Source organism: Colletotrichum navitas (genome assembly GCF_030913465.1).
Source record: "Colletotrichum navitas strain CBS 125086 chromosome Unknown LY79scaffold_159, whole genome shotgun sequence".
NCBI classification, from domain to species: domain Eukaryota; kingdom Fungi; phylum Ascomycota; class Sordariomycetes; order Glomerellales; family Glomerellaceae; genus Colletotrichum; species Colletotrichum navitas.
In genome coordinates this window covers 1-61071 of record NW_026850705.1, presented here as the reverse complement: position 1 = coordinate 61071, position 61071 = coordinate 1, and the positions used below count along the sequence as shown (strand labels likewise).

General features: G+C 44.7%; 10 protein-coding genes across 10 annotated transcripts; 6 read left to right on the top strand and 4 right to left on the bottom strand.

The window, feature by feature from the left end:
- Positions 1 to 12354: 12354 nt before the first annotated feature.
- On the top strand, positions 12355 to 14045 carry LY79DRAFT_584988 (uncharacterized protein; the record flags this gene model as incomplete). Its single annotated transcript, XM_060560459.1, has 3 exons — positions 12355 to 12523; positions 12615 to 12733; positions 13854 to 14045. 3 exons carry the CDS (start codon positions 12355 to 12357, stop codon positions 14043 to 14045), a joined length of 480 nt encoding a protein of 159 aa, XP_060407355.1.
- A 14612-nt stretch (positions 14046 to 28657) lies between these two features.
- Positions 28658 to 31220, top strand: LY79DRAFT_584986 (uncharacterized protein; the record flags this gene model as incomplete). Its single annotated transcript, XM_060560458.1, has 3 exons — positions 28658 to 30067; positions 30158 to 30181; positions 30252 to 31220. 3 exons carry the CDS (start codon positions 28658 to 28660, stop codon positions 31218 to 31220), a joined length of 2403 nt encoding a protein of 800 aa, XP_060407354.1.
- A 695-nt stretch (positions 31221 to 31915) lies between these two features.
- On the bottom strand, positions 31916 to 32257 carry LY79DRAFT_529344 (uncharacterized protein; the record flags this gene model as incomplete). The annotated part of the gene is made up of 1 exon (XM_060556107.1): positions 31916 to 32257. A coding segment is annotated over one exon (342 nt), but the record flags the coding sequence as incomplete, so codon positions are not given.
- Positions 32258 to 33260: 1003 nt separating this feature from the next.
- Positions 33261 to 34409, top strand: LY79DRAFT_663879 (uncharacterized protein; the record flags this gene model as incomplete). Its single annotated transcript, XM_060562853.1, has 2 exons — positions 33261 to 33509; positions 33686 to 34409. 2 exons carry the CDS (start codon positions 33261 to 33263, stop codon positions 34322 to 34324), a joined length of 888 nt encoding a protein of 295 aa, XP_060407352.1. The 3' UTR covers positions 34325 to 34409.
- Positions 34410 to 37840: 3431 nt separating this feature from the next.
- LY79DRAFT_584984 (uncharacterized protein) lies at positions 37841 to 38401 on the bottom strand (the record flags this gene model as incomplete). Its single annotated transcript, XM_060560457.1, has 1 exon — positions 37841 to 38401. The coding sequence occupies one exon, from the start codon at positions 38399 to 38401 to the stop codon at positions 37841 to 37843; it is 561 nt and encodes a 186-aa protein (XP_060407351.1).
- An 802-nt stretch (positions 38402 to 39203) lies between these two features.
- On the top strand, positions 39204 to 40646 carry LY79DRAFT_105395 (uncharacterized protein). Its single transcript, XM_060550659.1, has 4 exons — positions 39204 to 39422; positions 39489 to 39750; positions 39828 to 39973; positions 40084 to 40646. The coding sequence occupies exons 1-4, from the start codon at positions 39322 to 39324 to the stop codon at positions 40439 to 40441; spliced, it is 867 nt and encodes a 288-aa protein (XP_060407350.1). The 5' UTR covers positions 39204 to 39321; the 3' UTR covers positions 40442 to 40646.
- A 787-nt stretch (positions 40647 to 41433) lies between these two features.
- On the top strand, positions 41434 to 42381 carry LY79DRAFT_584983 (uncharacterized protein; the record flags this gene model as incomplete). The annotated part of the gene is made up of 3 exons (XM_060560456.1): positions 41434 to 41683; positions 41782 to 41907; positions 42002 to 42381. 3 exons carry the CDS (start codon positions 41434 to 41436, stop codon positions 42379 to 42381), a joined length of 756 nt encoding a protein of 251 aa, XP_060407349.1.
- Positions 42382 to 45355: 2974 nt separating this feature from the next.
- LY79DRAFT_105357 (uncharacterized protein) lies at positions 45356 to 46999 on the top strand. The gene is made up of 2 exons (XM_060550658.1): positions 45356 to 45945; positions 46037 to 46999. The coding sequence occupies exons 1-2, from the start codon at positions 45431 to 45433 to the stop codon at positions 46551 to 46553; spliced, it is 1032 nt and encodes a 343-aa protein (XP_060407348.1). The 5' UTR covers positions 45356 to 45430; the 3' UTR covers positions 46554 to 46999.
- Positions 47000 to 53642: 6643 nt separating this feature from the next.
- Positions 53643 to 54200, bottom strand: LY79DRAFT_681396 (uncharacterized protein). Its single transcript, XM_060564562.1, has one exon. The coding sequence runs from the start codon at positions 53839 to 53841 to the stop codon at positions 53662 to 53664; it is 180 nt and encodes a 59-aa protein (XP_060407347.1). The 5' UTR covers positions 53842 to 54200; the 3' UTR covers positions 53643 to 53661.
- A 4185-nt stretch (positions 54201 to 58385) lies between these two features.
- Positions 58386 to 59401, bottom strand: LY79DRAFT_572627 (uncharacterized protein). Its single transcript, XM_060559384.1, has one exon. It carries the CDS (start codon positions 59086 to 59088, stop codon positions 58861 to 58863), a length of 228 nt encoding a protein of 75 aa, XP_060407346.1. The 5' UTR covers positions 59089 to 59401; the 3' UTR covers positions 58386 to 58860.
- Positions 59402 to 61071: the final 1670 nt, after the last annotated feature.

Sequence of the window (61071 nt, the reverse complement as noted above, 5' to 3'; positions counted from 1 at the left end):
TTAAGAATATAATAAGTAATCTAATATAGATAGTTAATTATATATAAAGTAAAAGGTATTTTACTAATTACTATAACTTATAAAGATGTCTTTTATATAAAGATTAGATTATAAGGGATAAGATTAAAGCTATACTATAGATTATAATATAAGACTTAGCTTTATTTAGAATATTACTGTTATTCTAATTACTTAGGAAAGTATAGTAGATTAAGGTAAAGTTAAAGCTATTTTACTTACTTTAAATAAGATTACTACTATAATTAAGACTTAGGTATATATTATAGTGTTCTCTTTTTATATAAATAACCTAGGCTATTTTATAAGGCTAATTATAGATTAAAGAGACAGTATAATCTACTAGTATAATCCTCTTTAGGCAAATAGATAATTAAAATAACTATTTATTAATAATATTATTACCTTAAAGGACTTCTACTAAAGAATAAATACTTTACTATATATTTATTAACTAATTAATATAAGTATATATATTATTAATTTAGTTTAGTAACTAAGAGAATAAGAATATAGTCTATATATACTTAAATAGTTCTAAATAGCACTATAATTTAGGGAACTTTACCTAACTAAGAATATATACTAGATAGACCTAAATCTTTAAAAGAGCTTTAGAGATAAGCTATAATTATTATAGATTAAGTAAATTAGTTTTAAGTTTTACTATAAAGGATTATAATACTATAACGCTATAAGGGATATCTTAGCTATATCTTTTAAAGAGTTCTAGAGTAATTAAGTAAGACCTTCTATAGTTTTACTAGCTAAGTTAAATAATATTATTATAATTAGATCTAAACCTAACTAGGTAACTTAACTAAGCCTATATACTAATTATTATTAGTATAACTTCTACTAGCTACTTCTTAATTACTTTCTTTATTACCCTTTTTACTAGTGTTTTTTATTTTACTTTACTATAGATATAATACTTACTATTAATCTATACTTAAGACACTACTTCTTAGTTTTAAGGAGTTTATTAAAGAAGTGCCTTCTACCTTATTACTCTTTATTATACTATATCTAGTCTAGAATAATAGCCTAATACTAATTAATAGGTTACTTATAGGACTATAAGTACCTCTATAGATACCCTAGTAAATTATAAAAGATTATAAAGCCTAAATATTAAAAGCTTTTTAAGAATCTAGACTAATACTACCTAATATACTAATAATATACTACTTATTATAGTTAATATTTAGCCTTTAGACTATAGAAGCCTAATTATCTTTATACTACTTACTAAGATCTATAAACTAACTATAATTAGTAGTTCTTAAGTTTTTTAATCTATTTAACTCTTTAGTTTTTAATAAGAAGACTAAATAGAAAAAGGCTAAGTAAAGAGAAAGTTTAGTCTTATAAGCTAAAGCTACTAAAAGATATACTAATCTACTTAAATAATACTCTAAGATTAAAGGTATACTAAATATTATAAAGTACTTATAATTATAATAGGTAGACTAATATAATAACTTAATTAATAAGGTAGCCTATAGTTATAGTAATACCTCTTAGGTGCTACTATTAGTACTAAATAAATAAGAGGAATAAGTATACTATAATACTAGATTAAAATAAGATATAGTAAATAAAGAAGATAAAGTAAGCCTTAAGCTAAAGAAGAAGAAAAAGAAAGGTAATAGAAAGTAATTAGGACTAATAGATACTAAATTAAGGTTAGACTTTTAATTTTATATATTTTCTTCTCTTAAGGACTATAAGGAAGAAACTAGGAGATAATTAGAATAAAGTAAAGTAATTAGAGGATTAATTTAAGCTAATTAAGGATAAAGAAAGTGTATAAAACAGAGGAGTAGTTAGTCTAATTATAAGAAGAACCTATATAAGGAAAACTAATTAGGTAAATAAAAAACTAATAAACTTTTTCTTTTTCTTTTTAGACCTACCTTTTTAGCTAGATTAAGCTATAAACCTTTTTATTATAAGCTAATTAAGTGTAATAACATAAGATAATTAAAAGCTTTACCCTTTAGATTATAACTAGACTTCTTCTAATTAGGCACTCTTTGCTTATAATTAAGGCTTTACTTGCCTCTAATCTAAAGGATTTAATGCTCTAATTAAGGTAAGCCTAAGACTGATTAAGGGAGTATTTTATGTTACCTTAGAGGTTATTAGTGTTTCTCTCTAGATTACTATACTACTTAGGTCTCTTTTACCTTATACTTTTCTACTATCTATATATAAAATTTAGGAAATTAATATATAAGTATAAGGAATTAATATATAGGTATAAGTCTTATATAGGCATAAGATATATACTCTCTAATTAGTCTAAAAAATAAATATTAGTGTAACTAAATTCTACTAGACTTATATAAGGTAGCCCTCCTTTTCTTATCCCTCCTTATAATATTCCTCTTTATAATAAGGTTAATTTATTTAACCTTAGGTTTATCTATAGTATTTACTTACTATAGCTTTATAATATATTCTATAGCGTAAAATATAACTATTTTACTCTTCTACTATAGGTTATATCTTAAGAGAGTAACTAGTAATTAATTATAACTTACTATTATTATCTAGCTACCTACTATTATCTTCTTCCTCTAAAAGTAGCTATCTTAGCGTTAGCTAGTTCTATAGAGCTAGTAACCCTAAGGGGCAGTATAACCTTGTAGCTAAGCTCTTATTAAGCTTACTATAAGATATATAACCTCTTTTATACTATAAACTATATTACCTTAGTATAGAGCTAATACTTTACTTTACTTACTATTTTCTTAAAGGGATAACAAAAACTTAGTAGACTATTCTCTCTTAACTTTCTTTAGAGTATAACCTTTTACCTCCTTATAAGTAGTCTTAATAACCTCTTTATCTTACTATATAGTAGTTTAATAGTGCTTTTAACCTTATTTAATAGGTTATTAAGACTAATTAGTAGCTAATAATAGTACTTCTTTAATAATAAGAGTATATTTATTAATAGTAAGAATAATAGGGTCCTTAAGCTAATCTACTACTTATTTACTACCTTAATAATAACTTTCTCCTTAAAGTAAAGCCTCTTTTTAAACTATAGCCTCTTACTATACCTAAAGTAATAGATTTTTCTTTCTCCTATAAGTAAAATCCTAAATCTACTAATTCTTAGTAATCTAGAATAAACCTTTAATACCTTTTTAATTAAGTTAATACCTTTATAAAGGCTAATAGATTTAGTATTATAAAGTAGTATAAATATTAGCGCTATAGCTAGGTTATATAATACACTATCTAATGTAATTAGTTTAGTAAGCCTAGGCCTATAGAGGGTACTAGTATTTAATAGTGTAAGTCCTAAAAGAATAGCTATAAATAGTAGGTAATTATAAAAGCTTTTTAAGAGGAGTAATAGCTATTATATTATTATTTAGACTCTTAGTATAGTTAGTATAACTATAGTCTTAGCCTTAGGGTATTTATATATTCTTTTTATTATAAGGTAACTTAGCCTATAATAAACACTATTAATATAATAAGCTAATAAGTTAGTATTTAGGTATATAATATATATACTATTATTTAAGAGTAGTTCCTAGATTTCTTATTTACTTAGTAAGATATCTATAATACTAAAGCTTATATAAACTAAGAGAAGCTAAATAAGTATTTACTTACTATAGCTTTACTTAAGCTATTTAATAAGTAAGATATCCTATATATAGTAAAGTAGGCAAAAGATAAGCTAGACTAACTTATTAGCCTTATCTAGACTTTTCTTTACTGTCTCTAAATATAGAAGTAATTCCCTAAAGTAATTAGTTTTAATAACACTTATAACACTAATTACTTTAAACTTCTACTCTTCTAGGCTACTAGATAGACCTACCTTAGGTCTATTTATAACGCTATATTTAGCCTTATTAATAATAAAAGGCTAAAAGGTTTCTAGTTTCTCTTAGTAAGTATTTACTAACTTATAGACTAATACTTAGCCTATTACCTTACTATTATTATTATAGACTATAATAAATAAATAAAGACTATACTAAATAAGTAGTTCTTTAGTGTTTAGTAATAACTCTATATCTACTATATTAATTCTAATATTATACTTAAGGCTAAGTAAAAGTAGCTTAAGGACTATACTTATAGTAGTAATAGTAGTAGGTCTAATAATAAGGCCTATTAGCTAATAATATAAGTAATAGCCTAGCTTAGTAATAAAGACTAGGCCTATATTACTATACTAGTAAATAAGCCTCTCTCTTATATATATTATAGAGTCCTAATAATATAGAAGCTTATTATTTTTACTAAGACTAAGTATACCTTTAAGGAAGCTTAGACTAAGCTTTATAAAGAGTTTATTAACTAACGCCTAATCCTCTAGTACCTATATATAATATACTTACCCTTAAAAGTATAGTAGGCTTATTACTTTATCTAAAAATACTAGAACTTTAGTGTTTATATTACCTCTAGTATAGAATTAAGTAATAATAATATTAAAGGTTATTTTTTAAATAGTCTTAGTTACTTATATTAACTTATTAATATTATATAAGATATAATTAGTAACTAAGAGCTATACTTTAGGTAAGTATATATAGAGGATAAAGTCCTTTAACACTAAGAGTATATAGGTCTTTACCTTAAGCTCTTTAGTAAACTTTATATACTGCTTTCCTTAAAGTGTCTAGTGTTAATTAAAAAGTAATACTAGCTAGTAAAAAAGGTAATACTTTTTAATAAAAGACTATTCTTAGACCTTATTAGAGAATATAGTCTAGACTATACTATTTTAACTAAGCTTAGTATTTTATACTACTATAAGATCTTTACTAAGATACTTAATTTAGTAGCTTTTAGTAAGTAAAAGGTATACCTTTAGTAGTATTTTTAAGAGATATCTTCTTTTAATCTATACTACTAAATCCTTAATTTAAAGATTATAGTATTTCTCTATAGTAGGCTAAAGAATATAGTATAGCCTATCTTATTATAACTATCTTTACTAGGAAAAAGCTACTTAACTAGCTAAACCTATACCTTTAGTAAAAGCTAAAGTATAAGAAGTAAAAAGTAAAGTTATTTACCTAGAAGTAGAAATAAGTTAACACTAGCTAGGTCTATATAAGAGGAAAGTTAACTAAGTTAAAGCTAGATTTTAACCTTATCTTAGTAATAAATAAAAAGCTAGTCTAATATTCTTAGTAATAGAAAGATAATAAGGAATTATATAAATAAATAGCTACTTTAGCCTAGTGTTTAAAGGACATAAAGTTAGTAGGAAATAGTTAGTAGTAATAATAAATCCTTATAGCTATATTATAAAAAAGTAGCTAGGTAGTAAGTATTTTAAATATAAAAAAGGTTACTTTTCTTAAGGTAAATAAGAAATAGGTGTAGTAAAAGGGCTAACCTTTATAGCTATAGGAAGTAGGCTTAGTAAGAAGGGTAACCTTTATAGCTATAGGAAGTAGGCCTAGTAAGAGGGGTAACCTTTATAGCTATATAAAGTAGGCTTAATAGGGGGGCTCTTTTTATAGCTATAGGAAGTAGGCCTAGTAAAAGGGGTAACCTTTATAGCTGTAGGAAGTAGGCTTAATAGGGGGGCACTTTTTATAGCTATAAAGTAGGCTTAATAAGGGGGCTCTTTTTATAGCTGTAGGAAGTAGGCCTAGCAAGAGGGGCAACCTTTATAGCCATAGGAAGCAGGCTTAATAGGGGGGCACTTTTTATAGCTATAAAGCAGGCTTAATAGGGGGGCTCTTTTTACGGCTATAGAAAGTAGGCCTAGCAAGAGGGGCAACCTTCATAGCTATAGGAAGCAGGCTTAATAAGGGGGCGCTTTTTATAGCCATAAAGCAGGCTTAATAGGGGGGCTATTTTTACAGCTATAAAGATAGCGCTTCTTATAGAGGCTATTTTCTACAGCTATAAAAAGAACCCCCTTATAGAGCCTATTTCCTATAGCTATATAGGTTAATTAGTTAATAGTAGAAAATAATAGTAGAATAGCAGTGTTAGTGTAATTACCTTTACTGCCTTTGTAAGGATATACTTTTTTTTTAAACTAATTAGAGGAATAGAAACCTTATGCCTATGTAAGACTTATGCCTATGTATTAATTCCTTATGCCTATATATTAATTCCTAAAATTTATTATTATTAATAATAGTAATAAGGTATAAGGTAATCTATTAATAGTCTTTAGGTATAAAGACACCTTAGTTAAGAAAGAAGTTATAAAAAATTAATAGTAGTGTTTTACTAGTAGTACTAAAGAGGTCTTTATTTTACTTATTAAAGTAACACTAAAAGTCCCTCTAGAGCTTATAACCTATAAGGGTATATTTAGCCTATTTAGCTATATAATAGGTAAAGTAGAAGTAAATAGTAAGAAGGTCTTGTTTATTAAGAAGGATTTCTTAGCTATACTTCTTATAGTTAATATATCTTGCTATAAAGGTAGGCACCTTAGGGTATAAAATACTACTAGATTAACTTATTATAAGGTTAGTTATTAAGGGTAATTAGTAGTAATTACTATATAACTTTTATAGTAGTAATTAAGTAGTAAGTTTCTTTTTAATATAACTTATACTTATAAGTCTAGATAGTACTAGGTTATTTTTATATATATATAAGATAAATAAGGTAAATAAGGATAGGTTTTTTTAAAGAGGTAAATATAAAGATAAAAAAAGAAGTTAAATAAGCTAGTAATTATTATTACTTAAGTATCTCTTCTTAATAGTACTATAGTTAGTATAAAAAAGGTTCTTACTTATTAAAGAGGTTCTAATAGTATAATAGACACTATAGTATTTCTTATAGAGGTAAAGTAGCCTTAATAATACTTAACTTAGTTAGTAGTTTACTAAGTTATAGTAGGCTAAGTAAACTCCTTTAATAGTAAGCCTTATTAATTACTAGTTATTAGTAAATAATTAACTATTAATTAATATTAGTTTTTTACTAGTTAGTTAATAGGATCCTTATCTTATAATATTATAAAGGTTAAAAAAAGGTAGTTAAATTCTTAGTTATTAATAGTTAACTAGTTATAAAGGTAAAATAAGAGTATAAGTGTAGTAGTACCCTTGTGTGTAGGCAAGGGTAGAGGATTCTACTAGTAGGCAGTGTGTTATGTAACCTACTGCCTCTAGCTGTATTACCTATATACTAATAACTACTAATACTGCCTATAGTAGTAGGTACCTTTTATTATTAATAGCTTTTGTCTTGTTACTTAAAGTAGAACACCTATATATCTAAGTAGGCGTTATAAAGCCTTTACTAAGGTATCTTAGCTTAATATAGTCTATATTTACTTTATAGTTAGTAATAATTCTAGGTATCTAGAGAAGGCATAGGAAAAAGAGAATAGTAGGCTAGATAGGAATTTATAAGAAGATAGGAAACCTACTAGCTATAATAGTTTTAACCTAGCACTAGATGTTATAGAGAAGCTAGTATATTATATAAGTCTATTAAGAGAAAGTTAGATATAAATAGCTAGAGAGAAGTAGTTAATTTAGATTTAGTGTTAGGCTTAGCTTCTATTACTTAGACTATATTATTAAAGAGAGTTAACTACTGTACCTTAAAGGTAATAAGGTTAATACCTATATAGCCTATAATAAAAAGATATAGATATACTTATAAGACTTAAGGGTATTATATATTAATAATAAGGATAGTATAGATAAGTCCTTGTGTCCTTTAGATATAGAGTTTAGCCTTATCTATAGTATTCTCTAGAGACTAGCTATAAGTAACCTTAATAATAAAGGGAGGTATAGTAGAACTACTAGCGTTATAGTTAATAAACTAATTATTAGGCTTACTTCTTAACCTACTATATAATTTAACCTTAATAGATCTATTACTTTAGACCTTATTAAGGCAGTAGGTTAAATAAGTAGTAACATTAGCCTTAACGCCTTATTAAGGACTATATATAGCTATACTAGCAGTAATATTAAGAATAGCTTACTTAATAAGGTAGCTTATACTATAATTACACTAGTTATAAATTATAGTTTTTACTATAACTATATAATATACTTATATAGTAAGTTATAGATTATAATAAGTTATATATATCCTCTGCTTTTTTACCTCTTTAACCTTTACACCTACTTTTCTTTATATATAACTATAAACTCTTTTTCTAAAGAAAGCTAAATTATCTTTACCCTCTAAGCTATCTAAAAAGACCTAAAAATATCTATATAAAAAGCAGCTATTACCTTTAAGGTCCCTAAATTAACTCTCTATAACTAATGTATAGGACATATTATATAAGACAAGATATATCTAAAATTAAAGAAGATAATAGAAGTAAAAAAAGAGGTAATTCTTAAGAGGGTTATTAACTTAATTAATTAAAGGTTTCCTCTATAATAAGAAGATATATAAGAAATAGCTAATCTTCTCCTAGATTTATATAATATAATATATATTAGACCTTAATAAGTAAAGAACTTTATATAATAATAACCTTAATTAAAAATATAATTTTAATATTAAATTAACTATTAGAAGGCCTTAGCTAAAGATCTTATAATTATATAAGGCTAGTTTATACTTATATAAAATATAATAATAAAGTATAAGATATAAGATTATAATATTTATAATTTTAATAAGACTAGGTTTTTAATAAGAATACTATTATATATAAAGGTTATTATAACCTTTAACTATAAGAGAAGGCCTTATATAAAGTAGCCTAGTAATTAAAAATAGATTTTTATTATTTAAGGTATATATATAGATAGCTAGGTAATACCTTTATATATTATTATAAAAAGTAAATATTACCTTTTTTACTAGTATACTAATAGCTAATTTCTAACTAACTAATATATTTACTTAAGTAAAAATAAATAAATAATAAATAAGATTAGCCTAAATTAGTTAAATTATTTTAACTAGTATATAAAGTCTTATATAAAAGGTACTTATTAACTCTTAATCCTTAATAGCTATAATAGCTATAAATTAACTAAATTTAATAATTTTTATAAAAAATAAAATATTATTACTTTATATATACTTTTTTATTTATTATATAAGCTTTAGCCTTTTAATATAGGTTATTTTAGCCTATTAAAGTACTTATATAATAAAGAAATTAAGAAAATTATATAAATATAAATTTTATATATTATAAAGGTTAACTTCTTTTTTATTTTTAAAGTAGTATTCTTTACTTTAATAAAGAAAAAAAAATATATAAGCTAGCTTTATATAGGCTAGCTTTATACCTTTTAACCTTAAAGTAGTTGTTTTTTACTTAGATTTTAAGCTAAATATACTAACACCTACTAGCTTATATCTAAATAGCTTAGGCTTATAAGACCTAAAGATACTAACTATAGTACTAGAGGGTATATTAAGTACTAGTTTACTTAAAAAAAAGATCTAAGGTTATTAAGGTAGCTTTTTAATATTAATATATAAAGTTATTAACCTTTAAGCTAAAAGTATTAGTAAATTAGCCTATAGGCTTACTATTATAAAGGCTAAGAACTACTAGCTTTATATAAGGATAAAGGTACTAAGTAAGTATTAAAGAGCTAAAAAGGCCTAACTATATCTTAGAGGATTACTTAATCTAGTAAAGGTAAAGGTACTATAAGGAGAAAAAGAAGGTATTAAAGCTAGAGGTAAAAAAACATCCTAAAAAAAGGCTTATATAGAGGGTAGTAAACTATATATATAATAATATAGTAATTATAGAAAGACTAAATATAATATATAAACCTATAAGATAGTTTAAGATAGTAATAAAGAAAATAGTAATAAGTAGTTTTAATTAATTTTATATATTATAGCTTAATTAACTTATAGAAAAAGTAAAAAGGTAAAAGAAAGTATATAACTTATTATAATCTATAACTTACTATATAAGTATATTAAGTATACTTAGTAATAAAGTTATATAAGAAGTAAATAACTTAGTGCTTAGTAAGGAGGCACTTAAGGATATATAAATAGTAACTTATAAGGTAAAAGGATATAGTTAAAATAAAAAACCTAGTAAGATAGCGTTATAATTAGTAATAGGTATTAAGGTTAAAGTTAAGTTTTTTAGGGGTATTAAGGTAAAGATAAAGAAAACTATTAGTATTATTAGTTAAGTCTAAGGACCTAAGATAGATTATAGCCTTAGAATAGTTAAGTCTGTCTTTTTTACCTAATCTCTATAACGCTATAATTTTTAAGGCTCTAGGCAAGGCTAGAGGAGCAGTAATATCTATATAGCTATTATATACCTTAGTATTAGCACTCTTAAGTGTATAAAGTAATATACTTATTAGTATAAATTATCTTTATTAGTTCTTTATTAGGCATAAAGGTGTATAGGACAGGTTTATAGCTTATATAAAGAAAAAGAAAAAGGAGTAAGAAACTTTTCTGCTTTAATTACAAAAGTATAAAGAGAGGAGAAGAGGCAGAGACAATAATTAAGGTATATATATATAAGAGATTATGTTTTTTTTTTTTGTTTTTTTTTTGCTGTTTTCAAAAGGTAGTAAAAGTCAGAGGGATTAGTTAGTTATTCTTCTAATAAAGGCAACAAAACTTGTTAAGGAGAGGACAAGGGAAAAGAAGGTTATTACATCTTAGGCCTCATCACATAGTAGCCAGTCCTCTCACTCACTTACTAATTTATTCACCTACTTATTTACCTACTTACTTACTTACCTTCTAAGTTGCACCTCTGCTAACATTTATCTAACTCTATAGCGTATACATAGCTTGTGCACCAAGTCTATGTACAGCTGTGCTGTGCTACACTCAGTCTACGCTACGCTGCCTACTGCCTTTAGCCATCAGTGCCAATATCATTAGGTGTGCCGTGTTCTATTACCTAAGGTTCTACCACGCCGTCCCAGCTGTCACAGAGTGCAGAACAAGTGCTGGATCCGTCATGTATGACAATCATGGCGGCAGCAACTTCTTTTGAAGAGAATGCTGGAGACCATCCGGCATGTCAAGTCTGGGATTCGCCAGGACTCGGAGAAGATGACGAGTTGAAAGATGCCGTCGCCGTGCCAATAGGGAAAGACGACGGCGTCAAAGTGTGGTAAGCAATAGGTTCCTTCACTCGGAGGAGCGGTTGTGCTCGAACGTCATTTATTTACTGCAATAGCTAATAGAAGCGCAATTGTGATCCATCTCGTCTTACACAACTAGAAGGAGAGGGACGTGATAAGTGTTCCATCCAGCAATGCGCATTGCCGCCACACATTTGCCTCACGGTGGCTTGCACCTCTGGTAGCTGCTTGTTTCGTCCTCGGGAGATTAATGACGTAAGATTCCCGGAGAGAAACACCTCCCTGTTCTTGTGGTCGGGTACGTACCGTACCTGCCTCACACTTGCACTCTCTCTCCTCGGTCGCCAAAGACCAATCATTTGGAGGATAGAGCGAGTAAGAAGCCATCTCCAGATCGGGTTTATTTCATTATGCAATTTCACTCACTGGAGAGGGTCTGGCCGGATCTGACTGGCAGTCAGTCATCTGTTTCCCAAGTCGCTCCATTCCAAACAAAAACACCACGGCTCTCTCTTGCTCGGCAAGAATCCCCAAGACGCACCGCACCCACAACCGCCGCGATGCGACGGACGCCCTCCTAATGCTTTCCTTTCCGCATATATTGCCCAAGTACGTCCAAATCGCTACAAGCTAACGACATGCCGAACTTGACGTGAGTTTTGTCCTTGGCGAGCAGTTAACGCATTGATTAGGCCTGTCGTATGTGTCCACAGCTGCCGTTGTCGTTGACCTGCAATGTTTGTGTGTTCATCCCAGCCAAGAACAACGAAACGGCAACGTTCGAATCCGCTCCTTTACAACGGGTGTTTTTCCACCATCTGACTCGGATGCACTCTACTGCGTTCACGCAAAGATTGTACCTAGTCTACACTAAAACGGGAGGTGCCACAGAATAGCGATCGGGGGGCTACGCGTCTGGATTCTAGAAACATAACAATTTGGGGTAATTCAGGTCGAAAGCTGGGCAAAGTCTGCGCACGGGTTATTTCGCCCACCTAGTTCATCACAACGTCTCCAATCCGCTGGACCAGCAGGCAAACGAGTTGGTCAGGGCTGGCCAGTAAAAGGGCAAAATGAATTATTCGCATACTGTTGTCATCCAACCTCCGTCCGTGTCCATCACATTTATGCGGCTGCTGTGTGAATACTCTATGCAATAACTCCGCACCGCCACCTCCCTCTTGAACCTCCAGCACACCCGCCCTTAATCATCTCCAGCGCCCCGCCAACTCGTCTCCAGCACGCCCGTACGGATACGCTTGGTGCCACGTCGTGTGAAGCGCTCGGCACCTTGAACATGTTCCCCGGCGGCAGGGGCACAAGGGTGCGCCAAGCGCCCCGTGCCGCCCTGGGTGTCGCTGGTTTCGGCCATGATTGTCCAGGCCAGTCAGACCCGATGCCAAAGACCCGACGTATTTACGCGCTGTCGCGTCACGACCTCGATGGCAGGTTCGACACCATGGCCGGTACGTCAATTATGCAGTACTGCTGGATTGACGCCAACATGGGTTTCGATTAATTAGTAGGTAGGCGCGCCTACGTTAACAACCGCACCAGTCGACCCTCATTGCTACAGTTGCCATGTCTGCTTCTCTGGCTTTATCGAGAAGAAACCTGTTATAGATATTTCGGGTATCAATCGATCGATCGGGGCCTTCCTTGTGTGCTGTGGCTGGGTAAGAATTGTTAGCAGGTGAATGATGAATACGGGGAATGCGTGATGTGGGACCTGCGTCATCTTGTGTCGAAGTCATCCGAGACCGATGGCAGCCTCGTGCAGAATCGAGAACTCTGTAGGCCGCGCTTGATAGACATCTTGGGCCAGCAGACACTTGTGGACGCCGTACCACGTTTTCTGGGTGAGGGAACACGGAGGAGGCATTGTGAATGACGGCGAGTTGATATTACACACAAACTGTAATGTTATATTGTTCTATTGACGTGAACAGTGGTCCCGTCAACCAAGACGCAAGGTTTTCATTAACCTTGACGGCAGAACTTGTGGGCAATGAAGAGGTCAGAATCCAAGACGAAGACGAAGATGATGCATGTCAGAGGGAAAGTCTGTCGGTGCTGATGTCCCGCCAGGCGCGGCGCGGGGGCTATGGATGCGCACCTTACTCACAAGCCACCCCACCTTCATCTGCACCTTCGAAAACGGGAACACATACAACCTACAGAGCTCACTGTTTCTCTCTGCTACAACTGTTAAACTGAAAGCATGCGAGTGTTGACGTCCATGTCCTCGGGAGGGCCAGACATGCGCAGCTCGGGCAGTCTCTCCCCTGTTCCCGCAGCCGCTATCATGTCTTCCAGCAGCAGCAGCAACAAAAACACCACCTCAGGCCCTGCCAGTAGTCTGTCTCCTAAGGGTAGCGTCAACATGAGTCCCCATATCCCAGCCTATCCTCCTTAAATCCCATTCAGAGGTGGACAACAACAGACTGACCCATCAAGACGCCCAGGACCTCATCAACCAGTAATCCTTTACGTATCTTCTCGACCGCCGCAAATGTAGCCCCCAGCCTACCCGTCTCTGCCCTCCTCTTCCATGCCAACGGCTACGCCTACCACACCAACACCGCCTTTAAGCCCCAGGGAAGCGCCCCAACAACCTGCTACTGCCTCCTGAACAAAAACGTCGCCTACCTGCGCGGGAACTGGGCCAACGCTGCCTGGTACCCTGACCGATGGTGTTCCTGATCCCGCCTCTCCGACTGCGTCGTCATCCCCATGAAGACCATCACCAAGATTTAGCTTGCGCGCGGTAGTGTTTGCCCTCTAGGCGACCTCTAGGTCGACAACAATGACGACGACGCCGCCACCCACGGCCCTATCGCCCGCGGTATTCGGAGGTCTGTTGCCGTCAACCTGGTCAACGACGTCGTCACAGCCGCTCTCAAGGCCGCCAAGAAATTATTATCGCCTCCGCCCTGCGCCCCAACCAATGCTCCACTGACACCGCCACCACAGCTGCAGGAGCAGTAGCAACAGCAGGACCGCCTGAGACACAGTCCGGGGGCGTGGCCGTGGCCGTGGCCAAGGAAGAGGAAGAGAAAGAGGACACCAAGCTCGCCCGCACCCCCCCGTGGGCCTGAGGGGGCTCTATATAGACGGAAACGGGGATGCTGATGACAACAGCGACTACAAAGGGAGCTTGGTGCCGCTACCACTTCTGCCGCTGTCACAGTCAGATAGCGATAACGACAATGCCTTCGGGCCCAGCTCTCCCTCCCCACCGAGGTGCTCCGAGATTCTGCGCTTCACGGCCCGCGAAGAACAGAATTCCCAGACCAGAACAAGAGGTTTTCTAGGCCCGCTATCAGACGGTCGGTATGGAGCAGGAGCTCGGAACGCTTGGATAATGGAGATTGTGCTTGATGTTGGAAGCTGGCTGGCAGGACAGGCCTAACAAGGAGTATGGGGAGGATAGAACAGTTCAAATAAGCGAGTGTAAATTAATCTCTGTTGACGAGAATTTTCTCAATTCTAGACCTGTCATCTGCTCTGGGTAGGTACATGATCAATGTCACAGCAACAGCAAAGTTGGTATGTCACCATCACACACTATGGCGGTCTGGATGCGGCAGGTCTCGGCAGATGTCTTCCGGGCATGCACGTAATAGTGCCTTTTGTGCGCCACTTTGACCTTGTCCGTGACGCTCACTCACACCTCCAAGCATCATTAGCTTCACGTATTACCTAGTTATCTGCTACTAACCCATATCTGCCTGTGCCGTTTGCTAAAGAAATGAGATCTTGCCGACATGGAAGGTAACAATATCGCTATGGAACTAATTGATAAAGGCCTGTTCACTCTCACACAGGACAGCATCAGGCCGTGGTTTTGATAAGCTTCTTTGTTCACCCACAGCAAGAATTTGCCGCTGCTCCCACGTCACCGGCGCAGTCCTGAACCAGCCAACTGGCCATCTTGGAGAAAGGCACCTTTGATTCAAAGCCAGGTTCTTGTGCTAGCGTATTCCACCTTCTTAACAGAGAGAGGTCTATACTCTCTAGCATCTACCTGTGTGCTGTCTTGTGGAAACTCAAGAGGTCCTCCCTTTCCATCCTGTCACCTCGCATCTTCGATTCCAGGCCGACGGCTGGCTCGATCGTTGACAGGTGAATTTTGTAGAAACTGACCAGGACTCCGGTGAGTGCTGATACTTTCCCCTAAGCAACCTCCATAACCCAGCGTACCCAATCCTTTCAAAGCAAAACATCTTGTTTACGCCGGCATACACCCATGACCCCGTACTGCCAATAGCATCAGTTATCAGATGCAACTGACAGAACGTGTTTCATCTCCAAATATTCGTGTTTGTCGTCATATAATACAGGTTAGCAACACCAAAGCTTGGTATCGCAAAACAGCAGGTAGGTTTATCATGCTCCCGACAATTATATGTGCAATGTTCAACGTCGCATCTTGGGCTTCGCGAGCATGTTAAGTTGGCTTAAACTTATGCCGCTGCGCTTCATAGGGCTAGGGGAAGGGGCAGTCCGAGAACCTTAAATCTTCTTGCCTACAGTACCGGGGTCATTACCAGACGCTAGCGGAAGTATTTACGCTCGCGGGGGGGCGCCAATCCTTCCTGGCAAGGGATTGTTAGGAGCATTATGTGCGGCGAAGACGAGGGGGCGTACACGCCGCAGTTCTAGAAATTGGCTTGTTACGGGCGTTGTGAGAATCAGAGAACCAAGACACGGAAGCTGAATATTGTAGGGGGCGGGGGATGTAAGAAACATACCGGATGCTTGCGGAAATTAACGCGAAGATGGACATCCTTGTAGACCCATCACAGGAAGTCATGCACAAAACTGGCCCCAAATGCTTCGTTTCCGGACAACATGGAGTTGTATTCGTGCAGGTTGTTGTGCGAAGCCCATATGAACAAGACCGAATGACTCCAGTGGCAGAGGAACAAAAACACGATAGGTTTCTCCATTGTGGGTTGTCAAAACAGGGGAATGCTCACGCTTGTGTGCACGGATTGGGGTAAGTGATCTTGGGCTCCGATGTTATGGATAGCGTGCTAGAAGGGGGGCTCGTCTGGAATGGCCAACTCATGAGAGCAAGGACCAATGGAACTGGCTAAAATTGCCTGGCCAGACTTTATTAGAGGCGTACTTGTAGAGTCCTCGACTATGCTGGCCAGCCCCCTTCAAGGATTGTTGACAAACCCTCGGCTGGGACTTCGTGTAGTCAAGGCAGCGCCGGTCAAGTATGATAGGTATCCACTGCATCGGCTCACTCACCTAGGGAGGGTGAGTCATGGTGGATGGTAAAGACTTGTGGGAGTGGGAGATCTTCAAAGTCAGAGAGCTCGTCGTCAGCGAGCTGGGTGGATGGGGGATCTGGCGTCATTGACGGGGGGCAGTTCGATATGGTCGAGGAGCAGGCTGGCAATGTTTGTAATAACGTCTTCGTCGTCTGTTTCCTAGCAATCGGGCGATGCGATGCATCTCCACTGTCTGTGGGATTCCCGTCTCGCAATGTGGAGTTGGAGTATCGTACATGGGTCTGAGCTCTGGATCTGAAAGTACGAAGCAAAAGATGGCCAGGTCGTGACCGTGTTCTTTTATGTAGTGGAGAGAGCGATTCCATGTTAGGGGATGGCGGCGATAGACTTCCTTTCGGGGTCGATGGAGGCAGATGGGAGCTGGGGTGGGACGGACTTGCATGCGGGCGGCTTTTGCCCTCGGCTTTTGAATGCTGGCGCGACTGGGTTAAAACGAAAGTTTGCGGGGCGGTCTCAGAGAAGCATGATATGATGATGGCGGGAAGGGTAAACGCACGACTCTTGGCAGCCTGTTTGGAGCGGGTGATACCTTGTATGTATGATACGGGGGCTGTTTTGCACGAGCTGGGTCTTGTAGGTGTCTGAGAGGCCCTCGACACGCAGGTTAGGGCGGGATTTGCAGAGGGAGAATACCGACTTGTGACAAGCAAGGGATTTGGTGATCTCCATAGTGAAGAGGAGAAGCAGTATTCCCATGTACACGTCCAAGGAGTTGAGAACTGAATGGTTTACAAGGGCGGCGCATTAGGCGAAGTCGACCTGACGCAGCTCGGGATCCCGGCGGAATTCGGTTTACAGTTGCTCCCACAAGTGAGCCAATGAGTGGGCGAGGGAGGGAGTCGTCAGTCAAAGCTGCGAGGCTGTTAGCTACCTATGGAAGAGTCTCTCTTGAACGAGCATCCTGTGTCGCGTACACATGATTGGAATCGTTCACGAGATCACGTAGTGCGAGCAGCCGCCCGTCCGTCAGCGAGTGGCTTGCTTAGACTTTTCACAGCAGGGGACATTGCAGCCAAAATAGATGGGTGAATGAGGTGTAAGGCTGACGGTGATGGGGGTTTGGATTCGAGGGTATCAAACAGAGGGGCGGACGGGTAAGTACGTAGATATCTAGGCAGGCAGGTACCTGAAGGTAGGTACCTGCCCAGGTTGAAGGGTTAGCTGCCCGGACCAGCTGGGTTGATTGACCAACTTTGGCTTTAATGACATCATTACATACCGCGCAGACAGTCACGTTCTTTCTGATATTGAGGTTGGACCATAAAAGTGGTTCAACCTCGTCACTAAACTAGCTATAGGGAAGCTACGTACACGAGCTTAGGTACCTCTGTTCTCGACCTCACCTCACCTCCCCTACTTACTGCCCCCTCCGATCAACATTGGGCCCATCGTTAATGTACATACTAACCTAAGCAGCCCCTCCTGCCTTGCCTCTTCGTTCCCTCATCCAATCCCTCGCCCTGCTCCCGTTAGGCTTTCTTCTCGTCAGGCTCTTCCCAGCCAACGTTGTCCATACCTACACTGATACCGCCGCTCTTGACGTGCATCGCTGCGTCGTCCAGGATCAACTGAGTCGTTCCTCGAGTTTCTCCACCATTGAAGCAGCCGTCAACAACCTGTCCGAAATGTTCCCTCAACCCTACCCCTCGATCTCGCCATAAAGAAGCGCAGGGCAGACAGCGAAAGGAACAATATCCTAGACATGGCCAATGTTCCCTCTCCCACCGAAGGATGGAGACGATCAAAATCGAAAAGACGAGCCCCCAAAGGAACAACAAACAGCGACCAGCAAAGAGAAGGTCTTATCGATCAGCTTTAGTGGTTGCAGTGGGGCGTGCGCAGTACATTGCTCCGTACTTAGATACAGTTATGGCGGTGGAAGCGGTCAGGGTTTTCAGCTTTATGTGTACACTCTCCACATAGCACAAGCTTAAACTTTTCTTAGTGCTGCGTCGCGTCGCGTCGCGCGCTTGTGTGTGTGTGTGTGTACGTGACGCTAGTGGATAAAATGTCAGGTGTATTTCTATAATGCAAAAGTCTAGCATTTGCCCCTTAGGGCAGCACTAAGAGCAAAAGGCTATGTATATATAGCCTGTTTAACAGGATGAATATAGGATTATTGCGACTTTCACCTACCACAAGCACCATCCCACTGCCACAGATACGTGATGGAATATTGCGACTAAGACGAATTAGCCTTGCTAAATCTAGAGTTAGTAGCTAGGATACTATTTACCTAACGTAGCAATGCTCACTTCGTGCTTTGCAGAATTAATAGAAAAGGGTGGGGCAGCACAGAGCTAAACCTTTACTCACTTTAACTCTCACTCACTTCAACTCTCACTCACTTCAACTCTCACTCACTTCAACTCTTGCCCACTTTAATAATTTATATTCACTTTAATTCTTACTTATTTTACTACTTGTTTAAGCTCTTAATTCTCTGTAACAGCAAGTAGTAACTACTGTTCTAATTCTCCAGACGCCACAGCTTATGTCTAGGGTCTAGGTGTCTAGACGTACTGTCGAGGTCTAGGTTACGTGACCTACCAGGCCCATTAATCGGCCAGCCTCTATAGGCAACCGCGCCAGCCAGCCTACTGCTGGCCTTCTGGTTTCTTCACTATCACCACCAGCAACAACATTATCACTCTTGTTGTTTCAAATATTGCTTCGTCCCTCCACACGAAAATGCAGGTCTACAGGAATTGCTTCAAGACACATACGGCCGGTCCAGTCGGTTATTAGTCCATCGCCACCGACATAGGCCCAACTCAAGCGTCGTCGCACCCCCTACTGTTTAGGTTGTTCAAGAGGGATTTCCAAAAGAGTTTTGGGTTTTTGGTCCGCCTTGATTCCTACTATCCTACCTTTGGGCAGATACAATGATGCTAGCCTAGCCGCATTAATCGCGATAGGCAACGGCAATACCAGCCTGGCCGGGCCCAGTCAGATATATCGCGATATATCTAGCCAGGCTAGCATTGCCGTTACTCGTCGCGATATATCCAGATAGGCCCGGCTGGGCTAGCATCGCTGTTTCCCATTGCAATATATCTAGCTTAGCTAGGCTGGCATCGCCGTTGCCCATCGTGATATATCTAGCATCACTAGCATCACTATTGCCCACTGTAATATATCTAGCTAGGCTGGCATCACTGTGTTACTAATAGTATCACTTTTCTAGACTTCACCAGTGTTAAGCGCACCCTTAGTCAATACCATCACAGCGTGTACCCCTATTTATTCTGCATGTTTACCTCTATATAACTGTTATCCTCAACGTATAAACCCAAGGCTCACTAGACCTACCAGTATATCTAATCACCAAGCATCGCCGCCCCCGCCGCCCCTAACAACGCCACCTCAAGTAGAAGGCCTTAGATTCCTCCCTCTTATCTAGTTGCTACCCAGCATCATCACCGCCACAGAAGGGTGTCGTAATAGCCATTGCGGTAAAATGTTTGTCGGTCAGCGGATAGGTAGACAGTCTTCTGGCTAATCCAGGCAAGACAGCCTCATTTTCAAAACGATGAATAAGTTGCAGTTTCTTCGCCGCAGCGGGGTAATAGATGGTCCTCATCGCGATGGGCAACGACAACGCCAGCCCGGCCAGATATATCGCTTTGTGTAGAGGTGTTGCAAAGGGCAAGTCGTAATAGTCCCAAAACTTGCATGTCATAGCCCAGACGTGCCTGGGGCTCGTCGAGTTGTGCGTCGTCTCGGGTCGACAGGCGGGCTTCCGGATCGGTATTTGTGTAGGAGGCAGTACGGGCATGTTCAGTGAGCTTTGCATGTTTGTCGTCAGTGGTTTTAGTGTTATTAGTAGCAAACAGGTTCACACAGGAGGATCCTACCTGTAGAATAAATAGTCAGTCAGATTCATCAATAGTCAGTTAAACTCAGAAGCCAAGACAGGGGGAAGATATTGCTAGCTTGCACCTACCTAAGTTGTAAGGGGAGGAATTAGAATATGTTAAGGGATTATGATGAAGAAAACACTGCGGCACGTCAAACGAGTTCAGACGCGTCCGCTCTCGCGTCAAGTGGAAACCCCGCGTCGCCATCTCGCGTGATGGCAAACGGGTCACGTCACACCGCACTACATCATACGTTGGCAAAGGTTCCTATCGAACGGAGAATCAATCAGCAACATCTCTTGGCAATGCAAGACGCACCAGCTTATCCTTTAGAATACTTACCGGCTCTCTGCATCCATCCTCAGTCGTCTGTTCTACTGAAAACCGAGCCATGAAATCTCGGGTTCCCAAGCTGTCACTATGTGTTAATGCCATGGCATAGCGTTGACACCAGCTGCCTCAACTACTAGCTGTACTAAGGCTTTCAGGCCTCTCATCTCGGCCACAAGTTCGTGTCGCCAGGCGTAGAGTTTCAAAAGGCGCCAGAGGGGACCAAACTAACCCTTGGCCAGTATTAGGAGGTTGGAGGCAGCCTCGCTGTTATTAGAATCAGTAACAAGGCTTACAATAAGGGCGCAAGTGCAGGCGGTGCGCTCTCGGAGGGTCCCGAGGCGTCGCAGAGGCCCCAGGAATAGGGCCTTAGAGATGTTAAACTAGGCGTCTAACTCATTAATAGAGAGCTTGGCAAGCTCCTAAGCAGCGGTGTTGTACTGGAGTATAGCGTTAGTCAGGGCCTCTGTAGTTGTTCTAGTACTGCCGACTAGGTTGATGATAAAGGGAGGGCCTCCCGCTTGCTGTGGCAGGTGGTGATGGGCCCGCCGTAGCTGTGACGGAGACGACGCCGGCCATGCATAATCATGACGGCCGTCGTATTGTTCTTGGGACCCTTGACGCGACGTAGGCCCTGAGGGCAAGCCATAGTCCACCGCACGCTAGTGTTGACGATGATGACGGCTGTCCTGTTGTTGGGGTGCCTCCCTGGGCGACTGACTGCCTAGAGGTGTCACAGGAAAGAGGCCAAACGCAGCCAGACGGGGCGTAGGAGCTGTACCACGGCCTACTTCCACACGCAGCACAAGCGGCCGGGGTGCAGGCTGTTGGTAAATGACCTAAAGGCGTGTCCTTGTCAATAGAGGGCTAACAGGTAGCATCAACGAATAAGCAGAGCCTGCAGCCGCCGCCCTAGGACTAACATGGACACTGGCGACACGTGGTTAATGTCGACTTGCAGCGGTGGCGATGGCCGGATTACGTCCTTGAACATGTTCTTAGACCAACGGCGGCGGTAGTAAGGAGGGGTCTTTCTGTGGTGCAGGTACAGATGGCGCTGGCGATAATGAGTGCAGAGAGGAGTCAATGTGGCCTTTCCAATCCAGGTGCAGCCAGTTCTTGCGTAAGGCATCATGCCAGCGTAAACGGCAACTCTCAACTGTAGGATCCCAGTACGTTACCAGGCCCCAGACCTGCCTGAGCGGCTGCACAACAAACTCCAAACGCCGTCATGCTAGCTAATCAGTTAACGGCAGCCACCTAGGTACAGTACCCCCCAGTATGGCTGGCTCAGACTTTTTTAGTAGATAGCTTAGACTTTCTAGGCCTAAAAGGCTAAGGTTAAGCCATATTGTCTACTAATTACCCCTGTAGAGTGCAAGCAAGCATTTTACTCGTGGGCCACAATCGCTCACTGTATTAATTAATATTCCCGACACAATGCGACCTCACCATCATCGGTCCCTCCATAGGTGCACACGTGTTATGCCATTAGTTGCAACCGAAGAAGGATTGTCAAGGGTGGTCAACCGTCAGCTCCGTGACCCATCCATTGTCAAGGCATCAAGCAAAGGACAGCTGCCAACCACATCCATCATGTCATCTCAAGTACAGGCTACATGCAAGTAATCACGCACAAGCGCATCGGTTGTTTTAAACAAACAAGACCGATTCGACCCCAAAGCGCTACGTCTCCCGTCACAATAATACCAAACAACAGTTGTCAATTACGCCAATAGTCCAATGACAAGCGCATAGACAACCAGACCCTATTCAACAACCTGACCTAAAGGCTAGTAGCTGTTCATTCAACAGCGCCACATGTGTAGCTAACAAGTGGTACCCAAGGCAATCCCTACCTCACACAGCACCTGCAACCTAGGTAGGTACTGAGGTACGTATACAAGGCGGTCCCTGCCTTGCTCAGGTACCAGGTAGGCACAAAAGGTAGGTCAGCAGGTGCCTAGGTGGAGCAGGTACAACTCTCTTTTTTAGAGACACGCGACATTCTTCCGTACCCCACCACCCTCTCCTCTCTCTCCCACCCACACCCAAATCATATCCTCTTCGCAAAGCATCGTTCACTTTCACAAACCAACACCGTAGGACGAGTGTCCTGGGTTCGGATCATGCGCCATTAATCACTTTCTGGCATTCGCACCGTTTGTAACCCACCTTGCTAACTGTCTGCCTGCCTGCCGTACGTCTTCTGCCAGATCTGACTTCGGATTCGCGCGAATCAATGCAAACAATGGCGGGGGCGGGCCTTCCTTGGCAGGTACTGGGGTAGTTATCATCGTGATATCCTCATCAGAGGCATATGCATTGTGATTGTGCTGATTATTGATTTGGAATATGCCGACTTCTCTGCAATCAAAAGCGCGTCAAGTTATAATTGGCTAGCTTGGATGCAAGATAATGCAAGATACCGCCCCCTCAAGGCTTTCTTGCCATCCGATTAGTTAAATACTCTCTGCCCAGCGTGACTTGATTAATCCTACAGCCTACCATCTATATCCCTGCCGGCCGCAAAGAGGAAACTCCAAGTCTGTTTATCTTAGGGCCGGCAGAACGTCCGTCAGCTGGTCAGTAATTCTGCGTTAAAGGGGGCAGATGTCCCAACTCCATTCTCCATAACCAGTCGCGGTGTCGCCAGCTCCTTTGCTAAAAGCACATCTTATTATTAGCTAGGAATACGTTCAAAATAGCCGCCTAAAATTGCCAGAATACGCCAACGTCCACTCCAGCCCCAACCCAACGGTATCCTACCAAGCTCTAATCCACCAGTTAAGCTAGACAAGCCAGTGCACCCGTCTGCTCAACAAGTTACTGCTACTTATAAAGAGTGTAGAGACCATAAGCTTAAGGTTAGTCTTAGCGTTTAAGGCCTATTGCTAAATCATCAAGGCTTTACTATCTCTGTGCTAACAGAATTACTTATGTCGGCTTGGCAGTGTACAGGGGTCCGTCCTCAATGCACCCGTTGCATGTCGCTAGGCATTAGGTGCTGCTACTAGACCGATCCGTCAGAGACGATACAAATGGCTCTTAACTGAAAGCTGAACTGTTACACAGACATTTTTGACATGATACGGACGGCTGAGGACGATACTGCAAAGTACATTTTCAATTTGATTTGGCATAGCAACGATGATGTCACAACGCTAGTAGAAATGCTAAGAGCTAGGGGTGCCTTGATAGGTATTATTAGTGCAGCTACTACTACCTAGGCCTTGTTTAGGCTCCGGGAGGTCAAAATTTTGCAGGGACTATAACAATTGAAGGAAAGAAAGAAAGAAAGTTGGCAACTCGACCTAGAAGTAAGCAGTCAAATAAAAGGTCAAAGTCTAGTGCATTCTTAATAGCAGGGAAGTAAAGCACAAGCAATTCCAACAACGTCGTGACTAGGCCAGCATGACGGATAACCAAAGAGAGGCAATAGGTGATTATCATTGGCGTCGCATATAAGGTGTACGATTCATTGCTTAGATGCTAGACTTAGCCACTAAATCTCAAGCTTACCTAGTCGCCCGCCCTCCCTACTGCCGACTCCTGCTGCATCATAAGTCCCGATAAGGCAACCCGGTTTGCAACATGCCGTTCTCCTAATCGCTATCCCTTATCTAGGCTCACAGTGTGTAGAATCTTTCTGTATGGTTGGCTGGCCTCCCCGATATTGTAGGTGTTTATAGGAAGGACGCTATGTGATTAAGCTTTGCTAGTTATAGTATGATAGAAGGCGCACATCTTATAGTCTAAATTTTATCTCTAGTAGGGCGTTATTAGTTTAGGCGTAGGTAGTTAGGAGGGAGGAAGCGGACGCGACAGCAGCCAGCACAGCTTTTGCCTTAGGCTATAGATGAAGCAGAGACGCGTTAGTCAGGTAGGTTCCTCACCGTTTGTCTATGGAAGTGGCTAAACAGGGTGCTTAAGCAGCTTACCCTTGGCGTGCTAGCCAGCTGTGCTAGAGAGACTCCTGCCTCCCTTGTCAATATGCTAGACATGTTTTGTTTAGTGGACGGCCCTGGGGGGTTTGGTTACGTAGGGGTGATTCTAGGGATGATGATTTTAATTTGATAGGGGAATAAAAGGTGTTGTTATAAGGATGTATTACCCCTGAAATTGATGCCTATGTCAGGCTGCTACATGCCCGCCATGGCGGCGGCAGGTCTCAGATGCTGTCGCTCAACGGTCAAGCCGGCCCACAGTTAGATGTAAGCTCTTGCAGGTAAGTGTTAAGCAGAGCCTTGCTGCTGCTATTGTTGTTGTTGCTGCACAGTGCCGGGGACTACGCTTGCGCTGAGGTAGGACTAAGCCTGCGGATTGTAGCTTGAGCTGGTCGGGGAGCGAGTAGAATAGTGATCTGCTGATGTATGTTGAGGGAACCGAGTGGCAGCATGCTGAGCTCCCTAGCACACACATACCCTAACAGGAAGGAGAATGACTTGATAGAACCAAAAGTTGGCCTTTACTTCTCTACTATCTTGGCTGCCACCTCGTCACAGCAGGGTTTCGGGGTGGTAGTAGCCATAAGTATTGACTGTGTCGGGTTTGCAAAGGACGGAGGTGTTTGGTGGAGAGTGCCATTGTGGGGGTGATGCTAGGCGACTTGGAGGTGCTCAGGGGAGGAGGAGGGTTCCGCATAATAAATAATTTCGGTCAGACAGTCGGCGCGCACGCTGGTTAAATGACGTCGGTAGTCAGTCAGTCAGTCAGACATATCAGTCTAGGGGTTACAGGTGTTAGGTCATTGGTTCTATTACGCGCGCAACAGGTCAGTCAGCTTAGATAACTTACTACGATTACTACTTAACCGTCGGCAGTCAGTTCTAATCGTTTGTTACAGGCGAGTCGTACGTCTAGTCGTCTGTCTGTCTTGTGCCTTGTTTGCAGGACGGAAGAAACAAGGCCGTGTGTGTGTGTGTGTAACGCTAGAACAAGCCCGTTGTATTGATTAAAGATGGACGAGATAAGCTAGACGGACGACCGCTTCAGGTAGAAAAATTTAGTTACATGCAAGGAAAGGCAAGAAGGCAAGGGTGGTGGGCAGGCGCACCCTTTGGCGACAGAATCCTGTAAATAGAATCCTGTAAATGCTCAAGCTGTATTTACAGAGCAGGGGGTTGTAAACCTGTAAATCAAGCTGCATTTACCAACCGGTCACGTTGCCGTTAGTCGTGCGTGCAAACCTTGCATATGTTTCTCTAGCACCTAAGGCAAATAATGATTCCAAGATAGTTCCTTCCCAATGCCCAGTGACCAATGATATATGTGTTACGTAGGAAGTGCAAAATATTTCTATCAAGGCCTTCCTTCAGTCTATGCCTATAGACGATAGCACATGCATATATAGTGACAGACAGACGGCAAGGCAACGCAGAATTTTTCTCAATAGTCTGCCTACTCCTCCTGTTCCAAGCCTCTTCAACTAATCCATCTCACACTAGCCTTGTGCTGATTAATGCATCTCTATGCCCTAGGAAGAGAACAAGCCCTACTACGCCCATGGACAAGAAGCGGCGGTGCCTAGTTGGTTGTTGGCTGTTGTGTTGCCGTTGTTGCTAGAGGAGGAAGGGTAGTTCATGTGTTAGTGATGACAATGCATCAAATCCGTGGCTGCCGTCAACTACGTGCATACAGACAGACAGACAGACACACTTTCCATAGCACCAAACTACCAGGTCCCTCCCTCCCTTCTTTAAGAAGAACCTACGTAATCATCACGCACCGGGGAAACAAGCATCTTGTCTCCGGTTGTCTGCAATGCTCCTTCCTCATCGTTCCGTGCGCCCTGCCAGCAGCCATGTTTTAACAGGGTGACGTGACTTCTGATTTAAAAAAGTCAAGATGTTTTTGGAAGGTGAAGGAAGCCTTTTCTGCTAGACATGGAAACTGTGGGTCCGGTACGGTTCTTGAGGGTTGAGATGACTTGTGGAAGGAACGAGACGTAAAGGAAGGAAGGAAGGAAGGAAGAAGGGAGGCTATGACTGACCGACTGCCCATACAGCCAAGCCAGCCAGCCTAGCTCTCTCTCTGTCCCTCTCTCCCTCTGCATTCTTCACCTTGGCCATCCATTTTGTACACTTTTCTCTGCTAACAACATCACCACATTCAGCTGCCTCTATGCCGATATTATTGCTTGTGAAGCTTCAAGCTCCTCCAACGCCGTATTTCTTGCGCTTTAAGGCGTCTTCGTTCAAGATGGCAACCATATCCACCGTTCCATTGCCGTCCTTTGGCAAACCCACCCACCTTTTACCTTCCTCAACCATTCGACAGCTCTCCTCGACAGTATGACAGTACACCAACACCAAATATGACCAGCACCCAGACATGTTCCGTCAGGACCTCGAGGTCATTGACGCCCAGTCACGCGACCCTTTCAAGAGCATAGCGCGGCGAAAGGTGCGCTCCGGGGACTCCAGGGGGGGAAGGCGGAAGCCTTCCAAGCCGCCTCTCACCTAGCCCCTGTGATGGGGTGCGGTCAACGGGATGGAGCCGCACCCCAGCGGCATCAAGAAGCTCCAGGCGTACGCCGGGCAGCTGGTGGGGTGCGGTCAACGGGAGGGAGCCGCACCCCATCGGCATCAAGAAGCCCCAGGCGTACGCCGGGCAGCCGGTGTGGATCGGCGGCAAATTCCCAATTGACGTACGTCCCCCGACACTCTCATAACAGTACGGGTTTTTTTTTCTCCCTCTACTACGTAGGATGCTGACATGGATATGCTGTTAGATTGGCGCCGAATTCACGTGGGGCCCGGCCCTGGGCTACAACACCGAGCGACCCATGGTGCGGAACAACCTCAAGTACGAACTCATGAACATCCTCTACAACCTCGCCTCCCTCTACTTCCTCTACTCCCAGCTCGCTGTTGCGCAGTCAAAGGCGGCAAGGGTCTCAAGGCCGCCGTTGGATACTTTGCCTTGGCGTCCGGGGTGCTGGATCACATGCGGAAGGGGACACTGCCCGAGCTGCACTCCTGGCGTAGTCCCGAAAACGGCTTTGGCGCTGAAGGAGAATCACGGGGCTGGTAGATGTTTGCAGGCTCTGGGCTGAAAGGTGCTATGTCATGCTGGGTTGTTAGGAGGTACCTTCATGTACCTAGCTAGAAAGGTGCTAAAACGTCATAGATAGACCCTGTTGGGTTTTGGAGTAGAAATCGACAGGCCAGGGTACAACGGTACGTGTCATATCCGTAGAGCCGTGCAGGATGGGCCGGACTTGACCCGAGCCGTTGGCGTGAATCAGCAGAAACAGAGATGACTTGTTTTTCAGCCGCATTCCGGACGCCATAAGAAGGTGTACAGTGTGACAAGACAGACGAAATGCGACCGGATGAAGGGGTAGCTACGTAGGTTGCCTTGGTTGATGGGTATACCGTTTGTGAAATGCGGCTTTGTCGACAACTCGTGGGGCAACCTTCCCAGGTAGAGATCAAGTGCAGTTTTAGCACTTACAGGGCTCCCTCCACCAGGGGAAGGTTGCCCCCGCCGTAGATACATTCCTTCTCCCCAACGTCATTACCACTATTCTCAACTACCTACCTACCTAATCACCATCAGAAATACCCATCGGCCAATTAATCAACCGATTCATGGTGGCCGGAAGGCGCCCGCCCGTCTTGCTTTTTACCTCTGCCGCATACTGACTGCATGCAGTCTTTCCTTTCCTCAAAATATCGTCAGCCTTCACATCTTCCCCAAAGGAACAAACAAACAGACCTCGCTCGTTCAACAGCTACCTTTCCGACATTATGGATATCGAAAACACGCAGTCTACGGCTTTTTTGTTGCCTACCTACTACCTACCTACTTATCTTAGCGGCCTATTCTCTATTCCAGGCTCATAAAGAGAACCAGTCATATTCCTCGTCCAAGCCGCTGTCATATACCCCGGTCCGATGCTAGCACCTCGCCAATCATTCTCATAAACATCCCCCTGCCGCCCTCAAAATCACCCTTGCCTTATTAATTATCGCTGCCGCCAACAAATGCCGCCAATCACAAGACCCGCCGAGGGCGCAGCAGAAGCATTAAAAGATCAAGGCACCGATGCCAAACCCTTTGTCTGTCATGCCCTGGAACCCAACCCCTTCGCTGACCTATGCACCTGTTGCTGACGCCTTTTGTGGCCCAGGTCCGAGACTTTTTGTGCAAGATTGTCGATCAAGACTCGACGAACCGAGATTCGATTTCCCCTTTTACCGCCCGTACCATTGAATCCTACCCCGAGCCGCACCGCAGGAAAGTACGGTTGGGCATTATTCGCACGCTACCTAAAATACGACACGCCAAGACCACGGCCATGAACGGCCTGGCACCTGAGCAAAGGAAGGCTGCCGAAGCAGCCCTCAAGTCTGAAGGTCGCTCAAGAAGCAATGCACGACGATTAGGCGAATATTACCGCTACCTTGATTCGACCTGGGGCTCCCGCCGCTCTTGGCTCCCAGCGGAGTACTTCTCCCATAAGGACCCGGGTCTCAACATCACAGGGTCTATGAAGAGGATCACCGCAGTCGCCATCAATCACGGTATCCGTCTTCCCTCTCTATGGGAGCCCGGTGGTGCCTTGCATCAAGTCGCTCATTCCCAAGATGTGCCCGCCCTCTCAGCAAGACCTCTCGCTAACGCAGCCTCTGAGTACGAGAAGCTATTCCTGCCAAAGGACAGCCATGAATTCGACGCCAAGGCCGAAACGCCCGAACAGGGCAGATTACAACCCATCCCGCCCGACGCATCCCTTATAACACAGATCTACTCGCCGGAAATCACACGCCATGTGTCTGATTCCAATCTGTCACCCGACCCGCCGACATCACCAACCCCAGTTCTGTTGCCACTTGGCTATGTGCCTGATGCTTGCACAAGCTTAGCCGACAGCAATGATGGCGAATCCCAAGTTTACGACATTGGTCACGATTCATTTGGCAACAACAGCGATAGAGATGACGACTACGATGCCGCGAAAACCCCTGCCCCTCCTCGTTCTCTGCAGTGTCTTCTCATTCCGAACTCCATCACACCCACCGACTCGACGCCAAGCCTCCCGCTATCCGAGGAAGTGGTCAAGACATCACCAGGTGTCGAGCGTGTGAGTTCTTCTCCGCCGAATCAATCTTGCCCCCCACTGGACGTTTCGGTTCCGGACAACGACGAGGACGGGTCGCCTCATCATGTTGACGCTTTGATTCCCATTCAAACAGCTCTCGCCCAGCTCAACGCCCCAGGGACGCGCTTGGTGGGGGACACGATTTGGGCTTTGATAAGAACGGTTGGCCCAGACAAAACCACTCTCAAACGCCAACATATCAAGATCATGGACCCCCTCTACTTCAAGATTGCTGCTGCTGCTGCTCCGGATTCTGGTCAGAGGAACTTATGCGCCTTTTCAGAATTGGGACGTCTGCATCGCCTGCGTCATTCATACATCCCGATCCATCATCCAGCCGGTATTGGCCATTGGACACTTGCGCACATGGAGTTCTCCGAGTCCGATAAGAATCCGGTTGTCTCGGTACGGCACTTCGATTCTCTTTCCTGCACTGACCGATCAAGAACAGTCCGCAAAGAGTTTGACATGCTTGTGTCCCAATCGATCCCCTAGTGTCAACTAAACTTCCAAGAGATGGTAAGTTCTTTCAGACTGCGTTCGTTTACCCTCATGTTCCAGCAGCACATACTCACCCAGGTGCACACAGGCGTGTCCTCGCCAAAAGGATGACATCAATTGCGGCATCTTCGTTCTTGTATTTTTCCAACACCTCATTAATGGGACACCTATCCCCCAAAGCATCGACCCAGCCCATAAGAGACAGCGTCTCCTCAGGCTGCTGACGCCGCCGACAGACACCCCGACCCACCGTCGTCGTCTTACGATTATTCCCGAAGAGACTTTCCCCGCCAGAGAGTATCCCGTTGCCGATGGCCCGTTGACTGCTTTGCAGAGTCTGACTCCAGTCAACAGTCGTCAGAAACCGCAGTCAAACACCCCCGGCCTTGCCCTGGTTAGTCCGAGCGAACGACAGAGCAACAGCGGGAGCCATAACGGGAAGCGCAAACTCCCAACTCTGGTACATGATCCGACAAGCCTCAAGCGTCAGTTGATCGACTTTGTTACCAGCCACCGGGTAGATGACGGGTTGCTACGTGATGCCTCGTCCTGTTTGGAAGAGAGCTCTCAGATGGCGGCGAGATTAAGTCGGGAGGCGACCGATGCCCAGAATCTCGCCCAAGGACTGCAAGACAAAGTGAGGCGAACACAGAGCCAACTCAACGATACTAAGATGATAGATGTCATCAGAAAGGCCACAGAAGAACGACTAGGCACCGAGTCTGCAGGAGACGAAGTCAAGGCTGCCGTTTACGGCATCTTGGGGCACGCTCAACACGCCATGACAAAGGCGGGCTGGACTGGTGTCTCGCTTTCCGAGGCCGAGAGATCGCACGACCTGGCCCAGATGGCCTGGAAGCAGGCTGGAGAGGCTGCTTCCGCAGCCGAGAAAAAAGCCCATGAGGCGACCCGTCTGCTGGAGACGTTGAGGGGTTTTACCCACCAACAGCAACAACTCCGGGAACTCGCCCTCGCTTCTGAGGCTCTGGACATGGCCTCAAGCTTTATCCCTGGCGTGGAAATGCAGGCATTGATAACGAAGGAGAGGATGGGCTAAGGTTTGAAGATGAGAGAGACTCGCAATGCCGAGAAGCATCTATTCGGCGCAACTTTGGTTCCTATTCATATCACTAAATTTCGTCCGTCTCCCTAGATCGGTAGGTGTTGTACTTATTTCGCTATGTACCTTGGGTTACGGGTGATGGGTCGTCTTGCAAAGTATTATGTTGCAGAAAGGCAGGAAGATTTCTAGCACTGGCATGTGAATGATTTTCAACAGGTAGCGAGCTTCCTCCGCGTCGGTAGCCTCCCATGCATGTATTTCGGTTTGTAAATTCAATGCACGAGTGGAAGAGATGGAATTAGTAGGCAACGTTGGGCACCTTGCACGCCAAAAACTAAGTCTGTCGCAGCCCCCCGAGCTAGAACCATCCCACGGAAAGTAACCACCCAAGACCCAAGATCTAAAGACTACAGCCCCAGTCGCCTAAAGGAATACAATGGTGAGTGACTTGGTTGTGTTCGCCAGTCATGGGGCATGATGAACGATTGTGATGGATGTGCGCACATATGCATGGTCAGCTGGAAACTTCTGGCAATTGGAATGCCATAACGAGAGGACGAAAGACGCAGAAGGGGGAACTAAGGCACCTTGTAGACGGTCTCCAAGACAAGTTGGCTTGACTGCTTGATGATCTCGACCGACCTCGCCGAACTGCAGTCCATCTCAACTGTAGACAACAACATCCACCATTATGCCGTCCGACCTTTATAAAGTGCCTTGTCCGCACTCCAGAGTACCGACAGGATGCCATTGCGAACATTCTTCTCGATGGTGTATTCTATAGACGAAACCATCTTGGCTCTGATGGCACCCCAGGCGGCGTCGGATAAGATTGCGATATTGACATTAATGTGCCTGGCGAGCACAAAGAGATCGGGTTGCACGGAAAACGGAGGTAACGGCCCTCCTTGGTTGTATGGCCTGGCCCTGCTGCCTGACAATTCCGACATGGCCCGGAGCTCGTGTTGGCATAGACGGTAATGGGTGAAGAAACCCTTCATCAGGCCTAGATCCGACGGGCGCCAGGTAAGTCAGGTCCGTTTTCCGTTTATGATGTGGCCTAGGGTGCGGCCTTGGAATGTGTGGGAGAGGATATCCTATAAGCCAAGTCGAGTTGTTAGCCTTGCGTGTCTAAACAGGCTTTCCTTGAATGCCTTCACCCTTGTTGATCTCAGTCTGCGGGGGAGGGAGGGAGAGAGGGGGTTGACTATTACTGTTGATTTGTTTGCTCGATCCGGATTTGCTGGATCCACAAGAGCTGTGAGCTTCTTGGGCGGCATTTTTCTGGTATTTTTCTGGCTGATGAGGGGCACGGACAGGTTCCACAAGAAGTTTTCTGATGATTTCAACGGGAGATGATGATCGGTCAACCGCGGAAACGGCCGGCCTGACCAGACAGACAGACAGACAGACATGGAGAGAGATGGATGGGATGCCAGCCAGGCAGGCACAGACAGGCGAAATGGCGGGCGGCGGGCGGTGTGCGGGTTGAAGGAGGCGAGCAAACGGAACGCGGGCTCGGTGTTGGTTGGAAAAAAAGATTAGGGGGGGGGGAGTCAGGTCCGGCGAGAGCGGATGTACATCACTCGAGGGTTAGTGGTGCCGATTGTGCGTACTGTAGATAGTTGGGCAGAAGTGTAATTGAGTGTCTGTGTTTGTGTTTGGTTGTAACTATCTACTACGTAGTAAGAGGGAGGTGATGGATGGAGAGGTTGCACGCAGCATGTCCCTGTCTCCTTCTTTCCTTGCTTCCTTCCTTTCCTCCTTCGTGCGGTAGTTATCACGTCAATGCACGAACTCTGCCGATCCTGTATGTCTAAACAACTACGCGATACGAGGGGGGACCGTCAGACAGACAGACAGACCAGTCCCATCCCGCTTCTTTCTCTCTTTTCCGTCAAACTCGCTCTTCTTGAAATCGTGGTTGTGGCTGCTGTCCTCACTCCTCTCCGTGCTCTTCGCCGCCGTCCTCCTCCCTTGCCACTTATCATGGAACAGCCGACGACCCTGCCGAACCCTTCCGACTTTAACACCATGGAGGATTTCTTTGAAGAAATTGTGAACCGTGGGCTGCGCGACTTCCTGCCTCTACCGTTCAAGCAGGCCTACGACCAATGGCTCGAGACGTTCTCAGCCAGCGAGACATCATCGCTTGCACGTCGTCCCTCTTCGCACCTATCCACCGTCGACCGGGACAAGTACCGCATCAGCTCGCGCCACAGTGGTGTAGCAAGTCCTGCCACCATCAACGACCTGAGCGACATCACATCCCTCCCGTCAGATGTGGGTCGAGTCCCTCTGAAGCTGCTAGTTGTTAAGTATGGCGAGATGAAGGGCCCCTACCGAGAGTGGGAGCGTCAAAACCAGAGACGACCGCAGGAGGAAGACGCTCCCTCGAACCTCGCGTCTCCCAGCCGGCAACCTCCCAAAAAATGACTCCGCCACATTGGTCTGCACAGTTCACAGCCAACCACCAAGAAACTCCATCAACACCAACACCAGCCAGTCGCGTGGCCTCACCCATTGATGTCAGAACACGTCGCGCCGCCGAGTCTCTTGGCCGCGTCTGCATCCCCAGCGCCTACGCAAGCTCCTCATCACCTGGCCCCGCGCCTCGGTCCAATAACCAGGTATCCTTCGCCCAAGACTCTCCTCGTCAGCGTCGTCATCCTCCGTCACCACCACCACCTCCTCCTCCTCCTCCTCCTTTTGCCGCAGCGCCTCTCGACGGTCGCCATCCAGCCCCCGCCTACCACAACCTTTCGTTTCCAACCAAGCATGATAAGGAAAAGTCGCGTCCTAAGGCGCTCATAATGAAGGGCGTGGAGGATCTGGAATACATCAATGCATGTTACCACGATTTGGCGCGAAAGGCTTTGGAACGCCTCGATGACTTCAGGCAGGTGTCGCTGACGATGCAGAGGAGGATGTTGCAGCTACGTCAGCTTGAGGCGGTCAACGAGCCACAGGGGGTTCCAGCCCGCAACGGCAGCATCAAGACAGCGGCGGCGGCTAAGCCTTCACCGTCTGCGGCCATGGGGAAGCGGTACTCCCAAGGGGGCAGCAGGCGGGATGTCTGGGGCGATGCAAACATCTAGTAAGGCGAGAAGCAGGTGGCCAAGGTTGCCTTTGACACATGTAAAGGAGCGCGTATCCGTCTCGTAGTAAGAAAACAACGACCTCCCTTAGCGGTTTAGACAAGCTCACTTGAGTGTATCTGGTGTGTGATTTCGTTTGCGCATGTGTCTGGATGTGCGTCAAGTGAGAGGCCCCCCCGACCTGTGGCTGGCATTGGCCAGGAGGAAGAGAAGCAAGCTCTACATCTTTCCCGTCCTGCATGAACCGCTCGCGCACAGATCTTCACTTCAAGACAACCTCACCCAGACGAAGTTTCTAGACTGGCGGTGTGCCAAAGACGTTCATTCCTAAGTGCAGTAATACATCGTTCATGTCATATAGGCCGCCATCCTCCCTCGTCTAGGAGAAGAGATGGAGATGGAAGAGAGAGATGGAAACGTTGATGCATGTCATGTCAGTTCATTTTCTCCCATCAAACCAAACTACATACCACATACCACCTTGGGAAGCGGCACATTGCTGCTCAAGGCGTTTTTAACCGCGGGAGGGGACGCGAGCGGATGGGTGCAGGGTGGTTGACCACAAGTCAGGAGCCTCGCCGGAGACTCACTCTTCTGCTGCGCACATGTCTGCGTCATTCTTCACATCCGTCTGGCCAACGGTGTGATGGATGACTTGACAATGTGTCTGTAATAGAAGGGGCCTCCCTTCGAGGAGTAGCAGCCTGCTCTGCCGCCACCTTTCCTGAACCTCACCGTCCGCGTCTGGCCAACGTGGGCGGCCAGGGGGGCTTGGGAGGTGCCGGTAGATAGGAGTGCTCTTGAACACATCCAGGCTTCAGTGGATAGGGACAATTTGTATTTACATATATGTTTTTAGTAGTATTAAAGTTGATGTAAATGAGTTGATATTTATTCAAAGTGGTGCAAACAGCCTACCTACGTATGTGCCTCATTTGCCGCGACAGCAGCACAGTGCGAATAAACAACCACCCGTGTGACTCTCGGAATTCAGTTGATGTATCTCGTCCCGAGGTAAAATACTATGCCACGCAACAAAACGACGCCGTTAGTTACGTACGGGCAGTAACCAACGCCTTATATCGCGTGAACATACAACTGACCGGACTGCCTGCTTGCCCGCGACAACTAACAAACGTTATTACTCACCACCTTCCTGGAAGCTCTGCGTCATCGGTTTCCGTGGTGTAACACAATGATTCCTGAGAGGCCGTGATTCTGTCCAAGTAAGTGCCCACTTGTCAGCCAGCGCTGCAATGCATTTTATTCACCACTAACTAACAATAGTCTTGCATCATTGCCTCTTTACCTTTTTTTTTTTTTTTTTTTTTTTTTTCGGCATTCTTGTACATCTTCAATCTTTCCGGGGCCGGACTTATCCAACAACCGACCGAAGCGGTGCACCCACTAACTCAACTACCCCGCAACCGGACATCCCCCACCTTTAGACATCCAAAAATCCCCTCCTTCATTAACACCACTACCTTTTTCAAACTATCACAACATTATCCATTTACATCCAAACAACGCAATTTTTTTAAGATACCTTCTTTAACCTATAATAAAGTAATATACTAAAGATAAGCTCTAATAGGCCCTTAATAATATAGTAAATAGTTACTTTATTTACTATACTACTTAGAAATAGGCTATACTATACTAAACACTTTAATACTAATTCTATAGGTAGTAAAGTAAAAATACTACCTATAACTATATATAGTAATTATCCTAAGCCTAGGAGGATTATCTAGCTAGATAAGTGTAAACCTAGTATACCCTAGGTAATAGATCTACTTATTAATAACTAAAGGGCCTAGTAGAGTATATACTAGGTAATACCTATAATACTTATTAACCTTTAGGTAAAAGATAAATATAGTAATTCCTATAGTAAAACCTATTAATTAGGACTTATTAATCTAGAGTAATTAATACTTAGTAATAAAAGGCCTATTCTTTTAAGGTTATCTAGAGGTTTTTTTAGCTTTTAACTAGTATTCTTACTATTTAAGAAATCTATTTATTTAACTAATAGAATATAGATAAGACTAGTATTATAGAGGGTAAAGGATCTAATAGGCTAGTACTAGGCTCTATAGTATTATAGTATATTTAAAAAAAGTAGCTAAGATCCTAGGTATAGATCTTTATTATTAAGTATATAGCTACTAATAAAAGGTCCTTATACCTACTAGTTATATATAAGGGTAAATTAGTCTAGGCCTAGTAGTTCTTATTTAACTTATCTAAATATAAAAGATAGTACTTTATATATATAAATAATAACTAAATAACTAAGAAGACTACTCTTAAGTAACTAAAGAAGGTCTTTATCTTAAGCACTATACCTAGTAAAATAAAGGTAGCTAGACTACTAGTTCTAGATAAGTATTATAGCTATATATTAATAGACTTTATATAGGAATATTTTTAGAATAATATATATTTACTATATCTACTACTATACTTCTCTACTGTCCTTTAGCTACTAGATATATTAGTCTTTAGCCTATTAAAGTATACTTATTAAAGGGAGGTTAAATATCTAGATAACTAGGTTAGTAATTTAACTATTACTAGCAAGAGGGCGTTTTTAGCCTATTATATAAAGGCTAAAGATATAGCTATAATAGTCTAGAATATTAAAAGTAGCTAAAGGTTAGCTAAACTATAGCTAATATATATACAGTAGCCTCTATTTAACCCTATAGTTACTAAGGACTAATAGACTAGCTAAACTAGCTAGCCTAGTAGCTAATAGTAAGATAAAGCTATATCTATTATCCTATAGTTAACCTTTTATTAGTCTACTAAATTATAGTATTAACTACACTAGTTAAACTAGTTAGCAAAGGATAAGTTAAATGCCTATACTATTTATTACTTATCTAGAAAGATATAAAAAAGGTATAATAAGTAGGCATCTAGAAATATATTTCTAGAGTAAAAGGTCTACTAGCTAGAGGGTAAGTTAGATAACTTATAGTAATATAAGAGGAAAAAGGTCCCCTTATTACCTAATAGTACCTTTACTACTATATATAATATCTAGTGGGCGTAAACCCTGGATATTGGCGATATAGATAGTCTGGATGAATCCAGCGCATCCGAATTACCCAGCGAGGCCGGAAGTTGCATATAGGTGGGCGGTAGAGGTGGTGAAATAAGTGGTGATAGTGGTGGTGATGGTGGTGGTGATGATGGGCCGGATGTGGGGGGTAGCCGGAAGTAGGGTAGTTGAGTTACTCTGCCGAGGCGCCATCGCATCACCAACGGCCCAGCTGGATCCAGCACGGATGGATGCAAACACGTCATCAGGCACCCTGTATCTTCTCATCTTTATCAACACGACGACAACTTGGTAAGAATCCGAACGCTCAACGTTGATGGGCATGTGTCTAATGTTCTGTCTGCCCCAAAGAAAATCATGCTTCCCCAAAAACCCCCAACTTCAGTAATGTGTATCAGCAACAACCAAGGCCATGCTGAACACCTCCCCCCCATAATGTCCGTCTACTCTCTTCTCTGCTGTACCCCTGCGACGAGCTCAAGTCTTTCCCAGGTCTGGTTGTACAGACGCCCCAGCTCCTCGTCTTGTTGGCGGAGCTCAGTCGTAATCTTGTCAAGGGCGCCCTGCAAATCCACCATGCGCTCTAGCAGCATCTCTTGCTGAAAAGGCGTAGAAATACACCAGGCCGTCTCTCTTTCTTGGCGGTCTCGTCGCTCCACATCCCTCTTATTGAATGCTGCGAGGTAGGCTGCCGCATCCCTTTGCTTCAGCATCGTGGCTGCCAGCTCAGTGGCGCCATCCGCCAGAGTTTCCATCACCCGCATCGTCGATAGTATGGTCGAATCGTGCGCACCGAGCCTCGGCATGTCGGCTTGGACTATGGCCAAAAGGGCTTGTCCCTCGGCCGCCACAAGGGCTAGGTTGCCCCTAAAACGGGCGTATCGGTCCACTTGATCCAAAGCCTCCTGCGGGGCAGCACGCGCGGGTGCTTTGGTTCGGCTGTCGCTTAGGCGGGGCATGCTGCAGTTCAAGTCGACGACTTTGCCGCTGATGACTTCTGCCATCACCCGTCTCCAAAACCGGCAGTCAACGTGGGATGGCAGCGGTTCTTCGGTTATGGCGAATAGAGCAAAAACAAACACAAACGTGCCGCAGTCTGAGTTGTTGCTCGGAGTGTTGCTGAGTGTTGCTGAGTGTTGTTGGCCTTAGTCTCCCTTGGCGCGTCTTGTTTGTCTTTGGAAGGTAGTGTTTGACGAAAGCAGACACAAGGTCTTGGGCTCTGGCTGTGTTTGCATTTGACGGCATCGAGTCCATTAAACGCATGCTTGTGGCCACCTGCTCCGCATGTTCAATGACACACAGGACCCAGTGAGTGTTTCCCAGGTTGACTGTCAGAATCAGCTTCTTGGATGCTGCAATCCATCCCTCTAGCTACATCCCTCTTGGGCATGTAGTCAGGCCTTTCCGCTTGAGAAACGACCCATAAGTAGGAAGACAAGCTCAATTTACCCCAGAGAGAGTGGAGTTGCTTTGGAGAGCCTTGCCATTCAGGACTTGGTGCTCACGCTCACGGAATGGGTTGTTCGTGCTTCTCTTCTCGTCAGGCTAGGTAGGTGGACCCAGATGTAGAAGGTGGCTGCCCAAACAAATTGCCTGTGCACGCGTCCCTAGGCTGTCCAGTGGTCTGTGTCGACAGTGGACAGACCACTGGACAGTGGACAGAGTCTGAGGCATTGCCACAGTGGCGCAGCTCTAGGCAGATTCAGGCCTGAATCAACCCAGACCTACCCGGTGGTATTAGTCAGCTTGGAGTGGGTGGTTAACTTTGCCAAGAAACCTTCCGCCCACGGGTACACAACACACATCATAACATCAATCAATTGAACAAGGATTATCGCCGTCTCGAGGACCGTGTTCCAGCCAGCGCGTGTCCCACTTGTCAAGGGTCGATTTTCTGGGTCGATCCACACCTTCCTTCCTGTCTATGTCCTGCGGGCTGCGTTCCGACAGCGACTGGCGGGCTCCTCTCCGACGTCGCATACTCCAGGCCATCCATCCATCCATACCCGCATGCTTCGCAGCAGGGTCAGTCTATCATAATGAGACCTGTTCTGTCTTTGGCTTGTACTGATTTTCTGTTTGAGTGCCCAGCCTAGCGCGTCTTTACTTAAAGCTGGTTCTCGCACTCCAGACCCCTCTCCAGACCCCCAGTCCCAAGCCGACAACAACCACAAGGACGGGACCAAGGCAGTCGAGAGTCACATTAGCGATAATACACAAGACAACGCCCACAACGAAACTAGCGGCAATACGAGCGGCATCAATCGTTGGCAGAAGGACGACAGTCCGCAGGAAGGCACCGAGGTATATAACATTGAGACGGGTGGTTTGCTCGACCTTATGGGTTCCGACCATGTGGATATGTATGTGTGGGTTGGCTATGGTTGATGCCGCGCCGATTGCGACACTTGGTTGAACTTTTCACACCACCACAGCATTGTGAACACCCAAACAAGCCTGCTAGTGGATTTACCCATACACGACTGGTTCCTCCACCCCGACAAGTCGCCTGGTGTACGGACGCCCCTCTTCGTTCTCCCCTTTCGCCGTTCCAACTGCCTTCAGGCATTCTCAGGGTTTGTCATCTCATCTCAGTGTCTTCCATTTCCCCTCCAATATCCTAAAAATCGTCATATCATTATCTATCACTATCCTAATAATACCATCAGCTAATACATACCACCAGGCCTCTGGCCCTGTATTGTGTGCGTGTAGAGCTTCCGCCAATGACGACTTTCACTTCGACGGCCGGCCCGGCCCGGCCTGCCAATTCAACCACCGAACAACACCTCCCGCCGTTACGCAACTTCGAACCTCCAGGCAACGGCAGAGTCATCGTGGCTTGCAACGAAGCCATCGCGACCTTGGTGGTAGGTTCGATAACGCCATCATCGCCGTTCAGTGTGGCTCGCCCGCGAGCCCGCGCGAGCTTATTCGACAGCGGTACGTCAAGCCACGGCCCGGCAGCGACTCTCCAAAGTTGCCGCCGACGTTCCAGCGCCCAAAGGTCGGTCGCGTATGCATCCAGGCCACAGTTAAAGTGAAGTCAGATTCGGCTGTTGCTCTACGTTAACGGGTATTCTTTACTCTGTACCGTATTAAGATATCAAGATCTGGCACAGGTCAGAGGTGTTCTGTATTGGGTTTGACGTACTGTGATATTACATATGTATCGGGTGAACTGCACTATACCTTATAGGGGTTTAAAGCAATCATTTATATACTCATCAATATATACTACTACCCGTCTACCTAGATCCATAGTGCTACAAGCTCTTCTTTGTTAACATACTTAAGTCCCCCCCCCCCCCCCCCAAGACTTGGTCCCCGTCATCCACTCTGAACACAGAAGATATTCCACAGGTGCTGTCCTAGGCTTCTTTGAACTTGGGTGGTTTGCTTGTCTAACTCCCCAACAGCCTGTAACTTGACTAACCCTCAGGAGGTGGGCAGGATCGTGAAGGGGGAGCGTCTTTACCTCGTTATAGAGCTCTAGTCTAACGGGGCTTGCATCTTGTCTTTCGTCGTTTTTGATGACAAACTCCCTCTGCCTCGATGAGGGTAAGTGCAGTCTGCACGACGCCGACAGCGTCGTCTGTTGCTTGTTGACGAAGAACATGGCTCTGATTGCCAGTGGCGGTGCTGCCGAGATTGATATCGCGTTGCAGCTCTCCAAGCAAGCTTGTGAACGCACTGGCACCGAGGCCATCTGCTGGAAGGCTTTCGCCGACTCGACTGAAAGGCATTGATCTCGCGTGTACCACGAAGGCCTGAAAACGATAGCAAGGTTAGGCTACCTAAATTAAACATCAAGTCAAAGGTTAATGAAAGGTCCCTTGTATCGTCTCGCAACCCAGTCCTACACGGTTTCCGCAGGCTGTTTGGCCATGTGTTTGTTTCTTTCGAGCCTTTTCCGCCTCGGCCACCTTCTCCGTGATCAATGCCCTCCAGCACCTGAGCTTCTCCCTGACCTCGGCCGTATCCTTAAAGGACCACCTTGCCTGATTGGGTGGGGTGAGCACATGCCGCGCACAACATGTCAACGGACGCTCCCCAGCCGGTTGTTACAGTCCGTTGCGCTTCTACAGCCTTATCCTCTTGTTCCCGCAGGGACCATGACTGGGTTGATGCGCGTCAAGTATTCCATCTTGTCCTTGTCGTTGTCCTGATTTTGGTCTTGTCTTTGTCACGGGCGGCGGTAGCGTGGACAGCCTCGTCACCTCACGTTCGTTCCGACGGAGGGTCTGACTCGGGAGTCCAAGTCAGCGACCATTCCCCGGAGCCCGGTAGGCGACCTATGGATGTGAGAATTGAGACGAGGGCGTCGCCAGGCATTAGGTACCCAGGTTGGGTGGAACATCAGCTCGACAGGCTGCGTTTATAGGGGCTCGGGTCCACCTCGGACGTCAAGGAGGAATCACGTCAATGGGCGTTTTGTATCTTCTTATTGCTGCTGCCTCCGCTCTTGGATTCCAAGCGAGAGGCGCATGTATCAGGGTGTGGACCACAGGTTTGTTTATTCGCTCGTGTGTTTGTTTGTCGTCAACTTTTCGTATCTTTCTGATGAGATTGTCAGGATTGGGAATTTTGGTTTATCCCGAAAGACTTGGTGTTGCGAGAGGTCACCTTGTGGCATCGCGGCTGCGGACTCCCGCCTCTGCTCGATCCTGCTCCTTGGGATCGCGGTCCTGGCCCAGGTACCTGGCCAACCCACGCTAACCAGCTTCTCAAACGGCCGCCAAAGTATGTGCTTCCACGGGTAAGGTTCCCACCATCGACCAGCGGCCGCACACAGCGCCTGGTCCTCGACCTCCAGCATGTACTCGCCCTCACTCAGCGCCGCAACAAAGTCCCTGAACTCGGCCTCGTCCGTCTGTCTGGCGAGATCCGAGTGCTGCGTCGACGCATCGTTGGGCATGTGGTGCGCCATGACAAGACGCCGCGTGAGGTCGAGGAGGATCTCGCTGCCCTCCCTGAGGTCTGAACACACAGCTTGTCGATGTTGATGTGGCCGATCTGCTGGGGTGCCATCCATGACGCACGACGCTGACGTGGATGCAGAGGCAGAGGCAGAGACGGAGATGATTGAGGTAAAACCGCATGACGGCGGAGGCGGCCAGAGGGCGGGGCCGTGTTTGCGGTGGTTGCGGTATTGTCGACATTCGCGGCCGCTCTGATTGTTTTCCATCGCTGTCTCGGTTCGTCGCTGTTGTTGCCGTCGTCGCCGCCTCTGCGGACCAGGCTCAGATCAGGCCGACCCGGGAGCTTCAGCGAGCTCTGCATGGTCTGGTCCACCTCCATTAACACCACCTCTGCCATAACACTACCTCTATTAACACCACCACAACTAGCACCACCACAATTAGCACCACCACAATTAACACCACCTCTACTAACACTACAGTGCCATGTCAAAAGTCTCAAGCCTCCCCACAACATGGAGCTTTTGTAGGGAGGCTTGAGACTTTTGACATAGCACTGTAGCGATCAAACAAGAAGCTGTGGTTTTGGCCATGGCCATGGCCAAGATGGGCCGTAGGGGCCTCAATGCAGAGGCGGCGGCGGCGGCAGCCAACCTGCTAATGAATGCGACGGAGCGGAGCGTGTACGGCTCTAACTTCCTGCCGGCCCTGCGCGACAGGCTGGGCGGGCAAGATTCCAATTCTATAGAGGGCGCAGGTGGCGACCAAGAAGGATTATTTGCAGATAGACTGCTGGCTTCCTTGGTCCATTGTACGATAGAACGAATACGCTGATGTAAGCGTGTACCCCATTGCAGCTTTTGGACTGTGGCTTGGAAGCCGCGTGAGAACCTGCTGACGTCGGATACATGGTGGACTGGTATTCGGGGCTGGGTCTCCCGTCTTGCCCCGTATCTCAGGTTCCCAACCTCTTGATGGCTGACAACGCGTGGCTGGCTGTAAGTAAGTGTGTGACGTGATGTGACCATGCTGCCTAAAGCTGTAATTTTTCAATATGTGATGGATATCATGAGAAGTTCGCAGCGCCAACGCTGGGAGTAAGACGTCTCTCTAGGTCACATAGGTGCCTAGGTACCTATGCTTGGAAGCCACAGACGCCTCACGATCTTTCATGAGACGTCAGTCAATCCATCCATCCCTAACCCTAACAGCAGTCATCTTCGCCTTCACCTTCACACCTAACCACACCGCAGCTCGATGCGGCACATCAAGTCAACACCAAGCTTGCATCGATACCGCTACTGTCGCAAGGTAATGTAATAAGCCACAATTGCAGCACGGCAAACACGGTCGCCATGGCCTCAACCCACACCAAAATTCAACAACACATCACCAATGATCGAGAGGAAGAAGATGACCGGATTGCGCCACCCTTTCCTGCAGCGCTGCCCGCCGTGATAAGAGACAGACCACTGAGCATCGTGGTGATGATACAGGCCACACGCTACATTCATTCATCTGTTTATCCTGATCGACTTGCCCCAACGTCTTGGCTGTCGCCGCTGCCCATGGCACAGCTTGTCTCTCTGTTTCCTTTTTGCGTAAAAGACTCTCGACGTTATCGCCATCGCCTTTCCATGTCCGCAGGTCAATCCATCCATTTATCCATCCTACACGATCCAGATCGCTAATTACCATCAGAGGTTTTGTTTCATCGACTCCAAACGACTCCTCCCCTCACTCTCTATCTGCGTCTTTAGACGAAAACATCCCTCTAGTGTTGGGTAATCAAGTCGACCTGCCGCCACACCCACAGAATCTAAGAATCGATGCAGCAGGAGAGACACTGTTGTAGCTCAAATTACCCCAACGCCGCCAGCAATGCCTACAAGACAGCATTCCCCTCCAGTGTCGCGCCATCGCTTATTTACAGTGTCTAGATGCCAGCCGTCATTGGATAATACCCATATCAGAGAACCCCCTGAACTATGTCTTGTGCTTTGTCGTTAACATTCTGTAATTCCCTTCACGTCGATCCTTCCCCTGTACAGATAAGCTAGGGAGGAAATAAGGGCAGATTGAATCAGCAAGTCAAGGCACTGAGATTTGAGGGCGGCGAAGCAGGCGGTAATCCCACGATGCACTATAATCCTGACGAACCCACAAAGCGATCACATACGACCATACCCACTGGATAACTCGGGATCCCGTCCGCTCTCCCATAGATAAGCCAGTGAGGGCCGGATTAGTAGTTGGTTCGGTGACGACCAGCGAATACCTGGTGTTGTATGTTTTTGCCTCTTTCTTTTTATTATTTGATATGAATATGACGGGTGAGCTGTGTGTTGCTGGATACGAAATATGCTGACTGCTTTGTACTTGCTCGCCGCCACTCACCTCTTACCTCGACTCTCAAAACCTCTGACATGATGTCACTCTAAATGGAATCGGATAGTGCAAAATAGTCAGCAAATCATAATGCAGGGGGTCGCCAAATCAGGAAGGAAAAAGCAGTACATGACTCGCGCAATACACTCAAGAGGGGTTCGCTCTTGTTAGGTACTTTAATACTTACTTGCCTGCAGGTAGCGACATAGAGATAAGATTATTAGGGCAATTAAGATAGGGGGTGACCGTTGTGTGTGGTAGCTTGTGTATGGGCAGCTTTGTCTTTGTTAGGCAGCTTTGTTTTTGCCGGGCAGCTCTTGCCTTTATGTAAGCACACTTCGCCTAGGCAGCTTTTCTTTGCGTGGGCAGCTTTGTTTTTGCCGGGCAGCTCTTGCCTTTATGTGTAAGCACACTTCGCCTAGGCAGCTTTTGTGCCACACTGAAAAACCTACCCTATTGCAAAAGCTGCCACAGGTCGTTTGCAATCATGGATTGACAGATTACGTCACTTACGTATCGATAAGCTCTTACTCCACTTTTCTAAATAAAAAACCGCGTGGCAGCCCATCAAGGTACGTATATACGCATCTAAAGGCTTCGTTTGCTTCTGACCTTGGCCGATTGATTCTCTTCGATTTCCAAGCAACACACACACACACACACACACGATGGCCATCAGGTGTCTCGGTTGCTGTCTCAGTCGCCCTCATCTCTTGCTCCCCAATGTCACTCGAAAGCATTGTGGATGCAATCAACAACGCTACTTGGGAAGACCCCTCAACACAAGCTGCTGTTGACCTGGTTTCCTTATGGGATCGCTTGGTGCAGCATCACCGTGCTGAATATAATAGTTCTTCCCGCGGCGCCGAATCCCGCCCGACACCCACCGAGATCCAGCTCGATCTTGCCCGTTTGGCCCTCGAAAAGATCTGCCCGCCTGTTCTTACCGCTGCCTGCTCACTTCGATACGACCGTCAACTCCAAGATAGAAGCCAGTCCTCTGACCTCAAACTCCGCGCCCGCCGCGTCGCCAAAAGCTTTGCTACGACACCGCACATTCTCTACTTTGTCCTTCGGGACGGAATCACAAGCCACGTTTTCCTCGACTCCCTGGGCCGTCTCTCGAAGCGGTCCCAACCACCCACGTTGCTCGAGCTTGCCACGCGGCTTCACCTAGCCTATCAAGAGAATTCCGGTGGCGATTCCGCCATCCGTCGTAAAACTCTACTTCGTTGGGGGTAAGTCCACCTCGTTTGCGCCCCTCGACATGCCCTGCCCCTCCCCTGCGCTTTGACACGCACTTGCTGATGGCATCTACGCACCAAACAGGGCAGACATCTGGCCATCAAAACGAACCAAAGTCTCGTACTCCACAGACTCGATCCGCGACCATCCCGCCTCATCTTTTCCGACGCCCGCGATGCCTACAGATACTCCCATGGCTCCTACCCCCGAGACCCCAAGGCCCAGAACCAGTCGTCGTGCCTTATCCGGCTCTCCTAGTCCTTCAATCTCGCCACATCAGCATTCTTCATTCTGGGATGCGAACGAAAACGCCCACGATGACCAAACCATGATGGGTATCTCGGTTACTCCTGTATCGACTCTGCAGCCTGTGCCAAAGGGAGCACTGCCAGCCCGTCTCAGTGCCGGTCCCAGTGCCGTAAGCCCAATCAATACGGCTCCCAAGAATATTGGGCCTTTGACACCGGTTCCGGTTCAGCCGGTGAAACGGCCTCACCTGAAGGCATTCCCCAAGGAACAATCGCAGCCATTGGCCACTCTACCCCAAGACAATACCTACCGACCAAACAAAAGGAGTTGCCAGCCATTAGTAGTTGATTAGGCAACTTCTTATAGGAGCATCCTTGGCCAGGTCGTGGACAGTCTAGACACACTCGATGATAAGCAATGGCTGAACGACGTGGTTGTTAACGCCTTGGTTAGTTGCCTACGCTCTAACAAAGTAGTGTAGATATCTAGCCTTGTCATTAAAGCGTGGAACAAGCCTGACAGGATGCGACAGAGGATTTTAACCTTACTTGGTGACCATGACATAGTGCTAATCCTGGCGTACAATAATTAGCAGAAGCACTAGGTGCTCTTCTGCTAGGTTCATTAGGATAACTATCTTGACGTCTATAATCCCCTTAGAAAGGAGGCTAAGGGTTCAGGTGTTCTAGTCTTACAAGTCATTTCATTTCTTAGCTAGCTTCTGCAAGGGCTATAAATTACCTAGAAAGACATAGTAAGGAAAAGCTACCTAAAGTAAGATAACATATAGGATTATAGAGTCTATGTTATTAAGATTACCTATATACTTACTATAAGGGTAGAGCTACTAGCTGTTCTTAATAATAGAGGTTTATGTTAAATAATAAAGCAGTAGCTAGTTATAATGTTGTATATACCCTAGGCACCATTAGAACTATGTATTACAGTAAGTAAAGCCTTATTATAAATTATAGGTATTAGGATAATCTGCTGCGCTGGAGTAACAGCAGTAATATATATCTTGGGGGCACCCCCTGATAATTTGATCCAGCGTGAGGTCCTCTCTCTTGGGATATAATAATACAAAGACGTAATTACTATCCTGCTTAAAAGCCACCTAAAGCACATTAAGCGTGTTTAAGAGCTACATAAGGCTACTCTTGCAAACAGGAGAGTTATTAACACACTGTCAGCGTACGCCGCAATCCGCAACAAATACCCTAGTACTACAGAGTTAGTGCTTTTCCATAATGCACTAGTGTATATTAACATAGCTTCAAGCCTAGTGGTCTCTGGCCGTGGCTAGTCCTTTATCCAGGAACAAGAAGCCTACGTTGACGAGCTGTGGGGTAGGAATGCTGTTCGGATCTTGATGCTGCATCGCATCTTGTAGCGGCAGGTGGAATTGTCAGAAGCAAGGGCCCAGCTGTTGGCCTTTTCAAAAGGGAATTGAGGCTGGTAGATTGCGAGCTTATGGGGGCGTCTACGAAACAAACATGGACTTACAATAGTGCTTGGTGCAATTCAAAGGATTAACTAGCAACAGCATGGACTTGGGGACCTTGTACAGCATCGGTTTTGAGAATCATTGATAGGAATTTTCCAACCCTGTTTGGCTTTCACACGATTCGCGCGCTTCTCAATGTCGGTGTTCCCTTTGTTACTAGATGCCACGCACCTTATCGCCGGATGGAGGACCCCCCGCGCGTTATGTTCTGAGTGAATCCCCTCATGAAGGTGTCGCGATGATCTCATATGCATTATGGTGCCCATGGCGGACCTAAAACAGCCCACGACATCGTTGGGCATGCGACGTTATAGCAAAACAACCCGCTATATCCCCTTCTTCCGTTAACACGTGAGTCTAAAGACGACACCAATTTGTCAACGCATGAATCGGCCCGAGTGTGCCTGCTGCCTGTTCTGGCAGCTTTCAATGCTGCCCGAGCGTGGGCAGCTTTTACGGTTCGGCCAGAATCTCACTCACATGGCACTTCATTATCCCAATTGTGCCCGACACCCTAGAGGCACGACGTCACAGGCTCTCGAGGGCCAGGCGCCGGGGCGAGATCCTACGGCGGTGGTGGCCGCTTTGCCTCCGGCGGCCGATATCGACAGACAAGCCAGTACCTCGGCTTCCAAGAGTGCCTGGTTGGGCGATCCCGCGATATATTCGGCAGCTTCTTCCCTTATACTAGTGGGGGTCCGTTTGGTCATCCTTTTAGAAGCCATGGCGATGATGACGATGACAATGGCGATGACAGCGATTCAACAAACTTGCAGTAACGTACTTGCATAGTGAGTCGCAGATCATAGTGAGTTACGCACGTCCTCTGCTTTTCTACCTCTTTGACCTTTACACCTACTTTTTTCTATGTACAACTATAAACTCTTCTTCTAAAGAAAGCTGAATTATCCTTGCCCTCTAAGCTATCTAAAAAGACCTAAAAATGTCTATATAAAAAGCAGCTGTTACCTTTAACGTCCTTAAATTAACTCTCTATAACTAATATATAGGATATATTATATAAGATAAGATATATCTAAAATTAAAGAAGATAATAAAAGTAAAAAAAAAGGTAATTCTTAAGAAGGTTATTAACCTAATTAATTAAAGGTTTCTTTTATAATAAGAAAATATATAAAAAATAGCTAATTTTCTCTTAGATTTATATAATATAATATATATTAGACCTTAATAAGTAAAGAACTTTATATAATAATAACCTTAATTAAAAATATAATTTTAATATTAAATTAACTATTAGAAGGCCTTAGCTAAAAATCTTATAATTATATAAGGCTAGTTTATATTTATATAAAATATAATTATAAAGTATAAAATATAGGATTATAATATTTATAATTTTAATAAGACTAGGTTTTTAATAAGAATACTATTATATATAAAGGTTATTATAACCTTTAACTATAAGAGAAGGCCTTATATAAAGTAGCCTAGTAATTAAAAATAGGTTTTTATTATTTAAGGTATATATATAAATAGCTAAGTAATACCTTTATATATTATTATAAAAAGTAAATATTACTTTTTTTACTAGTATACTAATAGCTAATTTTTAGTTAACTAGTATATTTACTTAAATAAAAATAAATAAATAATAAATAAAATTAGCCTAGATTAATTAAATTATTTTAACTAGTATATAAAGTCTTATATAAAAAGTACTTATTAACTTCTAATCTTTAATAACTATAATAACTATAAATTAACTAAATTTAATAATTTTTATAAAGAATAAAATATTATTATTTTATATATATTTCTTTATTTATTATATAAGCTTTACCCTTTTAATATAGGTTATTTTAGCCTATTAAAGTACTTATATAGTAAAAAAATTAAAAAAATAATATAAATATAGATTTTATATATTATAAAGGTTAACTTTTTTTTTACTTTTAAAGTAGTATTTTTTACTTTAATAAAAAAAAAAAATATATAAGCTAGCTTTATATAGGCTAGCTTTATACCTTTTAACCTTAAAGTAGTTATTTTTTACCTAGATTTTAAGCTAAATATACTAATACTTATTAGCTTATATTTAAGTAGCTTAAGCTTATAAGACCTAAAGATACTAACTATAGTACTAAAAGGTATATAAAGTACTAGTTTACTTAAAAAAAGAATCTAAGGTTATTAAGGTAGCTTTTTAATACTAATATATAAAGTTATTAACTTTTAAGCTAAAGGTATTAGTAAGTTAGCCTATAGGCTTACTATTATAAAGGCTAAGAACTACTAGCTTTATATAAGAATAAAAGTACTAAGTAAGTATTAGAAGGCTAAAAAGGCCTAACTATATCTTAGAGGGTTACTTAATATAGCTAAAGTAAAGGCACTATAAGGAGAAAAAAAAGATATTAAAGCTAAAGGTAAAAAAACATCCTAAAAGAAGACTTATATAGAGGGTAGTAAACTATATATATAATAATATAGTAATTATAAAAAGACTAGATATAATATATAAACCTATTAAGTAGTTTAAGATAGTAATAAAGAAGATAGTAATAAGTAGTTTTAATTAATTTTATATATTATAGCTTAATTAACTTATAGAAAAAGTAAAAAGGTAGAAGGAAGTATATAACTTACTATAATCTATGACTTACTATATAAGTATGTTACCTTAAAACAGTAACTAAATACTAATAGACATCTTGTGGCTAAAGTGTAGATGTAATATACCTGTATAAATTGTCTGCCTGCACTGGGCGGCAAAGGTGATTTAATTTACATAAAGCTTAAACAGTCATGCAGGAGGCAAGGAAGCAAGACCGCAACCAACATATCAGTGTGAGATGTGACGACAGCTTCTCAGCTCGTATCTCCTCTCCGTCTCGTTCCTTGTCATTCTACTCCATCCACCGCTTTCTCTCTCCGCTCTCCTGACCTCGGATTCAAACACCACTACCAAAGGAGGTTTGCCTGACACAGTTCCATCCGTTTTGGGATGGCCATCAATCGGAGCCAGAGACAACTAGTCCGTGCACCACGCGATGCCTGTCATGGCAAAGAAACATAAGATATCACTGGGCAACAGGGGAAAGCTCTCTGCCCGCCTCATGGTTGGATGCTCTTAGCAAGTCCGTCCATTCATCCGGCTCCTCTTCAACTCGCCAACAACGCTCTTCTTCTGCGCGCAGCCACACTCGCAGAGAAGCCAGGGAACAGGGCAACATAATAAGAAACCTCATCACCACGGCTCTAGTATGTGGTGCTGCAGCCGCTGTGTTCTGGATCGCGTGACTGCGCAGCCCACCGTTGCCGGTGCCTATCATGAGAGTTGACAGTCCCTCCATCTCCAAACGTCCCACGGTCGTCCATACACCATCGCCCACATCTGCGACGTGCGCCGGAACTACCTGTCCTTCAGCTAGGTGACGCATGTTCAAACGCTATACGAGGCCTTGGGCGAGACCACAAAGAAGAATGTCGTTGAATGGCCACCATCAGCCGCCAAAGCGCGGCGTCTAGATGCTCACTACCTTGGCGAGCGATATAATGGACCATTGGTATCTATCTCACATGCATTCATAGCCCGTCCTCTGAAGACCTTGACCTCACATGCGCCTCCTACTCTGCCGCTCAACCATGATCGACTATGTTGTTGCACGTGGCAAGTTGACCGTAGAACGCGTCGTCTTCCCAGGACCTAAGTACCTTTCTCCGTCTCCTCCTCATCGCCCCCCCCCCCCCCCCCCCCCCAAAAGTGTCGTGACTGACTTGCATTTATCCCCCAGCTGCTGTGAATGGTGATGAAATGGCACAAGAGGTTGCATAGCTTAACATATGGGACAATTGTAAATCTCTCGCAGGTGTACTATACCATAGAACATAGAGGGCCTTCATCACCTCTGAAGAGCGAGGTTGTGGTCTCTCCTCCCTCTTTGCTTCGTCATGTTTTGTTCTTATCTGATGCCGTTATATTCTTAGCTAACTAGAGTTAGGAGGATTCGGAGGAAGACACGGATGACCGACCATCAGCTTCACAACCACCCAAGACGCCAACCTCGGGATCTGTATCTACAAAACCTGCATCGCAAGAACACGAGAGCGACTAGGGGGGTCCTCAATACCGACCGTGCTTCAATAGACCACCTGTAGCAACGCCCGTAATTGTTCCGCCTGAGAACCACTATGTTTCTAATTGCCTGCAGTAAGCTAGTAGCAAGGCTAACCTGGACAGCCTTCTCCCACAGAGACACACCTCGCGTTCTCTACTAGTAATTTGCAAGGCTGGGACCAGCAATATATACATATATAGAGAACACTAGAGCTAGAATTCAAGGGGCTTTACGTTAACCCTCCTGTTGGTATAACAGGTGGGTGCCAATAACGGCTGGCCTTCCGGCCGGGCTGGAGCAATAGATCTTGGATTGGATATCTACGATTGCACGAAGAGGGGAAGGAATCTAGGAAGGGGGATCGTCTAGATGGGCGATCTATATAGGGGCTGTGACCGGCGTCCCGGTTGATTCGGTTCCGGATATCCTGCCAGGATATCCCTGATGCCAATTATTCCAACAACTCCCCTTTTAATCCACGCGCCTAATAATCTCAAGACCTTTCATACACCAACCCAAGTCTATATGTTCACAACAGATCACAATTCTTAAGTAACTGAGCGTGCAGACATTACATATGTAAATTCACTATACTGGTAAAAGAAGCCGCCATAACCCGTCAGTGCATCGTGAGAATCAGCTAGCAGAGGGAGGGGGCAGCGCTTCATTCAGATCAACTCAACTAACCAACTTACCCACCCTCATAAAGAGGACGCAAGAGATCCGTAGTAATATTTATCCATCCTCTGTATCCTACCCCTAATCAATACAGGTCAGGACCATAAGAACAATTCTACTATTAATGGCAAACAGAAGCATACTTCTCTACAACTCAACAGCCCGAAGGGCTTCCAAGTGACAACAAATGGCCAGACGTATATCGAACTTTTCGCACATCAATTTCTTCAACATATCAAACTCGTCTGCACATCGAATTCTTTTACATATCCGATCCTTCTACACGTCGAATGTCTAGTATATAAAGCTTTCTATAAGGTAAAAAGCCTCCTCAAGCGGGATCAAGGGAGGGAATCATCAAGAGTCGGACGTCATTAATCATGTCCCAAGTGTCGGAGTCCGCAGTTAATTACGAACCTGAGGTACAGATACTGTTTCAGGCACAACTAGAGAATTCTGACGAGATGAGATTGAATCTGGACGACGCTGCTTGTCTTTTCAGATTTAAAATGTCAGAAAATCAAATAACTTTGTTGGAAGGTGGTCGTTATAGTTGATCTGTTTTTATAGTTAAAGAAGAAAAACCCGGACAGGCTCAGACAATAACTAACACTCAACACAACATCGTGTCACCATACGATATGTCTCAATCACCAGCAGATGAGAATCAGACGGACTTGGGAGCAGGATTGGCACAACAATGATTTGATGCTTGAGGCATTGGCATCAGGTGCAAGCAAAAATGGCGGCGGTGAAGACGCGCTTCTGCAGCCAAAGTAGACATTGTTAATAGAGGAATTGGTTCAGTTTGTACTAGCAAGACTAGGTGCTGACAATCGTGCGGTATACACAGTGAAACTTTAGATGTTCACAAGGCTGGTTCTCTTTACCTAGGGAACACCGCGTCTTACAGGAATGATTGCAGCAGATCGGATTGCTCGGAATAACAGCATCCAGCCAGCCCCATCACCTCCCGCGCAATGCACGGAAATAGCACCGAGCCGTCGCGGCGACAAAATAGCACGCCAATTGTACACTCGCAGATGTGCCGCCGCCCAGTTCCAAGGCCGCTAGTGGCATCTCTGGTTCCAAGACGCCCTATGACTTCTTCCTCCCGCTCCATGCTCTCTGGCCTGACGCCCAGCTCGCCATTGCCTCACGTCAGACTGGTGTCAAGCGCGGACCGTGTGTTGTCATGCATCATGGCGGAGATGTGTTTGACGCCGGAAAGACGAGCAAGACCAAGCGTAGCATAGCAGGCTTAGTGATACCTTGGATATAATCCTTGGCCATGTTGCTGCCATGTTGCTTGGCACCCGCTGCTCTATAAAGCACGGTCTTTGTTGCCTTCGGGCACTTTGACTCAGTACCATGTTTAACTGCTGCTAGAGCCGCGGCGCGAGGGGATCATGGGCGGTATCGTGATTGACGGCTGCTGGTTTCGTCATCGAATCAAATGAAGCGAGTATTGGTTCTCGACTCAATGTCGTCAAAGAGGAGAAAGGAGTAGGAGTAGGAGGGGAGTGTTGAAAGTAAAATTGATTTACATCGTCGAGATGCAACTATTGACAGAAATAATTTCAGCAAAGGGTCAAAACAACACACGCAGGGCAGGGCAGAGCACAGGATGGAAAGGTAACTTGATCAATCGTCGTTCATGCTCCTTGCGGGAAGAGACGAAGGCGGGGAAGCAAGTAAAGCCCCCCGCCAAAGGTTGATTAATGATGGTACCTAATCCATACATGTCTACCAGCAGTAGGCGCAGGATGTATTGATAATTGCAGGGACTCTTGCATGGATTGGATGGATACTCTCCTCATGTGTTGAAGGTGATTGGCGTGACGTATATGAAGAGAAGGAGAAGAAAAAGAAAAGGACGTCGACCTTAAGAGGCACCGGCTGTCTTGGGTAAGCATGTACCTCACCCTGCCAGTGGGTTTCCCACAGGCCGACACAGCGGCTACTGTTAACTGTGGCGTGACGCCTATCATGATGGCACACTTAGTTAGGTTTGGCTGTGGCGGTGGCAGTGGTAGCTGTGGCGGGTTACATCTAATCAACGAGATACATGTAGGTAACCCTGTTCTGACGCGCCGACATCATTTTCAAAGCCCTGTTGCCACATAAATTTACCATCTACAGCGGCTACTCGGACGAGAACCTCATTCATTTCATCTACTATTAATTAACAAGGCAAACAAGCACAAAAATAGACACGTGCGCACGCATCCACGAGGTAGTGGTTGACTGCGTTTATCTTCCCTCCCCTTTTTCTTTCCGAGTCATTAAATTCCATCTTACCTTCTTTCCCTCCGTATCCCAGGCCCTTCTTAGCTCAAGCTAGCTTCTGCTTCTTTGCTAACACGCCTCATTGAACAGGTCAAGCCGCCGAGGCTTACCGGCACACCCTTGCTGGCCAAGCTCTGCCTCGTTCTCCACCTCGGTCACTCGAGGAGGAGACGTGTCGCAAGGTTGACGACTTGGACCGGAACAACGACGGCCGCAATGCCCACGGCTATCGTGACGAACTCGACGACATTCATCTCTAGCCCAAGGCCAAAGCTACGCTGGCTGCCGTCGCGGTTGACACCTCCCTCCCGACCACCGGCGGCACAACCAACGACAATCCGCCCAAGACAAACCTCGGGCGATCACTTGAGCAATGATGCCCGGCAGATGATGAGCGGCCTGCGCGAGGGGGGCTGCTACATTTGAATCGAGCAGCCAACGCCCGATAAAAAGGCTGCACGCAGTTGCGGCGTACATCATCAATGTCGCCCTCAGATTGCCAACAGAGGCATCAAAGCCTGCACTCGCAGCACAACCTACGACGCCCCGCCACAACATCGTGCTACGACAAATCGGGCCACGACTTGCGGAAATTAGCTGCCAAGCGCGAGCTGGAGATAGAGAGAGAGAGAGAGGATGAAGAAGTAAAGGGGAGCACAAGTGGGAGAGTCGCGTAACTTGTCACAACGCAATTACACGCAGGATCACCAACATTATAGCTATAGTCAACTATTTAAAGTACCTTCCTATTAATAGTACATAACTAGCTGCTGTTAAAGTAAAGGAGGAGGATCTTAGTAAAAGTAGATCTTGAACTTATTAATATCCTATAGCTCTTAGTTGAATTTGTAATTAAGCTTCTAGCTAAGCTAACAGACTTATTAGGTTTGTTAATCTCCTGGATCTTGCTGTGCGGGCGATTAATAGATGTGGGTAGGTTAGCCCCTCCTTGCTTGTAGGGTGCAAGGAACAAGATTAAGGACAACACAAGCGTTAGGCAGCTCCCGCTTTGCGTCAAAGAGTGGGTATCTAGAGTAAGGAGCGACAAGGATGATGATGACGACAACGACAAGGCGATAGCAACCGTCAATGTCGGAGAACACTCTTGTGTTGTTGCGTGCTGGATGGTCTGGGCGACTTGGATGGTTTGGCATTGAAGATGGTCGGATTCGCGGCTCTGATCTCGTATCTAGGTAGGGCGCTCCCTCGACTTGGTAGAGTAAGGTGTGGGCCAGACAGGCCTTGGATGCTAGGTAATGTGATGCAGAGGCATGGGGTGAAGGCAATCCTGTCAGCGCGAGTCGCATCTTTGTAAGCGCGGAGCGGATGGAAGAGATAAGGGACACAAGAGAAGAGCTCCGTCAGTGGCGCAGTATACGTACGCTGAAGAACATGACGGACGGAGTGCCGTTTTGGCTTACCGAACTTGCAGTGTAGACATTGCATTATCTGAGGTTGTTCTCGGGAGTCTGATGGGTCGGGAGTCGAGCCCATCTCGGAGACTAGGTACTCGGCTTTCGCAGCGCATTGGAAGCCGAGGCTCGGGAATTCCCCATCGTGTTCAGTGTTGCGAGAAAACTTGGGGACGAATCGAGGGTCAAAGACGTGGGCGAGATGTAGTGTAGGCAGACGAGGTTGCGTGTTGGGTTGCGATGGAGAACCGACGACTCGAGGGACACGGGGTTTGGCGTTGGGAATAGAATCATGGAGTTGCTATTGATGTAATAATGGGAGGTTTTAGCTTGGAGTGGCGCTGTCGAGCAAAAAGAGAATTGTTAAAGCTTAAAGATATCTCTGGACCTAATTACACCATGCCTCGTTTTGCTTGCAGGAGGGGCACAAGATGTATAAGGTGAGGTGAGGTGAGGTGGGAGCGTATGACAACACCAGCCGAGAAGGCGCGATGTTTTTTTTTTTTTTTTTTTTTTTTTTTTTTTTTTTTTTTTTTTTTTTTTGACCATCTGCAAGGGGATGCAGGCCTCAGCCGAGGTTGTCGTTTCGGCTGCGCAGACCTAACCTGACCCACAAGGGAGAGTCGAAGTTTTTATTTCATTTGTTTTTAGCGTGTTTAGGCGTGGTTCGCGTTCTGTTCTTCTTCTTTTATTCCCCGCTACAAATGGTCTGCCATAGACTCTAATCTCCAGACATGACAATACGTGTGATCTAAAAGGCAGCACCTCTGGTCTATATAACATCCTGATAGGGCCTCTGGCCTTGTATTGTGTGTGTGTAGAGCTTCTGCCAATGACGACTTTCACTTCGGCCGCCGGCCGGCCTGGCAATTCACCACTGAACTTCGAACAGTTAATGGGCACTCTTGGTCACGTGAATTCAACAAGTTGGAATCTGAAATCAAAGGTGTATTATTGCACTTTGGGTATTAAGTAAAAGACTTTTCCCCTCCCACACCTAACTAGCCTAGATAAACTTGCCCTTAGGCAATCCGCCCAGAAGAAACGCTGCAATTCGAACCCTTTGCCGCTGTTGCTGCCGCCGCCGCCGTCCTCCGAGTCAGTCTAAAGTCCCCTGATTTCACGCGCTGCCGACCTCTGTGTTGTCCCGATCCAGCCAATCCAATCACTACTGCTGTTAGCAAATGTCCCAAGCATCATCACAGATCAACTCACCTAACCCATAGTGGCCTATGGATTATCCATCTTATAGATAGCCTCTGTTACTACAAGAATTATATTAGCAAAGTAATTAGACACTCCTTTATGCCCTAAGAGCTTCTTAAGCTCTGTTAGGTTATATTAAAGCTTGTTTATCTTAAGAGAGATCTTTTCCCTTATATCTTAGCTAGAGTCTTTAGCTAGTAGCTTTAGGCTAAAGATAGCTATAGCTAACTTAAAGGCTAAAGGAAGGCTATTAAACTAGGCGTCTTTATTAACCCCTATAAGGCTAAGTTATCTAGTAAGATAGCTAGTTTAAATAGGATCTCTACATACTATATATAGCATATAGTAGTTATATAGCTAGGTTAGACCCTAGGGGTTTTATACTATTAATTACAAGGTTATTTTTAAAGTTATGTTTATATAGGCTTATAAGATATAAATAAGATAGAAAGAGGGAAGAAGAGACTAAGCCTAGCTTTAGCTACCTTTTTATATGCTAGCAAGTAAAGCTATCTCTAGTACTGTTGTTAGTAGTTGTGACTTAAGGCGCAAGGTTTTTAACGACCTTGGTGGCGGCAGAGTCATTGTGTGGCTTGTAGGTTAGTTGCCCTGTTAATGGCGAAGCCATTGCGACCTTGGTGGTAGGTTTAATAATGGCATCATTGTGACGAAGCCATCGCGACCTTGGTGGTAGGTTTGATAATGGCATCATCGCGAGTACGTCAGTCACGCCCTTGTCGTTCAGTGTGGCTTGCCCGCGAACCGGCGCGACCTTATTTAACAGCGTTGCTGCTGACGTTCTGGCGCCTAAAGGTTGGTTGCGTATGTATCTAGGCCATGGTTGAAGTGAAGTTAGATTTGGCTGCTGCTCTGCGTTAACGGGTATTATATACTGTATTAAGATATTGAGATCCGGCATAGGTCAGAGATGCCCTGTATTGGGTTTTATGTACTGTGATATTACATATGTATTGGGTGAACTGCACTATACCACTTATGGGGGTTTAGAGCAACTATATCTATTAATAACATCCTGATAGTTCACAGCGTTGGTGATGGTTATTGCTTAAATGAAGTGACTTCTAAACGACGTCTGAAGTATTAATTGCTACACTGAGTTAACGACAACTGGCCTTTGTACCTACCAAGTAGCCCCAAGTTACCCAGCCCATCTATCAACCATAGCGTAACAAAAGCTTGCAAAGCATCTTGTGGTTTTCGCAAGTCCCAGCCCTAGAGATTAATTAAACCTTTAGGCCTCTATCATCAAGCACCAGCCTTGCTGCATTGATGACCTTGCTCAGCTTCGTGTCCACAGGGTCTACGTCGCTAGCTAGGGCAAATGGGGGTACGTTGCTGCGGAAGCTGGCGTCGGCCGCGACGATGCTAGCGCAGAGGAAGACAAGCAGCTTGCGTCTTGTAGCTGCCTTCTTCATGACTTTCGGTGCAGAGGCAGATGGCGTCCCAGTGTCCTATTTGGGGTTTTCATGATGGCTGCCCATTTTGCGGTGGGCAGCTGTGATTGACCGGGCAGGGGATTGGGGTTTGCGATCGGCAGGGCTGGGACGGCTGGGACAGAGTGGTTGGCTGCGAAGTTTGAGTCGCCACGGAGGGTGGAGGACAGGTCAAGCGGCAGCATATTGGCCTAGCAGTGTGTCGTACGTATGTGCTACGACTGGTTAACGAGGCAAGACAAGACAGACAGACACACATGGAGGGTTGGCTCCGATATTACCTATCTGAGTGGAGAGGGGTGGACAGGCGGCCTGGCTGGCTGCAAGCACATCTGGACGTAGTGGTTTGTTGACTTTGAAGACGCAGCCGATGATGGAGGGATGGATACTTGACTAGGGTGAAGAGAAAAAGAAGATAGCTAGCCGTATATGCGTGTCGGCAAAGGGTGGTCTAATGGCTGGCAGGTTTGTTGCTATTGGGCGGTGGCGAGGGGGCAGCTTTTCCGGCTGCGTGCCAAGCGCGTTGCGCTGTCTTGGATCTGCCATGTGTGATCTCGACATTAGGTCTGACGCTGTTGTGTTGTTAGATCTTTGCGGTCGACTGCGAGGGCTTCAGAGAGGGGGAAGAGACGGGAGAGGGAGATAAGAAAGGTGGAACTGAAATATGGCATACGAGTTAAATGATGGTGCCTCACTACCTAGGGAGGTGCCTCCTACCCTCTTGGGCAAACGTTCTTACCTAAGCTCTCGGTCTCAGTACTTACTTTCTTAGTTGGGGGCCCTTGGAGAGGAAGGAACAAAAACCCTGCGAAATGGCAAGAACCTCGCACTTAGCCTGATGGGTGGATGGGCTGCTGCTCTACACGCTCCTCTTGAATGATCTAGACCCCATTACATAAGCATTGGTTGCTTGCATTCGTTGAAGTAGATTGAAGCTGGAACGATCCTTGGGGTTGCAGTCTGGGAATTGGGGTATATGGAATTATATCTAGCGCTCCTGGAGTGCAAGGGGAGGATGTGGCAAAATTTCGCCACAACCCCCCCCTCCGTTACACCATCGCTGGTGTCATCGCACCAATTGTGTCGCCGCCCAGCGACTCAATGATCCCACCATTGCCTGCCGTCTTGACGTCCACAACAAAGGCACTACGGATGTCCTTTCACGCTCTCAGCGGCACGCCTGTTGACCCAGCCCGACTTCTGCTTCCGCAGGCTGATTATTAAGCAGTGCCTCCGATCATTGGCAAGTTCGTCTACATTCAGGACACCTCCAGTGTTACATAAGCAGCCCACTGGCTGCTAGCTACATAAAGCAGCGACACCACACAAGATATAGATAGACAGAGCAATTAACTACATACACACCACACTAGACCATAACAGTTGGTAGCACAACTGGAAAAATCCGGGCCCACCAGAGTTTTTTAAACTCACCAATCAGAGGCAAACAGAGAAACCAAAATCCAGGCAAATAACCCACCATTATACCCCTTTTCCCCACCTTGCTAGCTTGACTTAACGTCGTCAGCCTAACTACCCCTTTAACCTCCTCTACGTACTACCCCTATTACACTACTTTATTAAACTCTATTAAACGCTATTACCTAACTAAACCTCTGCTATACCCTTACTATACCCCTGCTATCTATGTTAATTAATAACTTATGGCGTTAAATAGCTAAGTTTCTACGTTTTATAGAAACTATAAACCTATCTATTGTTACAGAAGATAATAAAGCAGTAGCTTAGCAGCTACTAGAGGTAATTCTAGAAAACCCTAATTAACCTACTTACTTTAATACTAACTACCTAATTAAGTAGTTAAGTATAGCAAAAGCCTTCCTATACTTCCTCTAGTAGTAGTAACAAGCTTTAAGGACCTACCTTTAAAGTAGCAACAGTAGCAACAACGCTAGTACCCCTCTAGCTTCTACTAAGCTAGCAGTAGAACTACTGTTAACTAACTAACTATCTATAGTCACTATAGGCATTAGTAGACTTAACTTCTCTAGGTTACTAACGCCTTATACCTTAGAAGACTTAACTACTATAGATAGTAATATATATATAGGTCTTATTAACTTTAACAAAGGACACCTTAACAAGAGATATTAGAGAGCTATATCTACTTTATCTTAGTTATCTTTTATACTAAATAATACTTAATAGTATACCTTTAACGTTAAGTAACCTTAAACTACCTAAGCCTCCCTTTTATAAGTTACCTAAGCCTCCTCTTTAT

Excerpts from the sequence above, each read along its gene's own strand:
- LY79DRAFT_572627 (XM_060559384.1), bottom strand. The coding sequence starts at position 59,088 with ATGTGTGTCTGTCTGTCTTGTCTTGCCTCGTTAACCAGTCGTAGCACA.
- LY79DRAFT_105395 (XM_060550659.1), top strand. The coding sequence starts at position 39,322 with ATGTCCTGCGGGCTGCGTTCCGACAGCGACTGGCGGGCTCCTCTCCGA. Across the intron at positions 39,751-39,827 it reads CGACCTTATGGGTTCCGACC|CACAGCATTGTGAACACCCA; the intron begins ATGTGGATATGT and ends TTTTCACACCAC. Across the intron at positions 39,974-40,083 it reads TGCCTTCAGGCATTCTCAGG|GCCTCTGGCCCTGTATTGTG; the intron begins GTTTGTCATCTC and ends ACATACCACCAG.
- LY79DRAFT_105357 (XM_060550658.1), top strand. The coding sequence starts at position 45,431 with ATGTCACTCGAAAGCATTGTGGATGCAATCAACAACGCTACTTGGGAA. Across the intron at positions 45,946-46,036 it reads AAAACTCTACTTCGTTGGGG|GGCAGACATCTGGCCATCAA; the intron begins GTAAGTCCACCT and ends CGCACCAAACAG.
- LY79DRAFT_681396 (XM_060564562.1), bottom strand. The coding sequence starts at position 53,841 with ATGGTACTGAGTCAAAGTGCCCGAAGGCAACAAAGACCGTGCTTTATA.